This window comes from Ranitomeya variabilis, chromosome 5, assembly GCF_051348905.1.
Source record: "Ranitomeya variabilis isolate aRanVar5 chromosome 5, aRanVar5.hap1, whole genome shotgun sequence".
Classification (NCBI taxonomy): Eukaryota; Metazoa; Chordata; class Amphibia; order Anura; family Dendrobatidae; genus Ranitomeya; species Ranitomeya variabilis.
The window spans coordinates 76,942,791-77,014,424 of record NC_135236.1 but is presented as its reverse complement, the minus strand read 5'-3'; the positions used below and the strand labels follow the sequence as shown (position 1 = coordinate 77,014,424).

Genomic DNA, 71,634 nt, shown 5'->3' with positions numbered 1-71,634 from the left:
GCAGGCATAAGAATTTGAGGTCCTCTGAGACTTTGGTCGAGCTCACTACAAAAAGGCTTGAACTTAAAGGCCTGCTGGATAGACGGTTTATGGGTGACAAGGAAAGAGCTAAAGGGTTTTTCTACAAAAGAGCTAATGTTTGTGGGCACCCTCTAGCACGACTGCTTCATCCCAGATCGGGTCCCACCCTTATCTCATCACTCAAAAATGATAAGGGCCAACTGGTCCATAGTAATGAGGAGATCCTAGAGGTCTTTCAAAAGTTCTATAAATCCCTGTACAACATTAGGGGCAGGTACGCTGACTTGGATCCCACCACGTTGAAAAATAAAATTAAATCTTATATGAATAGGATCAAGGTCCCGTCCCTCCCTGAGGCGGATTTGGCGGTCCTGGAAAAGGACGTAACCCCTGAGGAGCTGTCAGAAGCTGTTAAATCCACGTCCACCTCTAAATGTCCTGGGCCGGATGGGTTCACTCCCTTAATCTATAAATCCCTTCTATCTGACTTGCTTCCCCAAATGGTCCTCACCTTTAATGCGATTTCTGAGGAGAATAGCTTTACCCCCCAGCCCCTAGAGGCTCATATTTCTGTTCTGCCAAAGCCTAATAAAGATCCCCTGGTGGCCGGGAGTTATAGGCCAATCTCCCTGATCAACGTCGATGTAAAATTATTTGCCAAGGTATTGGCTGACAGATTGTCGGGACTTCTCCCATCTATTATCGACCTTGATCAGGTGGGCTTTGTCAAGGGCCAGGAGGCGCGGGACAGCATTATCAGGTCTCTTCTCCTTATTGAGAGGACCAAGATGCAAAAGTCCCCTCTTTGTCTTCTGTCGATTGACACGGAAAAGGCCTTTGATAGAGTCCATTGGGACTTTCTACGGGAGACCCTGACCCATATTGGCTTACAATCCAATTTCCTGGGGAAAATTATGTCATTGTATTCAAAACCCTCAGCTCGTGTTAGAGTCAATGGATCTTTGTCCGATCGTTTTTATATTCAGAACGGTACTAGACAAGGCTGCCCGTTGTCGCCCCTATTATATGTTTTAGTTATTGAGCATTTGCTAAGGCTATCCGAGTTAATGACAGTATCTCAGGGATTCAGGTTGGAAACTCTAACCATAAAACGGCCCTATTTGCCGACGACATCCTCCTCTTCGTCTCTAACCCAGTCGACTCTTTTCCAGTGCTTATGAAGGAGTTCGAATCCTTCGGGGATTTAAGTAACTTCAAGATTAATTACTCCAAAACTGAGGTCCTAAACATTTCTCTATCTTCTTCCGTGGTGGCTTCCTTGAAGCGGGCCTTCCCCTTTAGATGGCAACAGGATCAGATTTCATATCTCGGGGTGAACCTCACCTCGGATCCTCTTCAATTATTTTCTTTGAACCATCAGGTCATTTTGAACAGGGTGGGATCCCTTCTGGAGTCTTATGGCCCATTGAGGCTGTCGTGGCTCGGTAGGATTCAGGTGGTTAAGATGGATATCCTGCCGAGATTTCTTTATATCTTTCAGGCGATTCCCATTTGGCCACATAAATCGTTTTTTATTAAAATACAGTCCTTGATTTCCCGTTTTATCTGGAAGGGGAAAACACCGAGGGTGAGTTACAAGGTTTTATCTAGGCCACGCCAGTTTGGTGGGGTGGGTCTACCCAACCTCCAAAACTATTGCAGGGCGGCCATATTAGTTCGCCTCTTGGACTGGAAATATAAAATTAAATTTAAAAAATGGGTAGAGTTGGAACAAGAATGGTCCGATTTGCCTCTTCATTATCTTCAGTGGATCCCAAAGCAATATGCTCTTCAACGGGGGAGATTTTCCTTCCTAACCTCAGAGGCTATGAGGGCATGGCACTGCAGTGGTGTGAAGGGGTCCGCTCCTCTTGGGGCCAGCCTTCTTACACCTATTTTTTGCAACCCGGCATTTCCTCCGGGCATTCACAGGAAAGCCTTCATGGGATGGAAATACGAGGATGACATACGGGTTGGTGATATCTTACAGCGTGGCGAGATTCCCACCCTCTGTTCCCTCCAAACCCAATCTCCCTCCACTAAACTTCTTTGGTGGGAGTACTTGCAGGTCCGGTCCTTCTTGGCCTCTTTGAATTTGCCAAGGGGTTCGAACTGTAGACTCTCTCCCTTGGAACTGTTGTTTGCCGGTGGAGACGCCCCGAGCAGGGGAATCTCTTCCCTCTACTCAATTTTTTCAACACCAGACTCTGACGCAAGGCTCTATTTTCAGTCTGCTTGGGAGAATGATTTAGGGCGGACTTTGTCGGATGAGGAATGGGAGCATTGCTTCCTGATGAACCATAGACTCCCGAGTTCCAGTGAGGCCTCGGAGAAGGGGTATAAACTGCAATATAGGTGGTACCTCACACCTGACAGGTTACACAAATTTTCTCCCTCAATTTCTAACTGCTGCTGGAGGTGTGGAAATGGCATTGGCTCCCTTTTGCATATCTGGTGGGGCTGCCCCTTGATTAGAACATTCTGGGACCAAGTGTTCCGAAATTATGGTTTGATCACAGGCAAGCACATCACCGGTACTCCGGAGATGGCATTGCTCTCCATGATTCCCGGTTCGGTGGGATCCCAAAAAAAGGACATCCTTAAATTTTGCCTAGCGACTGCTAGGACGGTGATCCCCCGCCGATGGCGAGACCCGGTTCCCCCCGATGTTGTGGAGTGGTTTTTAGAATTTGAAACCATCTTTAGGATGGAGGAAATTGATGCAGACCTTTCACAGACAAGGGTCTCCTTTTTAGGTATCTGGACTGAATGGATTCTATTTAAAGATTCTGCTCGTTTCCCTGACCTGTTTACCTGAATACACCTGTCTATTCTACAGTCGATTACTAAGCTACTCTTCTTTTCTTTTCGTGTTCTCATTTTATATTTCTTTTCTTGAGCCCCACCTACGTGGGCTCCCCCCTCTATTTCCTCCTCTTTCTATCTCCCCCCTGGGTGAGCTGTTCACCTTCCACCAGCTCGGTGTGATAGGTCTGTACCAAGATTTACCAGTTACTTTTATAATGTTACTATTTGCGTGCATGTCTCGCTCTAGGGGACATGGGCGAACTGATTTTAGATATGCTTTCTTTTATTCATGGTAATGAAAGTCCTCGCCTGTTGCGGGGGCAAGGAGTTATTGCTTATATGTTAAAGTTACCGGTTTTTTTTTCTTTCTTTTATGTAAGATTTATGCAAGGTTTGTGAACGAGTGTTTTTTGTGTTACTCTTCTCGAATTGTATATTATAAGAACAAGTACTTTGATCATTGTCGTAGTTTTCAACTACTGTTTTTCTTGTAAAATTCTCTTCTCTTTAATAAAAATATATTTACCTAAAAAAAAAAAAATATGCCCCATATAATGCTGCACAAATGCTGATTATGGCCCCATAAGATGCTCCAAAGACATTTGCCCCATATAGTGCTGCACAAATGCTGATTATGGCCTCAAAACATGCTCCATAGAGATATTTGCCTCCATATAATGCTGCACAAATGCCGATTATGGACCCATAAAATGCTCCATAGACACATTTGCACCGTATAATGCTGCACAAATGCCGATTATGGCCCCATAAGATGTTCCATAGACACATTTGCCTCGTATAATGCTGCACAAATGCAGATTATGGCCCCATGAGATGCTCCATAGACATATTTGCCCCGTATAATGCTGCACAAATGCCGATTAAGGCCCCATAAGATGCTTTATAGATGTTTGCCCCATATAACGCTGCACATGGCCCCATAAGATGCTCCATAGAGATATTTGCCCCATATGCTGTTGCTGTGATAAAAAAAAATATCACATACTCACCTCGTCGCTCAGGCCCCCAGCACGTGCTATAGCCACCTGTCCCACGTTCCACCGCCGAGCGCCGCTGTCTTCCGCGTCCTCTGCACTGACTGTTCAGGCAGAGGGCGGCATGCACACTAATTGCATCATCGCGCCCTCTGACCTGAGCGTCACTACAGAGGACGCGGAAGACGGAGCGGCGCCGACGGTGGAACAGGTGAATATGCCCCCGTTATACTCATCTGCTCCTGGCGCGGTCCCTGGTTCTCCGGACGCTGACAGCTTCTTCCTGTATTGAGCGGTCACATGGTACCGCTCATTACAGTAATGAATATGCGGCTCCACCCCTATGGGAGTGGAGTCGGGTCCATATTCATCACTGTAATGAGCAGTACCATGTGACCGCTCAATACAGGAAGAAGCTGTCAGCTCCCGGAGAACCAGGGACCGCGCCAGGAGCAGGTGAGTATTATTAGACAGCTGCAGCTCCCCCTTCCCGGCCGACCCCTGGGAATAACTCGAGTATAAGCTGAGAGGGGCAATTTCAGCCTAAAAAAAAAAAGGGGCTGAAATTCTCGGCTTATACTCGAGTACATACGGTATTAAGGACACAAGTTCACCATTTCCTGAGTGCCCACCAGCCACAACAAGGCAACCTACCTCTCTCTGGTAGAACGCTAAACGATACTATTTATCAAACATGTGACAAGACCTGTCCATCGGCCGCTATCAGATTTTATGGATAGAAATGCCAGTTTCTAATGAAAACTGCACCAACAAGAGAAAGTGGCCCAGCTCTTTCAATGTCCATTATTTAACGACTTTCCGACATTGGGTGTAATAGTACGCTGATGTTGTACTCCCCCCGTTTGGTGCGGGATCCGATGCTGAGCCTGCACCTTTCTGGACACATGTCAGATGATATACACAACTGACATGTGCCCTCAACAGCCGTGGGTGGATTTACTGCAAATTATGTCCTCATTCTTGGATAAAAATCCTCTTCAAACTTAAGGGGAGTATTTTTACCCCTCTGTAAAATATGTAGTGTGACCTCTGCCAGAGCTTATTCTTTGGAGCAGAGGGGGCACCCGCAGTCAGACCCTCAGCAACCGATGGCAAAAATCCCTAAAAAAAAAAAAAAAAAGTTGTCCTATATGACTTCTACAACTTACCAGGCTGTATGGGTCACAGTGAATGGTAAGTGGCCACAGTAGGAAACCAGCGGCGGTGGGGTGATGCTGTGGCACTGGGTGGGAGGGCGGTGTCCCAGCGGTGAGGCAGAGCGGAGTGCATCGATTTTGCGGTGGTGGGCTTCAGGAAGATGGCCGCTGGAGGCGGCACATGTGTAGATTGGGATCTCGGCTGATGTCCCGCAGCCTCGCCCCACTTCTGCAGCAAGGACCCTGCTTTCTGCGACCCCGCTCCACAACTGCCGCCACATCCCCTCCCCTATGTTCGGAATATAAGACACAATTCAATTTACCTCCCAAATTTTGGAGGAAAAAAATCCCTTCTCTAGTCTGAAAAATATGCTAATCTAGATGGAGGCCCAATGCTATTGCATCGGGAGGGGTCCTTGTGGTGTGGGGTTCTTGCGCTGGGGGAGTCCCAGCAGCAGGGGGTCATGCGTGGAGGCCCGATTCGAGGGTGGCGGTGGGGAGGGGGACCGGCGATGGCCCGCTGGTGGTACTGCGCAAGGGCCTGGTACCACCAGCGGGTGCCATATTGGTATACCCATCACTTGGGTATTCCAATATGGCGGTTGGTGTACTTCCGGTGCGGCGGAGTGGATCGTGGAATTCGAGGACGTCCAGACGGAAGTGGATGACAATTTAAGGTAATTATATAAATAGATGCTGCTGAGAACAGGAAATAAATAGTCAGCGAGATCTGAACAATTTAGTGCGGGTCTACTGGTGAGGATTTTGCTGCAGATCGTTTCACCAACAAATTGCAATGTATGAACATACCCCGGGCTTTAGAAATATAGAAATGAACATTCAACCCATAGTTCTCAAACAGTTTTATTAAAAACAAATAAATCTAACAAAAATGAGAAAAATCTAAATATATTTATACATGCAAAGTCTATAACAATGAAATTTACAAACCAATATATAGAACTAAGCCACATTAGAGATAAGTAACAAGAACAAAAAGCACAGGAGAGACAGCACCCTCTTCCCCCCACAGCCCCCAACATGCAGCCTCACGAGAGTGACATTACCCACTTCCTGACACAGCCACAAGGGAGTTACAAATGTGCAGAAAATACAGCTTCTTGGAAATTGCAAAATTTATTGAAAAATAGATAAAAAATAAATTGCATAGAAACGCGTTTCAGATGCACATGGATTCATCTGCGTTTTAAACGCGTTTATATGCTGTCTTTGCAATTTAGCACGTTTTGATTTTTTTTTTATCTATTTTTCAATAAATTTTGCAATTTCCACGAAGCTGGATTTTCTTCACATTTTATTTACATATGGTCCCAGAGATTCTGTGCTTCTGTGAACCTAGAGCTTGGATAAGATGTATTTTTTTTTTCTATTTTATCTACAAGTTGCATCCCTTCTCTGCACAGCCTCTCATCATCATCATCCCCCCTCTCCACACAGCCTCACATCATCATTCCCTTCTCCGCACAGCCCCTCATCATCATCATCCCTTCTCTGCCAGCCCATCCTCATCCTTCTCTGCACAGCCCCTCATCATCATACCCTTCTTTGCACAACCCCTCATCATCATCCCTCTTCTCTGCACGGGCAGCACAGTGGCTCAGTGGTTAGCACTGCAGCCTTGCAGCGCTGGAGTCCTGGGTTCAAATCCCAGCCTGGACAACATCTGCAAGGAGTTTGTATGTTCTCCCCATGTTTGTGTGGATTTCATTCCAAAGACATACTGATAAGGAATTTAGATTGAGCCCCATCGGGGACAGCGGACTATCAAAACAAAGACACACCTCTGTGTGGCATTCCTTGATTCAGAATGGGGTTATCCTAGTCCCGGGCTCCTGGGCAGTGCTATACTATGCATTGTAAGCACTGATAAGGTTGCACATAAGCTGTAATTTAAGCCCATAGAGTTTAGCTGGCAGTGGATGAGTTTGCATACCTGAAATTGTATATATGTGCATTGTTTTGTATTTGATATTAGACTTTGTGTGGTGCTCATTGGCATTTATTTCCATCTGTCTGGGGGGGTAGCATGTGGCTTACTGGCCGTATGCTGTTCTTTGGGTTTTTTAAATGTATGTCTTGTTTTGATATGCCTTGTATTAATAAGCCGGATTACTCACCGGTAATGCTCTTTTAATGAGTCCACGACAGCACCCCACATGAGAGAGAGGGATCCGCCCCATAGGAACAGGAAACCTACAGAATAAAAGGAGGCGGTCCCCTCTCCTCCTCAGTTACCTTAGGGAGGTATGAGGGGTCTGGTTTTAGGACTATCCGATCATGGAATATCAGTAAGAAGGGTGGGTCTACTGATAGGGCCTGGATGTCGCTAACCCGTCTAGCTGAGGTTAGGGCTACCAAGAGGGCTACTTTATATGTCAGGATTTTTAAAGGTATTGAATCTAGTGGCTCAAATGGGGAGCTGGTTAAGGCCTCTAGCACTAAATTTAAATCCCACGGAGGTAGACGGGGAATATGGACCGGTTTACTACGGTCACAAGATTTTATGAATCTGGAGATCCACCTATTAGCGGCTATATTGCATCCATATAGGGCTCCTAATGCCGAGACCTGAACTCTTAAGGTATTTACAGATAACCCCAACTCTCGGCCTTTTTGCAAGAACTCTAGAATAGGTGTGACTGGAACTTGCTTAGTGAACGGTACCGTGTAAAAGTCTGAGAATTTATTCCATACCCTACTATATATCAGGGTGGTAGATCTTTTCCTGCTCAATAAGAGGGTGTTTACTAGTTCTGCTGAGAACCCTCTTAATTTTAGTAGTTGCCTCTCAAATTCCACGCCGTCAAGTGAAGACCTTTCACTTGCGGGTGGAAAAAGGGGCCTTGGGACAGCAGCTTCTTGTCTGATGGGAGAATCCATGGATCGCATAGGCACATGGTCTGGAGACAAGAGAACCATGGTCTTTTCGGCCAGAATGGTGCAATGAGGATTACTCTTGCTTGTTCCCTCCTGATCTTTCTGATCACTAGTGGAATCAGAGACATCGGAGGAAAGGCGTATGCCAGCTGGAACCTCCAAGGATGGTGGAGAGAGTCTAACATATCTGGGTGATCCATGGCGTTCAGGGAAGCGAACCTTCTTACTTGCCGGTTGTCTCTTGTGGCAAATAGGTCGATTTGTGGTATCCCCCATGATTCTGTTATCATACTGAATATGGATCTGTTTAAGGTCCATTCCCCTTGACGTAACTCGTTTCGGCTGAGGTAGTCTGCCCTGATGTTCTCTACACCTCTGATGTGCAGGGCTGTTAGGGATGTTAGATGAGTCTCTGCCAGCTGGAAGATGTCTGCAGCTATGGTCATTAGACTTCCTGACCTTGTACCACCCTGACGGTTCACATATGCCACTGTGGTGGAATTGTCCGAGTAAATTCTTACATTTGCTCCTTGAATCTGCGGAAGAAAGTGATTTAAGGCATATTCTACCGCTTTTAACTCCTTCCAATTGGAGGAACATGACAATTCTGCCTGGTCCCAAGTATCTTGGGCCAGACTGTCTTTCATATGTGCTCCCCACCCAATAGGGCTGGCGTCGGTGGTAATTATTTTAGACGGGTCTATTATCCATGGCACACCCTCTGAGAGGTGGTCCATGTCTAGCCACCAGGATAGTGATTCTAAGACATCTTTGGAAAGAGTTATTCTGCTTTCTAGATGTCCGTCTTTTCCCTGAGCCGACAATACCTCATACTGTAATTGACGAGTATGAAATTGTGCCCATGGTACAGCAGGGATACATGATGATAATGACCTCAGTAAAGACATGCCCTTCCTTAGTGTCATGTAGGGGTTGCGTATTGCGTCTGATACCCTTGATTGTATAGTCAGTTTCTTTGCCTGGGGGAGGAAGCATCTCTGACTTACGGAGTCTAGCTGGATTCCTAGAAATGTCTGGACGGTTTCTGGATTCAGCCGGGATTTTTCGAAGTTGACGATCCAACCTAACTCCTGTAGGGACGAGATCGTATTAGATAGACGAGTTTTACACTGAAGCATAGAGTTTCCCACCACTAGAAAGTCATCTAGGTAGGGTATTATCAAGGTATCTCGACGTAGATGAGCCATCACTTCTAATATCACCTTAGTGAAGATGCGGGGAGCCATAGAAAGCCCAAATGGCATTGCAACATACTGAAAGTGACGAACCTGTCCTTCCAGGGTGACTGCTACCCTTAGATACTTTTGATGTTCGGCATGTATGGGAAGATGATAATAGGCATCCTTTAAGTCTATTCCGGCCATGACACACCTAGGAAACAAGAGTTTTATGGTTGAACTAATGGATTCCATTTTGAAGGTATGATTACGCAGGAAGGCGTTTAATCTCTTGAGATTTATGATGGTTCTAAATGAACCATCAGGCTTATTGATCAAGAATAAAGGGGAATAGAACCCCTTCCCTTCTTGATCCTGGGGAACTTCTATCAGGACTTTTTTAGACAGAAGAGATAGGATCTCTGATTCCAGAGCCCTTTGTTGGTCTTGACCTTTTGGAGATGTTACTATAAAGGAATCCCAAGGGATTCGGTCAAATTTCAATTTTAGGCCGTATTGTACAATGTCCAGAATCCACTGGCTGGATGTTATTTGTTCCCATCTGGGGAGGAAGAATTTTAATCTGCCGCCCACCTCCTGGTTAGCGGTATTTGCGTTTCGGGTTATGGGACCCGCTAAAAAAGGCACCTTTTTGCTTCGGGTCCTTCGACTCCCATCGCTCCCTTTGTTCGAACGGCTTGTTCCTGGTAAAGGGACGTCTTCTGAAGGCTCTCCTGTAGGATGGAAGATACTGGTTAGGGAAGCCTTTTTTCCTTTCTCCTGCTTTACTCAGGAGTTCATCCAGCGCTTTTCCGAAAAGGAACTCACCCTGGCAGGGGATCGCACAAAGTTTTGCTTTGGCCTGTGCGTCCCCTTTCCAGTTCTTTAGCCAGAGTGCTCGCCGGGCTGTGTTCACTAGGCCGGCTGACCTGGCTGCTAGGCGTAGCGAATCCACCGAGGCATCAGCCAGGAATGCTACTGCTTCTTTGATTAGAGGGAATTTCGGCAGGATTGACTCTCTCGAAGTTCTACCTCTAATCTGTTCCTCCAGTTGCTCCATCCACACTAGTAGTGACCTCGCAGTGCAGGTACTAGATATGGCGGGCCTGAACGCCCCCGTGTTGGCTTCCCACGACCTTTTTAGTAAAGCTTCTGCTTTACGGTCCAGCGGGTCTGTCAGGACTCCTGAATCCTCCACCGGTAAGACCGACTGTTTGGTTGTGGAGGCTACAGCGGCATCAACCTTCGGCACCTTTGACCAGGTATTTAGCTCCTCGTCGCTGAAGGGATAGCGTCTTTTAGAGGATGATGGTAGAAAACCTCTATTTTGCTTATCCCACTCTTTTTTTTACTATTTAATAGTTTTTATGACGGGGAAGGTCCTACGTTTCCTCTGTCCTAACCCCGCGAACATGATGTCCTGAGCCGATTTACTTTCTTTCTCATCTGAGCACCCCATCGTGCTTCTGACAGATTTGATTAAATTGTCCACACTGCTGTTGGGAAGACAAAGTCCCCCTTCAGTCTCGGATGAGCTCGGCTGGGATTCCGCTTCGCCTGAGGATATACATACATCCTCTGACTGTGAACTGACTGGAGATTTGGACCTACTAAGCTGACGGGTACTGGTGGTACTTGTCTGCGCCAACCCCTGCATTTCTTCCCGGATTATAGCTCTGACATCTGATGGAGTCATTATGTTTTCCTGCCGTAAGATTTGCATGATACACTCCGAACACAGCTTTTTCACATAATCATCCGGGAGGGGCTGCGTACATAAAGCACATTCCTTGTGCTTGGACTTGTGTGTCCTTTTCTTAGTCTAGAGGAAAGATACAGGAGGAACATATATCAGCATATAGGAAGAGACTCTTTCAAAAACTCACCCAGTGAAGCTGACAGGTACCGGTTCTGGAGGCGGATTTCGTTTGGTGGTAGAACCCTTCTCTGGAGGTCGACCACCACTCTTTGTGCTGCTCCTAGCGCTTCTCTCCTTGCTAGGAGAACGCTGTTGCACTGCGGGCAAGTGCGCATCGTCGACCGGTGAAGCCATCTTACACACACCGGCCCGACGCTAGCGCTGCATTTTTAAATCTGCCGCTCATTCTCCTGCCTCCCCGGACCAACCCGGAAGTGCTCCAGCGACTTCCGGGTTAGACGCGCCGCTCTCACTCACCATGCGGCGGCTAGGGATATTAAGCCGGCCGCAGCAGCGCGCGCGTCCTCACGGTGCCGGGCGGACCCACGGTGACCGGACCCGGACCGTGGATGCTTGGCCAGACGAGGGGGGAGGCTGCAAGCAGGGGCTCCCCCGCCGCTGCTTCTGGAACCGCAGCCCCTGCCATTCCCTCAGATACCGACGCAGGCGGGTGCATGGCCCAGGGATCCTCTTCATCTGTAGGTAAGCTGGGTCCCTGTAGGAACAGGAAACCTAAACTGAGGAGGAGAGGGGACCGCCTCCTTTTATTCTGTAGGTTTCCTGTTCCTATGGGGCGGATCCCTCTCTCTCATGTGGGGTGCTGTCGTGGCGAAGGGTAAAAAAGTTGTTGTTTATTTTGATGGTTGATCCCAGTGTTATACATATCCTTTTTTCTTGGTTTTCTTTGAATGTACTGTTCTATATGCATATGGTTGATCCCTCATTTATTTATAGCTGTGGTGCCCGCTACTTTCCTTGTGTACCATCGGGGACAGCGATGATAATATGTGCTAACTGTAAAGGGCTCGGAATGTTAGCGCTCTATATAAATAAAGATTATTATTATTATTCCCCTTCTCCGCACAGCCCCTCATCATCATCCCTTCTCCGCACTGCCCCTCATCCTCATCTCCCTTCTCCGCACAGCCCCTCATCCTCATCCCTTCTCCGCACAGCCCCTCATCATCCCCCTTCTCCGCACAGCCCCTCATCATCCCCCTTCTCCGCACAGCCCCTCATCATCCCCCTTCTGCGCACAGCCCCTCATCATCATCCCCCTTCTCCGCACAGCCCCTCATCATTAACCCTCTTCTCCGCACAGCCCCTCATCATCATCCCTTCTCCACACAGCCCCTCATCATCATCCCTCTTCTCCGCACTGCCCCTCATCCTCATCCCCCTTCTCCGCACAGCCCCTCATCCTCATCCCTTCTCCGCACAGCCCCTCATCATCATCCCCCTTCTGCGCACAGCCCCTCATCATCCCCCTTCTGCGCACAGCCCCTCATCATCATCCCCCTTCTCCGCACAGCCCCTCATCATTAACCCTCTTCTCCGCACAGCCCCTCATCATCATCCCTTCTCCGCACAGCCCCTCATCATCCCTCTTCTCCGCACTGCCCCTCATCCTCATCCCCCTTCTCCGCACAGCCCCTCATCCTCATCCCTTCTCCGCACAGCCCCTCATCATCATCCCCCTTCTCCGCATAGCCCCTCATCATCCCCCTTCTGCGCACAGCCCCTCATTATCCCCCTTCTGCGCACAGCCCCTCATCATCATCAACCCTCTTCTCCGCACAGCCCCTCATCATCCCCTTTCTCCGCACAGCCCCTCATCATCATCCCTCTTCTCTGCACAGCCTCTTATCATCATACCCTTCTCTGCACAGCCCATCATTAGCACGGAGGCTCAGTGGTTAGTACTGCAGCCTTGCAGCGCTGGAGTCCTGGGTTCAAATCCCACCAAGGACAACATCTGCAAGGAGTTTGTATGTTCTCCCCATGTTTGCGTGGGTTTCCTCCGGGCACTCTGGTTTCCTCCCACATTCCAAAGACATACTGATAGGGAATTTAGATTGAGCCCCATCAGGGACAGCGATGATAATGTGTGCTAACTGTAAAGGGCTCAGAATGTTAGCGCTCTATATAAATAAAGATTATTATTATCCCCCTTCTCCGCACAGCCCCTCATCATCATCCCCCTTCTCCGCACAGCCCCTCATCCTTTCTCCGCACAGCCCCTCATACTCATCATCCCCTTTCTGCGCACAGCCCCTCATCAACATCATCCCTTCTCCGCACAGCCCCTCATCATCATCATCAACCCTCTTCTCCGCACAGCCCCTCATCATCATACCCTTCTCTGCACAGCCCATCATCATCCCCCTTCCCTGCACAGGCCCTTATCAGCACGGTGGCTCAGTGGTTAGTACTGCAGCCTTGCAGCGCTGTAGTCCTGGGTTCAAATCCCACCAAGGACAACATCTGCAAGGAGTTTGTATGTTCTCCCCGTGTTTGCGCGGGTATCCTCCGGTTTTCTCCCACATTGCAAAGACATACTGATAGGTAATTTAGATTGTGAGCCCCATCGGGGACAGCGATGATAATGTGTGCAAACTGTAAAGCGCTGCGGAATGTTAGCGCTATATAAAAATAAAGATTATTATCATCCCCCTTCTCCGCACAGCCCCTCATCAACATCATCCCCCTTCTCCGCACAGCCCCTCATCAACATCATCCCCCTTCTCCGCACAGCCCCTCATCAACATCATCCCCCTTCTCCGCACAGCCCCTCATCAACATCATCCCCCTTCTCCGCACAGCCCCTCATCAACATCATCCCCCTTCTCCGCACAGCCCCTCATCAACATCATCCCCCTTCTCCGCACAGCCCCTCATCAACATCATCCCCCTTCTCCGCACAGCCCCTCATCAACATCATCCCCCTTCTCCGCACAGCCCCTCATCAACATCATCCCCCTTCTCCGCACAGCCCCTCATCAACATCATCCCCCTTCTCCGCACAGCCCCTCATCAACATCATCCCCCTTCTCCGCACAGCCCCTCATCAACATCATCCCCCTTCTCCGCACAGCCCCTCATCAACATCATCCCCCTTCTCCGCACAGCCCCTCATCAACATCATCCCCCTTCTCCGCACAGCCCCTCATCAACATCATCCCCCTTCTCCGCACAGCCCCTCATCAACATCATCCCCCTTCTCCGCACAGCCCCTCATCATCATCCCCCTTCTCCGCACAGCCCCTCATCATCATCCCCCTTCTCCGCACAGCCCCTCATCATCATCCCCCTTCTCCGCACAGCCCCTCATCATCTCCCCTACTCCGCACAGCCCCTCATCATCACCTTCCCTATGCATTTCCACTCAAGAAACATTAACCCTTTCCAAAATACATCCTCACAGCACTCACACCGACCCGAGTCCTCTTTCCCATTTGTACAAGGGTTCCTGGGGCAGCCCCTCAGTCCTCTCCTCACAGGGCTCCATGGTGCAGCCCCTCAGTCCTCTCCTCACAGGGCTCCATGGGGCAGCCCCTCAGTCCTCTCCTCACAGGGCTCCATGGGGCAGCTCCTTATTTCCCTCCTCGCCTCTCCAGCAGACAGCAGACTCCGCACAGTGCAGCTTTCTACTCTCAGATCTTCACTCACTGGACTGGACTCGGAGTCTGGGTCTGAAGGAAGCCCCACCCCTTCCGGTGACGTATTCCCTCAAAGAATCAACTCCGTTCTAGTCGCTACCCTGACTGCTGCGGCCATCACTGTCACAACTAACGCGAGAAGAGAACTTTACCCAACAAAGATGGAGAAAAAAAAAAGACGTTCAGCTACTTCCCTGACGTCACATCCGTATAGCAACCAATAGCGTTCGCTGATTAAGTTGATGGACAGGTGAACTGTCCAATCGGAACGGAACATGTTCACGCGTTGTACGCATGCGCTCTAGCCACATTCGGAAGGGAGCTCGAAACAACGCGGACGCTATGGATGCTGGAAACTGGGGTGAGCATGAAGATGGGGGCTGTGGTCACTGCAATCATTTACATGTCGTAATACACCAGGACCCTACATATGCCAGGGAGGGGGAACTACAATCCCCAGTTCGCTCTGCAAGTTCCTACAGACAGGCCTGTTTTTGGCAGGGCATGCTGTGACTTCTAGTTCTTTCGCTAATGAAGCCGTTCAGTGTAATAACAGAGCTCGGAGTTACCCGAGTGGGCACAAAGCCCTGGCATGTTATCTTGTGTTTCACCGAAAAGTAGCAAATGGGGTTTTCATGGCAAAACCTTGTGTCCGGGCCCCAGTAACACGCAGCACATCTAATGGCTGGTGCTACGTAACCTGTCACTATGGGCATCTTGCGACAGGAAACCGTGACGGTATGGATGAGCGGAGATGTTCAGACGGGGGTCACCGATACACAGGGGTCCCTGAGCAGAGATGTATGGATGGGGGTCACCGATACACAGGGCTCCCTGAGCAGAGATGTGCAGACGGGGGTCACCGATACACAGGGGTCCCTGAGCAGAGATGTGCAGACGGGGGTCACCGATACACAGGGGTCCCTGAGCAGAGATGTGCAGACGGGGGTCACCGATACACAGGGCTCCCTGAGCAGAGATGTGCAGACGGGGGTCACCGATACACAGGGGTCCCTGAGCAGAGATATATAGACAGAGAACACCGATACACAGGGGTCCCTGAGCAGAGATATATGGATGGGGTCACCGATACACAGGGGTCCCTGAGCAGAGATATATGGATGGGGTCACCGATACACAGGGGTCCCTGAGCAGAGATATATGGATGGGGTCACCGATACACAGGGGTCCCTGAGCAGAGATGTGCAGACGGGGGTCACCGATACACAGGGGTCCCTGAGCAGAGATGTATGGATGGGGGTCACCGATACACAGGGCTCCCTGAGCAGAGATATATGGATGGTGGTCACCGATACACAGGGGTCCCTGAGCAGAGATATATGGATGGGGTCACCGATACACAGGGCTCCCTGAGCAGAGATGGGCAGACGGGGGTCACCGATACACAGGGCTCCCTGAGCAGAGATGTGCAGACGGGGGTCACCGATACACAGGGGTCCCTGAGCAGAGATGTATGGATGGGGGTCACCGATACACAGGGCTCCCTGAGCAGAGATATATGGATGGTGGTCACCGATACACAGGGGTCCCTGAGCAGAGATATATGGATGGGGTCACCGATACACAGGGCTCCCTGAGCAGAGATGGGCAGACGGGGGTCACCGATACACAGGGCTCCCTGAGCAGAGATGTGCAGACGGGGGTCACCGATACACAGGGGTCCCTGAGCAGAGATATATAGACAGAGAACACCGATACACAGGGGTCCCTGAGCAGAGATATATGGATGGGGTCACCGATACACAGGGGTCCCTGAGCAGAGATATATGGATGGGGTCACCGATACACAGGGGTCCCTGAGCAGAGATATATGGATGGGGTCACCGATACACAGGGCTCCCTGAGCAGAGATGTGCAGACGGGGGTCACCGATACACAGGGCTCCCTGAGCAGAGATGTGCAGACGGGGGTCACCGATACACAGGGCTCCCTGAGCAGAGATGTGCAGACGGGGGTCACCGATACACAGGGGTCCCTGAGCAGAGATGTATGGATGGGGGTCACCGATACACAGGGGTCCCTGAGCAGAGATGGGCAGACGGGGGTCACCGATACACAGGGCTCCCTGAGCAGAGATGTGCAGTCGGGGGTCACCAATACACAGGGGTCCCTGAGCAGAGATGTATGGATGGGGGTCACCGATACACAGGGGTCCCTGAGCAGAGATATATGGATGGGGTCACCGATACACAGGGGTCCCTGAGCAGAGATGTGCAGATGGGGTCATCGATACACAGGGCTCCCTGAGCAGAGATGTGCAGACGGGGGTCACCGATACACAGGGCTCCCTGAGCAGAGATATATGGATGGGGGTCACCGATACACAGGGCTCCCTGAGCAGAGATGTACGGATGGGGGTCACCAATACACAGGGGTCCCTGAGCAGAGATATATGGATGGTGGTCACCGATACACAGGGGTCCCTGAGCAGAGATGTGCAGATGGGGTCATCGATACACAGGGCTCCCTGAGCAGAGATGTGCAGACGGGGGTCACCGATACACAGGGGTCCCTGAGCAGAGATGTACGGATGGTGGTCACCGATACACAGGGGTCCCTGAGCAGAGATGTATGGATGGGGGTCACCGATACACAGGGGTCCCTGAGCAGAGATATATGGATGGGGTCACCGATACACAGGGCTCCCTGAGCAGAGATGTGCAGACGGGGGTCACCGATACACAGGGGTCCCTGAGCAGAGATGTGCAGACGGGGGTCACCGATACACAGGGGTCCCTGAGCAGAGATGTGCAGACGGGGGTCACCGATACACAGGGGTCCCTGAGCAGAGATGTATGGATGGGGGTCACCGATACACAGGGGTCCCTGAGCAGAGATATATGGATGGGGTCACTGATACACAGGGGTCCCTGAGCAGAGATGTGCAGACGGGGGTCACCGATACACAGGGGTCCCTGAGCAGAGATGTATGGATGGGGGTCACTGATACACAGGGGTCCCTGAGCAGAGATGTACGGATGGGGGTCACCGATACACAGGGCTCCCTGAGCAGAGATGTACGGATGGGGGTCACCGATACACAGGGGTCCCTGAGCAGAGATATATGGATGGGGGTCACTGATACGCAGGGCTCCCTGAGCAGAGATATATGGATGGGGGTCACCGATACTTATACAGGGGTCCCTGAGCAGAGATGGGCAGACGGGGGTCACAGATACACAGGGCTCCCTGAGCAGAGATGTATGGATGGGGGGTCACTGATACGCAGGGCTCCCTGAGCAGAGATATATAGACAGAGAACACCGATACACAGGGGTCCCTGAGCAGAGATGGGCAGGCAGGGGACACCAATACGCAGGGGTCCCTGATCAGAGATGTGCAGATGGGAGTCACCGATACATAGGGGTCTCTGAGCAGAGATGTATGGATGGGGGTCACCGATACGCAAGGGTCCCTGAGCAGAGATGGATGGACAGAGGACACTTATACATGGGGGTCCCTGAGCAGAGATGTAGAGACGGGGCTCATGGATACACAGGGGTCCCTGAGCAGGGATGTAATAATGGGGCTCACAGAAACACAGGGGTTCCTGCTTGCAGCATCGGAGAATGCACAGTTTGGGCCAGTGGCACAACGATACCGGTTTTTCAAGCTGTTAGAGGGGTTGTCCAGTCTAAGTAGAAAAGTCTGCAGTCACAGGGTGACTGCAGACTGCCAAATACTGTCAGTGTGCGATGTGCACGCTGTCTGGATGCCTCTGTATGCCCTATGTGAGTGGGCAGTCACCTGCCGACTAGCAGTTTCTTCTCTAGAATATTGAGAAGCCTAGGAGAGTCTAGTCAGCACTTGACTGCAAGGATGCAAATTGCATATATGGTTACGTGACGGGTACCCTCACAGGGCACACATTGCACACTGTCACTATTTGGCAGTTAGCAGTCCCGTAGTGTCTGCAGACTTTTCTTATGAAACCAGAATACACCGTTTAATAAAGCAGAAAGCCGGTTGTAAGAGCAGTGGTGCCCTCCTGCTGAAGATAAAACCTTTAACCCCTTCATGAGTGATAACTTCTTTTTCTCCTTCGCCTCATTGGGGGACACAGACCGTGGTGTATGCTGCTGCCACCAAGAGAAGTGATACAAAGAAAGTTCACTCCTCTGCAGTATACACCCTCCTGCTGGCTCTCAGAGAACCAATTCATGCTTAGTGTCCATAGGAGGCACACTGGGGTCTGCTAATCAGACTATATTTTTCTATTTTATTTTTGTCTTTCAAGTTTTACTTTTTTAAACCTTTTTACATGGAAGACTGGGGCGATGAACCCTTTGAAGGGGCCGATCTCCCCCAACCAACAGGCGAGCACGGCGAGTGTCGCCTCCCCGTATCCTCTCCTGCAATGTGGGATGCCATGCCTGGGCTGGTTTTTGGGGGTGACGAGTTCCTTGAAGGTCACCGATTTCCCCGCACCCTTGACGGACAAGCACATGGAGTGTTGCCTCCACGTACCCTCTTCCGCAGCCAGGCCTAATGCCGGACATTCAGCTCTGTCCCATCCTAGGGGATTAACCCTTTAGATGTACAGAGGTTCCCATTTGGCATCCATGCAGCCCCGACTGCACCACCAATGTTAAAGCGGATGGTGCAAAGAGGCGAACGGTCCCTCTCCACCTCCCTATGAAGGGGATGGTGGATGGAGGGTTCCTGCACCGTCCAAATTGAAGGCACCTGACCTTCAACAGAGCGGTCGAGCTCTGCAGCTCCTCACAGTGGGTCCCCCCGGACATCCGATTGGTGAGTGTCAGGGGTCGGGTTCGGCAGGAGGGCTCCTGGTGAACCTCAGCTACCCAGCAGTCACGCGACAGGCTTCGGCCTGTACTAGGCCGCGCACGCTCTTCTGGCTCTGCCCCTTCTCTTGCTCCCGGTGTCCAGACGTTTTCTCCCCGGCTTCGGCCTGTACTAGGCCAGAAGCTCCGTCCACTCCCTCAGCGTGTTTCTCTATTCCCGACGTCCATTATCAGGCTTCCGGCCGCGCTCTGCAGACTGGGTTCCAGCAGCGGATGGATTCTGTCTCCGGGCACAGGACAGGGGTAAGAGCTGCTCTGCGATCCTGGGCATTGTTTTTTCCCTGTTTGCCCCTTCCCCGCAGAATATTCTGGGCATTACCCTTCTCATTGGGTGCATTCAGCAGAGCCAGAACATACAGGGGTACTGAATTCTTTGCTGCATGCACCTTTTGTCAGTTCTTGCTATCCCAGGAACAGAGTAATCTACTATCTGAAGGCTCAGGAGCCCTCCGCCGTTACCAAACCTAGCGCACCTAGTCCTCCTGAGTGAGCGTCGTCACTGCCACAGTCCAGGGCCTCACTGAAAGGGATTGAGCCCTTCCGGGACTCCTCCACAAGTCGGGGCATCTGCCTGTCTCAGAAGGTTCCTCTTCTACACGGGAACCGTTGGCCTGCAGGGGCCGATCTCAGGTGCAAAATTCTAGGGCAGCTAGAAAGCGTACCCATAGTACGTCTCCTGGGCCCTCCCGCACCTCGGCGTCCGTAAGCTCCCCTTCTCGCTCCTCCTCACCAGGGGTTCGCAACGACCTGGACTCGGAGTGGGAGTCTAACGATTTTCTTGATCAGGACTCCCCTGAGACTCAGGTGACGGTAGATAAACTCATTGAAGCCGTCAACCAAACCCTGAAGATGGATGAATCTCTGTTCCGGGTCAAGCGGTGTCCTTTAAGAGGATTAAACATCCGCATTGTTCACCTACCATCCTGAATTTCAGGACATTATTCAGCAGCACAGAAAGCGGCCAGACAAACGCTTCACAGGACAGAAGCCTCTGGGTTTCCCGGATCTGCATTTGCCAGTTTTTTCCCTGCGTAGGGAGTGTCCGGATAAGCTATGCACTACATAGGATACCATGTCTGGGCTAATTTTTAGAGGTGACGGGTCCCTTAAAGGGCACCGATCTCCCAGCACCATCAACAGACGAACACGTGGAGTGTCACCTCCATGTATTCTCTCCCTAAGCCAGGCCTAATGCCGGACATCCAGCCCTGTCCACCCGGGGCCTGAACTCTGGGATGTGCAGAGACACCCTTTTTTGCGTCCGAACAGCCCACACTGCATCACCACTGTTAAGTGAATGATGCAAAGAGGCTTACGGTCCCTCTCCACTTCCCTGTTTAGGGGATGGTGGATCGAGGGTTCATCACTCTCACCATCAGAAGTGATGGTTTATCCTGACTTGCTGGATACAGCTGCGCATTCTACCACCCTGCAGTTTCTCCGGGTAAGCGCTCTACCCTTCCTTAACCTAAGACAGTACAGCTGGCCAATCAAATCTCTTGAGCGGGAGACTGTGGTCCATGCCTCTTTGGACGTAGCTAGTTACGCGGCGCTGTCAGCAGCAAATGCCATTACATTCAATGGAAAGCGGACTCTGCGTCCAAAAAGTCTGAAATCACTCTCTTATCAGAGTGGTCGGTTATTCAGTGAGAAGTTGGAACCAATCTAGGCTGGACCACTACTTCTTCCCAACCAGGGCGTTCCCCACGCAGGAACAAGGGGCGCAAGTTTCCTATAGACACAACCAGCAGTGGAAGGGTTGTCCTAGACAGGCTAGATCTCAGGGATCTAGGTTCCAAATAAAAGGACGGGAAAAGTAAGACCAATCCTGGACTTCAAACTTCTAACACGTTTGTCAAGGCCCGCCTTTTTCGGAGGAAGTCCCTCAGTTCAGTCATTACCTCAATGGAAAATGGTGGAGTTTCTGGCATCCACCGATATTCGGGCTGCTTACCTCCACCTTCTGATTTATTTATTTTATTTTTTTTCCCCTCGCCAAAAATTCCTGCATTTCGCCATTAAGGAACAGCATTGTCATTTCACGACTTTGCTTTTAGGCCTTGTTACCACTCCCAGAGTGTTCTCAAGGGTCATGCCGGCCGTCGCGTCCATCTTAAACTCTCGGGGCATGGTCGTCCTGCCCTATATGGACGACTTTCTAGTCAAGGGACCGTCCTTCCAGGACTGCGCTGAGTCCGTCTGTATCAGGCTACTTTCACACTAGCGTCGGGCTCGGCTTGTCGCGGTGCGTCGGGCCGAGGTCCCCGACGCTAGCGTTGTCTCCGCCGCACAACGGGGGCAGCGGATGCATTTTTTCTGCGCATCCGCTGCCCCATTGTGAGGTGCAGGGAGGTGTGGGCGGAGTTCCGGCCGCGCATGCGCGGTCGGAAAAAGCGGACCGTCGGGAGCAAAAAACGTTACATGTAACGTTTTTTGCTCCCGACGGTCCGCCACAGCACGGCGCAACCGTCGCACGACGGTTGCGACGTGTGGCAATGCGTCGCAAATGCGTCGCTAATGTTAGTCAATGCACAAAAAACGCATCCTGCAAGCACTTTTTCAGGATGCGTTTTTTCGGCAAAACGACGCATTTGCGACGTATTGCAGTTAACACTAGTGTGAAAGTAGCCTTATTTGCGATACCCTTTCTCGCCTGGGCTGGCTGATAAACTTAAACAAGTCTTCCCAAATATTTCCAGCCCAGCAGATATCCTTTTTGAGGATGATCCTGGACACCTCCAGAGGGTTGGTGATGCAAGGCCTTGGCCCTCCAACAGGGAGCTTGTGCACTTGTAACTCGTTCCCTCATTCCATCCGATTTGCTATGAGGGTTCTAGAAAAAATGGTGGCGGCAATGGAAGCCGTCACCTTCGCCCTGCTTGGCTCTGTGGGTCAGACAGGCTCTCAGATGATGACCTCTGAGCTCCTCCCTCAAGGGGAGATCCTTTCTTCCAGTTTAAAACTGTTAGTAGTGACTATCGATTCCAGTCTTCTGGGCTGGGGATAGTCACCTTATTGCTCAAAGCTGCCGTTTAACTCGGGAACTCCCAACCAATATTTCTAGAGGTTCGAGCTATACGGCTAGCCCTACAGCAGTTCCACTGTCTTCTGGCTGGTCACACCATCCGAACTTAATCGGATAACGCCAGGACCACAGTGTACATCAATCAGGGGGACCTGCAGCCGGGCGGCCATGGCCGAGGTCACTCACATTCTCCGATGGGCAGAGATCAATCACTCAGTGATCTTTGCGCCGCGGGACAACTGGGCGGCAGACTTCCTTTAGCCACCAGGGTCTTGCCTCTGGCGAGTGGGAACTTCATCCGGAAGTCTTCCAACAGATCTGCCTTTCCTGGGGAATTCCGGATGTAGATCAGATGGCATCCAGACCGAATGCCAAAGTACTCAAGTTCATAGCTCGGTCTCGAGATCCAAAAGCCGTAGCAGTGCATGCTCTGGTTCTTCCATGGGGCCAGTTCCGTTTCCCCTCTTCCGCTACTTCCGAGAGTCTTTATGAAGCTGAAAGGGTCCCAGTGATCCTGGACGATCCGGACTGACCACGTCAGGTGTTGTTTGCGGAGCTAGTACAATTTGTCGCCATCTTTCTCTGGAGATTGTCGGATCTTCCAGATCTGCTCTCCAGGGACTGTTTTGTCGCCAGATCCCAGGGGTTCCGTGTTCTCAACTTGGCCGTTGAGGTGGGACTCTGACAACATCAGCGACTAGTGCTTGTAAGCCCGCCTCAGTGCGCGTTTTGCTTAGGGCTGGGATCTCGGACGCATTCCCCATGTTAGTTTTTCTTCAAAACAATCTGGATTCAGGCTGGGTGCTCAGCTCACTGAAAGTTCAAATTTTGGCCTTATCTGTCTTATTGCAACAAAACGGCATCTAAGGACTTTCACGCAGGGAGTTTCACATGTGGTACTGCCCTATCGCATACCGCTAGATCTTTGGGACCTTAACTGGTCTTACAGGAGACTCCTTTTCATCCTCTTCATGACGTTGCTGACTTTACTGTTATGGAAGGTCGCCTTTTTCGCGGCGGTCACGTCAGGCAAGTTTGTGGAGCTGGCCGCTCTGTCCTTTCAGATACTTTTCCTTATTCCATCAAGGCAAGGTTGTCCTCAGGCCATACCTGTCCCTTGTTGCCAAGGTGTTATTGTACTTCCACCATTAAGAGGGCATCGTTCTTCCTCATCTTGTTCGGCTCCAGTCTACAAAGTGGAACAGGTTCTCCATGCTCTGACGAGGTGAGAGCTCTGAAAGGTACGTATCGAGGATGGATTCCTTCCGAAGGTCTGACGTTTCATTCAGGCTTTCTGATGGTCACAGGAAAGGTTTAGCCACTTTATCGGCTATGATAGCCAGGTGGATTCGTTCCACCATCCAGAAGTCCTTCCGCGTCAGAGGTCAGCCTATCCAAGCGGGATCAGGGCACACTAAAGTTGGTCGATTGGGGTTTCTTGGGCCATTAGACATCAGGCGTCGGCAGAGCATGCCTGAAAGGTTGCGGTTTTGTCCAGTCCCCATGCATTCTTGAAGCACTATAATTTTCACACCTAGACTTCCGCACATGTGAGTCTGGGCATGCAGACTCTGCAGGCCACGGTAGCGCACTTTTAGGTAGCAGTTACGCAGGGCCTGATCTGTTATGTTGTCCCCACCCAATGACTGCTTTGGGACGTCCCACAGTCTGTGTCCCCCCAATGAGGCGAAGGAGAAATAGGGATTTTTGTGTACTCAGCGTAAAATCCTTTTCTCCAAGCCAATCATTGGGGGACACAGCACCCACCCTGTTAATAGCTTTGTGCTTGTTCTGTAATTTGACATGTTATACTCTTATGTTATTAGTGATGAGCGAGTGTACTCGTTGCTCGGGTTACTAGCCAGCTTGATTACATGTGGGGATTCCCTAGCAACCAGGCAACCCCCACATGTACTCAGGCTGGGTAGTAGCTGTAAATCATTCAGCTGCCGCGATGAAAACTAAATCTCCTAGCAGTCATAAATACTCGGAGACCACCCGAGCGTGCTCGGGTAAAACCTGAGCAACGAGTATACTCGCTCATCACTAGTTATTTATCTCCTACTGCTTTTGCACTGAACTGGTTCTGTGGGAGCCAGCAGGAGGGTGTATACTGCAGGGGAGGAGCTAACTTTCTTTGTATTACTTACTGTCAGCCTACTGGTGGCAGAAGCATACACCCACGGTCTGTGTCCCCCAATGATTGGCTCAGAGAAAAGGATTTTACGGTGAGTACACAAAAATACCTATTATTTTATCATCATAGCTGTATTGATCGCTTTTTATTGCAGGGGATGTGTTGTGACTGAAAAATGGCAATTCTGGATTTCGAAATTCTTATTTATTATTATTTTTATTTTGGGGTGTTTATCAAAATTTTAATTATGTAAAGTGCAATTTTACAGACTGAACAACACCAACCATGCTGTATTTTTTGTTCTTCATTGTTTATTTAGACGGGGGGGGGGGGGGGGGGTGACTTAAACTTTATTTTTCATTAATACACCTGAAAACATTTTTAATTTTGCTATTGCTTGTACTATATACGGCAAGTCTACAATATTACAGTATATACACTCCTCAACATTGAAATTGCTACACAAGTAAAGGTCGTGAAATTATGGAAACCACAGGATGGCTAGACATGTTAATATGTTAATGATAAAAAAAATAAAAAAAAGTCAAAACCTCTTTTTATTCAGTATGGAGTATGAACTTCATATGCAGAAATCCATCACTTATAGCCTCGGCTGCTATCAATGAGGTTATTTAATGGTTTGTCTGAGGAATGTTCTGCAGCACTGAATGCTCTTGGGCAAATCATCAAGATCCGCTGCTGGCAGCTTCCTTTGTAATTGTCAGCCAATGATGTCCCAGATGTGCTCGATGGGAGACAAGTCAGGAGACGCCGAAAGTCACAGTGCTGCAATTGGGGAAGGTCAGATATTGGAGAGGTGATAAGCATTGGTGGGCCAATCTGAGATCCTTAAATTAACCCCTTTACTTCTCTCCTCTAGATCATTATTAGGACCCTGATATATTATATATATATATATATATATATATATATATATATATATATATATATATATATATATATATATATATATATATATATATATATATATATATATATCTATATATCTAGATGGTGGCCCGATTCTAATGTATTGGGTATTCTAGAATATGTAGGTAGTATATAGCACAGGCTACGTACTATATTGCAAAGTGAAGTAGTATATAACACAACTGACGTAGTATATATCATAGCTATATATTATATACTATATATTACATAGCCACGTGTATTAAACAGGCACGTAGTATATTGGTCAGCCACGTAGTGTATAACATAGCCACGTAGTATATAAGTCACCTAGTGTATTGCACAGCTACATAGTGTATTGCACAGCTATGCAGTATATTGGTCAGCGACGTAGTATATAGCAGAGCCACGTAGTATATTGCAGAGGCACGTAGTATATAACAGAGTCACGTAGTATATTGCACAGTCGACGTAGTATATAACAGAACCGACACAGCCACATAGTATATTGCACAGCTACGTAGTATATAACACAGAGCACATAGTATATTGCACAGCCACGTAGTATATAGCACAGTCACGTTGTATATTGCCCAGCTACATAGTATATAGCACAGAGATGTAGTATATAACAGAGCCCACGCAGTATGTAACACAGCCCACGTAGTATATAGCAATGTGGGCACTATATGCGTGGTTAAAAATTACTTAAAATAAAAATTAAACATTTACTCACCTTCCGAAGGCCCCTTGAAGTCCTGGCGCCTGTGTGCGGTGCACGTGGCAGCTTCCGGTCCCAGGGTTGCTATGAGCGCAGGACCTGTGATGACGTCACGGTCACATGATTGTGACGTCATGGCAGGTCCTTCTCGCTTAGCTTGGCAACGGAACCTGCCGCTTGCTCTGCCGCGTTACACCGCGGTCCGTTAACGCTGGCATTAACCCTGTGAGAGCGCTCAGCGCTGACTACAGGGCAGTAAAGCAGCGGCCATTTCGCTGCCAGACTATGGCCGTCGCTGATTGGTCGTGGGCGTTTTGCCACGACCAATCAGCGACTTGGATTTCCATGACAGACAGAGGCCGCGACCAATGAATATCCGTGACAGACAGAAGGACAGACGGAAGTGACCCTTAGACAATTATATAGTAGATTTGCTGCCATCGGATGTATTTGGAGGGACCTGGGATTGTCTCCTAATGTGTACATCTGATGCTGTATAGTGCCTTGATGTAACCATCCTTTTTTTTTTTTTTCTAGGTCACCCAAGGTATAATTTTGCACCTTCACCAATGGAATTCCGTGGACGTTACCCCAGAAATGCGTCAGGACCAAGATCAATTCGAGGTTCTCGGATGATGTCTCTCTCGAGCAGGTAGCCCGTCACAAGCCGAGCTTTCTTTACAGCCGATCGCTCTCTATGGACACCATCTTGTGTCATGTTTAGTGACCAAACCTTTAGGAAAAAGAACTTCCCCCTTTATAAGGAAGCTAAATTGTCTGTGATTGGAGGCACATAGAGCACCACCCCAAACTTGCCCCCTATTAAGTTTAGTATACTGTATGTGTAATGTGTCATTATTTTCTCTTCAGGCCTTTTCATTATAGTCAGTTTCCTGATAATTCTGAAATGCACAGCGACCCCTTTATGGTTGGATCAGACTCAGAACCATTTGACCCAAATCAAGTTAAGGTGAGTGTTCATTACATCCCAGTCATCATTCATTAGTGAAGCTATGATTATTCTTCTGGTATATAGGCACTTTTATATTGGCCACACTACTGCTAGTTGTGCTCCAGTGCCTTAGTATCACTAACATGCCTATAGATTAGCCACACTACTGCTAGTTGTGCTCATTACCTTAGTATCCCTAACGTACTTAGATAATGCCCAACCCTATGGCCTCATCTCCTTGTACTAACAACTGATATGTATGTTCATCAGACACCGGATGCGGTCGTATATAGCGGGCTCAGTAGCTGAGTGTGCTCCGCTCAGGCCAGGTGTCAGCTGTGTTACACAGTCAACACCTGCCTCTAGCAGCAGTCGGAGCTGGGTCATTCCATATCAAGTGATCCAAATATGAATATTTTTTTTACCTTACGCCTTTAGATTTCTTTTATTTTTTGTTTTTATGAAGTACAACTTTAGTTAATTACAAATTAAAAGTTTAGAATTTTTTTCTTCATCAGTTAATTTTTTACAGATTTTTAAAGTTTTGAAAAAGCATGGATTTTGGCCTGGTATGGCTTTACATTTTTTATCATATCTCGGGCTATGATTAAGATATAGAGGTGGGAGAGGCATCATTTTTCTCAGAACGGTACCGGCTTTCATTTGATATGTCACAAGACTATGTTTCTTTATATTTTGTTTTGGAGAAATCAAATTAAAAATTTTGATGCGCAATTCTGAAAAAAACATATGTTTTAAAATTGTGAAAACATGCATGTGTGTTACTTGTGTCCTTGTTTATATTTGTACAGGGATTCAACTTGGGATCTATCACATTTGTATTTTTTTTTAAGCCTTGAATCATCTGATTTTATGTTTGTGTGAGTTTCTTCCTTTTTTCTTTTCAAATTACAACTTACTGCATTCAACAGTTATATGTAACAATAAAGAAACACAAAAAACAACTACTGAAGTGCCAGAATAAATCATCATAACAACTTGCTCAGCATTTTCAACCTGAATTCATTGAACAAGCCAAAAGAAAAAACGTGATCACATCCTCAAGTGTGGTTTTCTAAATACAGTCTGATCCTAATTATATGTTAAAAACAAGATTCAAAGAACCAATATTTTTACCACCTATTTATACATGGAACAATTTATTTTCTACTATATCACTAAACATGTCATTTCTGAAGTGTTTAAGAAGAATAGTCCACTAGTTAAATCCTCGTACTATAAAATATGAACTAATCAAACAATTAATAGTAGGTTTTTACACTGGGCTTCTATCATCAGTGTGTCCCTTCTGGAGGATGAAATGCCATCTTGCCCATAAGCGCTCACTAGCAATGGCCGTTTCCTTTTGTGTCAGAGTATGTACGGCTGTCATGGTGCTTGGCTCCACCTGAGTTATATCTGATTTTTGTTCACTTTTACAATGTCTGATTTTCTTGGATACACAAACGACGGCGCTGGACCAGACGGTGCAGAAAAGTCACTTCTACGTCTTCATTTTCACAATCTTTGGAGAGTCCAGTAGCGGCCACCAGCGCCCATCATATTCACAGGTCACATAGCCAGTTGTGTCATCCATTGCCGATCTTGTGCCGCCTTCTACCACGTCATGGACGTCACTGTCTTTATTTTCCCTACATGGGATGACAGTCCGGTATTGCTGAGTCCCTGTGATGGGTTCTGCTTCCTGTAACTGATGTTATAACAATCTCTCCTCCTCCTCTTTGTAGTCCTGGTTTGTACAATACATGAACTGGATGTTCAGAATATTTTTCTCCCTCCATTTGAGGAGTTGCCTGGGTGTTCAGATTTGGTGGGAATACGGCCTGAGCTGCCGGCCTGTCATCTGCTCTGTAGTCACCGTCTACCCCTGGTCATCCTCAGCCCTAACAAAGCTTCTCCTCTGTCCTCTCCTGCTTCTAATACTCTGTAACATAATAAATAATACCGTAATATCTAGCAATCATGGATTATTTGGTAAATATGGACCCCACACTGTTAGACCACAAGCTGAGCAGATCTGAAATCAAGATTTTTTAACTGACACTGTAATATTTTTATTTTTTAAAATATGATCCCTTCATGATCCCATCTTGTATTTTGGTACAGATGTGAATAGGAGCATAGCAGGCACATGTGCAGTTTTTGAAATTTTTAAATTAAACGTTTTTTCCGGAAATGCATTTAAAAGTTTTGCGCTTGCGTTCGCATAGGTAAAATATTATCAAAGATACTCTTGTGACATATCTGGTGAAAGCCTGTACAGTTCTGAGTAGAATGGTGTTTATTTTGTTTCTCTATCTCTTTTCTAGCCTGAGTTATGGGGAGAAATGTAAAGGCAGGCAACACCGAAATTCGCACTTTTTCCGAACTTTGAAAATCAATAAAAAATAAAAAATCTAGAATTTTTTTCCTCTTCACATTTTGCATTCTCTGACACACTATTACCAAATAACAAAATCTCAAAAGAATTAAAAATATAGTGGTAAAAATCATTGGTTCACTTGACATGGAATGACCCAGCTAGCACAGATCGCTCCTCTTTAACCATACAGATGCCGCTGCCATACAAATTTGGTATTGTCGTGAACTCGTGATCTTACTGACCTGAAGAATGTCACCTGATCAGTTTTAATGCACAATGAACGCTACTAAAATAAAATCCCCCCCCCCCCCCAAAAAAAAGCAAGAATTTTTTTTTTATCTGCTGCAGATCTATCAGTTCTCTGAATGCTGAGCTCTGTATAACCCCGCCCCCAACCACTGATTGGCCACTTTCCGCCCATCCATAGCCGCTCATTCACACTAGCATGCTATAAATCTAGACCAGATTCCGCAGTCAGACTCAGCGTGCCTAACATGGCCGCGTCCGCACGGAGTTAGACCTGATGAAATCTAATAGCCTGATGTCTCTGCTGACCATTTCTTTCTTTTTCTTTCTTTTTCTTTCTTTCTTTCTTTCTTTCTTTCTTTCTTTCTTTCTTTCTTTCTTTCTTTCTTTCTTTCTTTCTTTCTTTCTTTCTTTCTTTCTTTCTTTCTTTCTTTCTTTCTTTCTTTCTTTCTTTTCTCTCTCTCTTTCTTTCTTTCCCTCTCTTTTTCTCTTTCTGCTCTCTCTTTCTGCTCGCTCCTTCTGCTCGCTCTTCTCTCTCTTTTCTCCTTCTAGTGGAGCAAGAAAAAATATAAGAAGTTTCTCATGTACCAGAAGATTCAGAAACAGAATAAAGGTACAGTATTTGGGGGGAGATGTTTCCCATTGCGGCCGTTTCCCCAGGATGCTCCTGGTCCATTACTGTGGGCCGCCGCTCCACTTTTCATGGGCATCAATATCCCTTTTTGTTGTCTTGCTGTCAGATTCAAAGCAGAAGAAGAAAACCTTCTGTAAGAGAGCGGAAAAAATACTGCTCATTTGGTCTCCCATGACAGCACCACGATAGAGGGGATCCGCCCTTCAGGGACAGGAAACCTACGGATACAAAAGAGCAGCACCTCTCCCACGCATCACTTGGTTTCCTGTTCCTGACGGGAACCTTTTTCCTACAGCATACTTGTGAGGATTTGATGGATCCCAGGCCCGGCCGGTTAGTTCAGGTAGCGGGGGTCCCCTACTGTGGCCCATGCGGGGGGTCCCTGGAAGGCCCAAGGTGGACCGCACGGCAGTGAGCAGGCAGGTAGAGTGGTGACCAGAGGATTACTGACTCCGGGGCGCCAGCGCCGGAAGAAGGTAAGTTTGCCCCTTTAGATCTGTGCGGTCCCCAACGTGACGCTGCCCGGCGTGCTGCTAGGGCTGTGTGGTGTTCCGGGTGCCAGTGGCATCCAGGGGCTCAGCTGGTGACGCGTCCTGGGCGGGCCCTCGAGCGTGGCCGGCGTCTTGGTGATTGGGCTGGGATTACCATGGTGACATGTCTGGCCGGATAATGGCGCCGCGGTCGCACTTGCGGCCAGGGTCTGGGGCACCCGGGTTCCAGGGCGGTGACCGGTGACTCGTTCAGTGGCCGTCAGGGTGCTGGGATCTGGGTCAGTCACGGCGCACCGAGGGCATGACAGTTCTGGGGGCGGAAGAGGCGCCCGGCCAGGACCTGCTGACCCAGATATACAGGGGGCGGAGGCGTGCTTAAAGGTGGACACTGCACAAGCGCCAGTGCTTCTGGCCCATTGTTATAATGGAAGAAAGTGAGCAGCAGCAGGTGAGCCCTGCACAGCATCATGTAAACACTATCCAGATGCCCCGTACTGCCTGGTGAAAGACTCGTGACGATACGGGTGATGGCCAGGCAATTGGTCGGTCCAGCCGCAGTAGCTCCTCCAGAGTGGATAAGTCAGCAGCGTCGGCTGAGATATGCCCCCCTCATAATCCGGTACCTACTTACAGCAACACTGGTGAGTGATCTTCGTGAATGTTCACTCAGTGATGCAGTCTTCCCCTTATTTCTCTTGTTCTGCCAGGGAAAGAAGTGTACAGGGAAGTCGAGACACAAGGAATGCGCCCTTTGCAGATCGCCCTTGCCGGAAAAAAAAGATTGTCAGCCCTGTGTCCAGCAGACAGTGAGGCTTCACCGCAGGGGGGTGGAGGGGGACAGCCGCTAGGGTAGGGTATATAACCTCATGCTTTCTGCCCCCCACACGTGGCAGAAGAGATGCCTAACTTCGCCGCAATCCTGAAGGAGATTATTAGAGACGAAGTAAGGGAGTCCATGAAGTCCCTTATCCCACGGAGAGGGTTCCAAAAGGAAAGGGAATGGACATAAAGCAAGCTTTCCAGATTCAGACTCCCCTATTGACTATATAGGGAATGAGGACTCCTGGCTCATCTCCTTCATCTTCCTCTTCTTCGGAAGAGGACTCTGGCCACTTTTGTTTTCCCTTAGACCGTGTGGACAAGTTAGTGAAAGCGGTCAGGGGCACTATGGGGGTAGTAGAGTCCCGGCTGTAACATTCGGTTCAGGGCGTCATGTTTGCGGGGCTAGATCATAGGAAGTGCAGGTCTTTCCTCTTAAATGAAAAGATCCAGTCTCTGGTACACCGGGAGTGGAACAGGCTGGAGAAGAGGGGCTCCCTTCCTCCAGCGTTTAAATGAAGATACCCCTTTGAGGATCTTGTAGTAAATACTTGGAATAAAGCACCAAAGCTGGATGCGGAGGTGGTCAAAGCATCAAAAATATCCTCATTGCCATTTGAGAACCTGGGAACCCTAAAGGACCCTCTGGATAAGAAGACAGACACTTTCCTTAAGGGGGCATGGGAGATGTCGGCAGGATCCCTGAGACCAGCAGTGGCATCCACGTGTAAGGCCAGGTCAATGATGGTCTGGGTGGACCAGCTAGAGACTCAGTTGAAGGGGAGGCCTCTCGTGAGACCATTTTATGCACTTTACTGGTGATCCAGGGGGCCGCAGCATTTTTGTCTGATGCCTCAGCGGATTCAGTCAGGATGGCAGCTAGAGCAGCGGGCCTCTCTAACACAGCTCGGAGAGAGTTATGGCTGATGTGCTGGCCGGGGGATATTCAAGCCAGGTCCAGACTTTGTTCCTTACCCTGTGAAGGGGAGTACTACTTTGCGCCGGTTCTGGATGAGCTTCTAGAGAAGGCAGGGGACGATAAAAAGAAACTCCCCACCTTGTCGACCCCTTGCTATCGGCACCCCTTCCTATCGGCGTCCCTTTAAGTAGAAGGTTCAGTCATAGTAAGCCTTCCAGGGACCTAGCCAAGTGTAATGAGAGGAAGAAAAGAGGTACGGGGTTCATGTTTGGTGGCTCATCGCGAGAGCATAAGAAACTGCCCCAATAACTGGCGGCCCTGTAGGAGGTAAGCTGTTGGCCTGGTCACGGATTACCAATAGTGACTGGGAGCATAGCCTGATATCATCAGGGCTCAGATTGGAATTTTCCGCTATCCCGCAAGACGAATTTATGGTAACCCCTCCCTGGTCGTCCCCCTCAGAACACGCCGCCCTGAAGGCTGAGGTCCAGGAGCTATGCCATAAGGAGGTCCCGGTGGAGGGGTAGAGGATTCTACTACCCCCCTGTCCCTTCTGATTCAGAAACCGGATGGCTCCTTCAGGACTATCATTAATCTTAGAGCTCTAAAGGGGTTCTTGGTAGTTCGCCCTTTCGAGATGGAATCGATTGGTTCGGCAATAAAACTATTTTTTGAAAACTGTTTTATGGCGGTGTTGGATCTAAAAGATGCCTTCTACCACGTACCTTCATGCAGATCACCATGGGTTCCTCAGGGTGGCGGTAGTCATGGGGAACGCGGTTAGACATTTTCAATTTAGACCTCTCCCCTTCGGTCTTGCTGTGGCCCCTCGCGTGTTTACAAAAGTAGTTCCTGGTGTCATGGCCCACTTGTGCAAAACCAACGTCCTGGTTTTTCCCTACCTGGATGACTTTCTTATTGTAGGGAGATCCACAGAGCATTGCTTAGTTCAGGTAGAGAGGACAATGTCCACTCTGGAATGCGTGGGGTGGCAACTGAACATTTAAAAAGTCTCGGCTACGACCCTTAAAGGTCAGTTTCTGGGGCTCATTCTGGACTCAGAAAGAAAGGAGTGTCGTCTGCCACCTGATAAGTTGATTCACCTTCAGCACCAGGTGTTAAGAGCATCAAACCAACCCACTATGTGCCTTAGGCCGGCGGCTATGTCCCTGTTGTGTTCGCTAACCTCCTGCATCCCGGCGGTCCGGTGGGCACAGCTTCATACGAGAACCTTACAATGGGACGTGTTGGTTAATTATAGGGCCCTTAGGGGGTACTGCTGACCTTGTCCTTGGCTTTTATACATTTCCTGTGGTGATGGTTAGACTCGGGTTAACCTGTCCAGGGGGGTTCCCTGGGAAAATCACACAACCCGGGTGATCACCACGGTCCTAGCCCTAGTGGTTGGGGGGGACATATGGGGGAGGTCGTAGTCCAGGGCCTATTGGATCAACAGTTAGAGAGTTCATCTAACCTGAAAGAGCTAACGGCAGTAGAACTGGCAGTTAAGGGGCTCCTTATATACCTCCAGGGTTATCACGTAAGGATCCTCTCCGACAATCAGGTTGCGGTGGCCTACATCAACCACCATTGCGGAACTCGATCCAGACCCCTAATGGAGGTGACAGAGCGGCTTTTTAAAATAGCAGAGGAGCATTTTCTATCTTTAACCGCACTGCACATAAGAGGAAAGGACAACATCAGGGCAGATTTTTTTGAGCCACAACCTACTAAGGCAGGGAGAATGGAGGCTGAAAAATGCAGTCTTCGACCAGATTGTACGGATGTGGGGTCAGCCAGACGTAGACCTTTTTGCCACCAAGAAGAACAGAAAAGTGAAACTGTTCTGTTCTCTCGACCCCAGAGAGAAATCGCTGGTGGTAGATTCCTTCTTGATAAAGTGGGACTTCAACCTGGGGTGTGCCTTTCTCCCCTTAGCCCTTTTGCCTCTAGTGGTGAGGAAAATCAGGGAGGACAGGGCAAGGGTTGTAGTAATTGCCCCTTTTTGGCCGAGGAGGGCGGAGTTCTCATGGCTAAGGACCATGTCGGTCTCCGATCCATGGGTGCTACTGGAACATCTGGATCTCTGCGGAGGGTGAATTCCAGGCTCTTTCTAGACTTCCTCCATATAAACAGTTCCTGGATGACAGAGTGGTGCTTAGGCCAGATCCAGCTTACTTGCCCAAGGTAGCCTCCAGATTCCACAGGTCGCAGGAGATAGTTCTCCCTTCTTTCCTCCCCAAGCCTACTAACCAGAAAGAAAGGAAGCTCCATACTTTAGACGATAGGAGGTGCGTGCTAGAGTATTAATTGGTTACTAATCCTTGGAAGAAGGATAATGCCTTTTTTTGTCCTTCCAGGGCATCAGCAAGGGTCATAGGGTGTCAAAGAGTACTTTAGCTAGGTGGATTAGGGAGGCTATTTCTTTAGCATATACATAGAGTGGCAGGCCGGCACCGGAGGGGCTAAGGGCGCATTCCACTTGAGCCATGGCAACCTCATGGGTGGAGAGGTCGGAGGTCTCACTCGACCATATATGTAAGGCAGCTACATTGTCCTTCCACCTTTTATAATCATTATAGGTTGGATATGGGTGCCTCCTCAGATCTCGCCTTCGGTATAAGGGTGCTGCAGTCTGTGGTCCCTCCCTAAGAAAAATTATTACCTCTCTAATTCTCTCGTGCTGTCATGGGAGACTGTATAAAGTCTGTTACTTACCGGTAATGGTATTTTTCGGAGCCCATGACAGCACCCTTAGATTCCCTCCCTTCACGTGTGGGTGTGCACTTCTTACTCTTACAAGTTTTCACGTGTGTGAAATTGTTTGGTGTTAGAGTATTGTATATATTTCTGCCATTAACCGTGGAGGTCCTCTTGGGCTCTGTAATCCAACTGATGCATGGGAGAAGTGCTGCCCTTTTGTATCTGTAGGTTTCCTGTCCCTGAAGGGCAGATCTCCTCTCTCGTGGTGCTGTCATGGGCTCCGAAAAAAAACTTCTTTTTTTTTTCCCCTTCCAGGTCCTGCCATTAATCAACAACCGCAGACTTCAGGAGGTGAGGATCTATACATTGTTTCCGCCATCATAATATTAGTTCTCTGGGGATCCTGGGAATCTAGTCTTTCATTTTCATATTTGCCCTTTCTTCACACGAGAACCAAGATGCTGATGAGCTGCGCACCATTGTCAGGCGTGATCAGGACGGGATTTCTGCCTCTGCATATAAGCTATACATGATTCAATTGCAGCAAGCAGAGACCTTTAAAGGGTTTTTCTATTTCAGAAAACACTCGTGCACAGGTACAGCAAAACTTTTTTCCTTGCTCTACCTCCCCAGGTCCAGCAATGAGTCTCCACCTCTGCTCCAGGTGTTAACTGCCTGCCTTTGACAGCACTGCAGACAATCAGTGATGTGATCTGAGCGGCTCGTGCTGTCTGTTCAGGCAGAACCACTGAGGTCACTTACTGACTAGTAATGGCGACATGACGTTAGCGCTGCAAGCAATCGGTTATGTGATCTGAGCGGCTCGTGCTGTCTATTCAGGCAGGGTCACTGAACTCACTGACTGTAGTACTGTCGACATGACATCAGTGCTGCAGGCAATCAGTGTTGTGATCTGAGCAGCTCGTGCTGTCTATTCAGGCAGAGCCACTGAGGGCACTCACTGACTGTAGTACTGGCAACATGATGTCAGCGCTGCAGGCAAGTAAAGGGATTACAAATATTTATAAATTGAAAATGTCTATAAGAACATTTTATTATTCATTGTTTGGATCCTCTGTTATCCCAGACACTTGTGCAATAATCTTATCTACATTTTTGGAGACGTCCGAGTACGGACTGTGACACACAGACTGGCCATGGGTCTCCCTCCTGTGATGCCAGCTGTTTCTTGGTGGGTCCAGCAGTCGGGTTTGCAGGTGAGGGATAATAATGGGGAATCTATTTGTCCGTGGAGCACAGTCCATGTATTGACCTTGGATCTCCTGACCTGGGCTCGACAGCCTGTTATATATTGATGTGGCCGGTCTGTGGACTGCGTTCCATGGACAACTAAGTTCACCCTTTATTATCCCTCATCTACAAGCCCGACTGCCGGACCCGCCAATAATCAGCTGACATCACAGGAGGGCGATGCTATTTAGATGAAGCATTACATGATGTTCCTTGTAGCAGTGTAAAACATGATCATGGTTGAATGCTGGTCTCCTAAAGGAAGAGCCTCGTCCACCACCTCACTAGGGCATGTGGGTTGTTTCGATAGTAACAAAGAAGGCGGAAGAAGCGAGTTATGTTTTAGCCTTTGCCCTTTTCCTCCATGGGAAATTATTAGAAATTAGCTGCTTGCTTTTTTTTTTTTTTTTTTTTTTAAATATTTTCCTTCTTTTTTTGCAGCCATTAGCACTTTGTAATTTTCTTCTCCAGTAGAAGACTTGACCCACTTTTGTCGACTGCCGTGAACATGCAAGTTTTTTTTTTTTTTCCAGTCTGTCAGAACAGACTGACAGCTATTTGTCCTGACTCCCCTAGATCGATCAGGCATGCAGGCAGAGGAGAAGGGAATCGCCAGATATTTTGGACAAAGCCTGGAGCTACTCTGCGGCAGCAGTTGTCAGACAAGTTGCAATAGCAAAATCATCTTTGCAACTTGTCTGATACTTGCTGCTGTGCAACTATTTTCGAGCTGCAATTTTGCTGTAAAAAAAAAAAAAAAAAAAAAGCCAAGTCGCATGCAACATGCATCAATATCTATGGCAAGTGTCACTTGCCAGCAGCGACAGAAGATCAGACACACGGGAACAGTTGTGATTCTGTATCAGTTCGACTCCATACGAAACGTATTAATTTACATCACTGTAATCTCAATGCTGCCGTGTAGCCCTAGCCTGAAGGATAAGGCATATTTAATTCCAACATGTCCGATCTTTTTTGGGGGCATCTGCCATCGTTGGAGAGTCAGGACACCTTCATATTCATGAAATGTTCAGCAGGCTTTCTTACAAAGACGTCCTACTCATGCTTTTCTTTCCTCTATAATATATAAAGCCCACCATGTGTACACCACCACCTACAATCAAAAGCTTGGGACTGCCCTAATCCCATTCTTCATTGTCAGTAGGTGCAGCGAAGAATCCACAGAAGCAACAGAAGACAAATGCCAACCAGTCCAAGCCTTCCGGAGGTAAAGACCTATGGGGTGTACATGTGCGGATAGTCCAGGATTGTGTTAGGAAAAAAACAGTGACTTGCGCTAATTTAACTGAGGAACTGTAAGGCCATGTGCAGGAGACCGGGGTTTGATTATGGCCAAGCTTCGGTAATCCCACACGGCCAATTTGCTAGTGTGAGTGCTGCTCTAACTCCAATTTAGAAGATTTTTAGATTCGATCAGCGTCCTGCAAAAACCAAGAAATACACAGCCATGTGATTTCCAACAGTCTCCAAAGAATTCTGGAGTGTCCGTATACGAGGGGGCATCCAAAAATTCCCAAGAATTATTTTATTTAATTTTATTTTTATTCAAAATAACTTCTTGAAAACATTAATCCCCTTCAAATTACTGTCCATTAGATGCCATGCACTTGTCCCAACGAGTCGAAACATGTTTTATATTTATCTAATGCTGTTAAACGACTCACTTGATGTAAAAAAACAAAAAACGTAATCGACTTGAAATTTGATTTCACTTGTCATTACTTTTTTTTTTTGTCTGGTGATGAAGTTGTCTTCCACTGGCTGGACTGCTGTTTTGTTTCAGGATCGTAGGCTTTACGCCAAGATTAATCTCCTTTGATGACTTTTGACCCAAAAAATCAGGGTCAGTTTGTGTCTGTCCTTTCAATTCCTGACACGCTCTCGGACGGTTCTCCCTCTGGTCATCGGAAAGCAGTCGCGGAACAAACGTTGCCGTGACTCTTCTCAGTTTCCAATCTTTAGGATTCTTTGGCAAAAACTCCAGGAAATTTTCATCGATTTGCTTTGCGACGATCAAAAATGTATGGGCGTTGAGCACTTTTTGAACATTTTTGATGTTAAGGGGTTCAACTTTGTGACGTTTGGCCACTTCTGTACCGGGCAAACCACTCGTAAATTCTTGCCCGGCTTAGAACTTCCTTCTCATAAGGTTCCCGAAGCATTGAAACCGTTTCTGATACATCAGGAAACAAAATTTGGTGTTGGCGAGTTGCTTCTTAAAGTTTGCCATCATAAAATTGTTGGGAGGGGCTTAAGAAAACAATCGCTGTCCGCTGCGATGGTTTCTCACGAATGCTATTTGGCCAACGGAGCAGAGGAGAGTGTCTACTAAACGTACCTAGCGGGAGAGGGCAGCATGGCCAACCCATTTGCCTACAGAAAATAATTCTCCTTTTTTTGGGGGTACCCCCTCGTATTTATGCCCTTGGTGAATATAGGCTTTCTGTACATAAATGTTTCTTACATAATGGTAAACTTCATAATAAGTAAAGACTGTATCCACCCAGCTTAGTGGGACTCGGGCCGAGTATAGAAGACAATAGTAGTTTGGCAGTGGATCCTCTGCTTCCGAAATGACGACTGCTCAGAGGATCTTTACGATACAAGAGTTTGGAGATATATTGAAATGAATTATTTCGATAGTAATGGTCTGGTTTCTTCAGAGGATGCTCCTGATTGATTAGTGCCGGCAGCTGCTCCACGTTTTCGTGTGCATTTTCATGTCCTCTCTTTTTTTCTTTTTTTTTTTTTTTTCTTTGCTGTCAGATGCTGCTAAAAATTCTAATCAGAAGACAGAGAAAGCTTTTCGTAAAAGAGAGAAAAAATTAAGACGTGAGAGTTTCCATACTATATTAATACATAATGCTACAAGAACAGAACCGTAGATATTGAAAACGCATTGATTGGAAAAGGGGCAGCTGCTCATTGCATCCTAAAGCCGCTCATGGGATGGCGGTTTTCAATGCACTTTCAGTATGATAGCGGGAGTTTCTTGGGTTGATAAGCGCAACTTATCAGCTTTATTCGGCTGAACTAGTTTTCACATCTCAGGTTTTTTTCTGGTTATGTTTTCCTATTTCCAGGTGCCGCTAAACGACAAAAGAGACTATGGCAAGCTGCAGTAGGTGAGGATCCATACCTTGCTTTGGCCTCCATGATGTTAGGTCTCTTGGTCTGCTAGGAATCTAGTTTCTCATTGCCAAGCCTACAGGTGCTTCTCACAAAATTAGAATATCATAAAGTTAATTTATTTCAGTTCTTCAATACAAAACAGTGAAACTTCTATGTTATATAGTCATTACAAACCACGTGATCTATTTCAAGTGTTTATTTCTGTTAATGTTGATGATTATGGCTTACAGCCAATGAAAACCCAAAAGTCATTATCTCAGTAAATTAGAATACTTTATAACACCAGCTTGAAAAATGATTGTAAAATCCGTAATGTTGGCCTACTGAGATGTATGTTTAGTAAATGCACTCAGTACTTGGTCGGGGCTCCTTTTGCCTCAATTACTGCATCAATGTGGCGTGGCATGGAGGTGATCAGCCTGTGGCACTGCTGAGGTGTTGTGGAAGCCCAGGTTGCTTTGATAGCATCCTTCAGCTCTTCTGCATTGTTGGGTCTGGTGTCTCATCTTCCTCTTGACAATATCCCATAGATTCTCTATGGGGGTAAGATCAGGCACAATCAAGCACAGTGATATTGTTGTATTTAAACCAGGTATTGGTACTTTTGGCAGTGTGGACAGGTGCCAAGTCCTGCTGGAGAATGACATTTCCATCTCCAAAAAGCTTGTCGGCAGAGGGAAGCATGAAGTGCTCTAAAATTTCCTGGTAGGCGGCTGTGCTGATTTTGGTCTTGATAAAACACAGTGGATCTACACCAGCAGATGACATGGCTCCCCAAACCATCACTGATTGTGGAAACTTCACACTAGACCTCCAGCAGCTTGGATTGTGGCCTCTCCACTCTTCCTCCAGATTCTGGGACCGTGGTTTCCAAATGAAATGCAAATTTACTTTCATCTGAAAACAACACCTTGGACCACTGAGCAACAGTCCAGTTCTTTTTCTCTTTGGCCTAGGTAAGGCGCTTTTGGCATTGTATATTGGTCATGAGTGGCCTGACACAAGGAATGCGACACTTGTAGCCCATGTCCTGGATATGTCTATGTGTGGTGGCTCTTGAAGCAATGACTCCAGCAGCAGTCCACTCTTTGGGAATCTCCCCCAAAATTTTGAATGGCCTTTTCTTATCAATCTTTCAAGGCTGCCGTTATCCCGATTGCTTGTGCACCTTTTTCTACCACACTTTTTGCTTCCACTCAACTTCCCATTAATATGCTTGGATACAGCACTCTCTGAACAGCCAGCTTCTTTAGCAGTGACCTTTTGTGGCTTACCCTCCTTGTGGAGTGTGTCAATGACTGCCTTCTGGACATCTGTAAAGTCAGCAGTCTTCCCCATGATTGTGGAGCCTAATGAAACAGACTAAGGGACCTTTTAAAGCGCAACTGAAATAAATTAACTTTTTGATGATCTTCTAATTTTGTGAGAAGCACCTGTGTATTATGAACCTTTTTTATCACGCGTGGGAACCAAAATGCCATCCGTTGTTATACAGAACTGTGCACTGGTATCAGTTAGACAGGATGAGGATAGGTTTTCTACAGTTCAAGCAGTAGATGATTCACTGACAGTAAGCAGAGACCTTGAAAGTGTTGATGAATTGACACACAAGGTGTAGAAACTTTTTATTATACATTGATTGGATCTTTTGTTAAACTGGAAACCTGATCAATAGTCTATATACCGTATCTTACATCATCTGCAGGTCAGACTGCTGGAACCGTCAAGAATCAACAGGGAGATGTTCCAGAAATGTAGTGTAATAAATGATCGCGTTTAGTTGCTGGCCTTTACAGAAGATCTTTATATCTCCAAATTCTTGTATCGTACAGTAATGGTCAGATCTCTTCTTTTTTACAATTGGTTTGGGGCCCTGTTGTGGTTATATTTTATGCTTCAAAAGCCTCTTCTTTTAGGTGAAATTTTGGCGGTTTTGGCCATGTCAACAAAAATTGCTTTATGCGGATAATAGATCATAGCTTAAAGTAAGTGTATAGGGTCACATTGTGACCTAGAGGGTACTGCAAAAGGTTGGAATCAGATGGACTTTGTGCAATATAATCCCATTCCACCTGCATTACCCTGATAAATACAGCACTATGCATAAGTTTTAGGCAGGTGTAGGGAAAAATGCTGCACAGTAAGGGCTCTTTCAGACGTCCGAGGCCTTATCGCAAAGCCCCGGCTTGTCGCACATCTCCTGACCTGACCGTGATTGGAATATATGAAGCTGTCAGTTAGATGTGCGGTCAGCCCAAGCATTGCGATCCGAAATCTGGCTGATTCATCACGGATGTCTGAAACAGCCTTAAGAATGCATATCATCACTTGCAGAAAGGACTTCTTGTTTTTCTTTACACCGAAGATAGTTCTTAAAGGGTTTGTCCACTACTAGGGCAATTCTTTCTCATTCCCCATCTTTGGTTTGCCCCCAGTAAAATAAGCTTTATACTTCCCTCCCATGCCGGTACTGTTCCGGCGGTGTTGGCACACGCATTCCCGAGGCTCATGTGAAGCCTTGAAAACTTGCAAAATACCTGTGCAAACATTTAGCGGCTTTTGGAGTTTTCACACTGGCCGCTAATTTCCTCTTGATTTATGTATTTGAATTCCCTTTGAATCCCTTCCAGACGTGGTTGCTAAGGGGGTAAAACAACATTGGTTATACGTCGTGTCAATTTTTTTAGAAAAATATGGTTTAAGCTATTCAATCCAATTTTTTGCCCCATAAAATGTTTGGCAGCTGCTTATCTCCTCTATTAAAAATAACTTTTTTAATTTGGGAAAACCATTATTCTAGATCTCCGAATGATAGTGGCGGTAGGGGGTAACAACCTCTCTCCAATGAATGTTTGTTTTGTGTATACAGTTATATTTGTATATGATTTTATGCAGCAAAAAATCCTCAGCAGCCGAAAACTCCAGTGGTCACTCAGCCGAAAACTCCACAGAAGCCGAAAACCCCACAGCAGCCGAAAACTCCCGTGGTCTCTCAGCCGAAAACTCCACAAAAGCCGAAAACTCCTGTGGTCTCTCAGCCGAAAACTCCACAGCAGCCGAAAACTTCCGTGGTCACTCAGCCGAAAACTCCAGTGGTCACTCAGCTGAAAATTCCACAGCAGCCGATAACTCCAGTGGTCAGTCCGACGGCAAACACAGGAGCCAAACAAGTGAGTATGAGGCCATTGCTGGGATGGAGCCTTAAAGGGTAGGTACGGGAGGTATATAGATGACTTCTAAGACCTACCTACCTATGAACAAGGGGACCTGTTGAAAGTTTGGTTTTGTCACATTGTATTCAGTGTAGATAAACCTGGTCTAAATTATTTGTCTGCAGTGATGCATTGTTTCTAACTACCATGACTGAAGAGAGAGATTTGTGCCTGTTTTCGGCTCCCAGATAATTGAGGGACCTGAAATGTGGCACTTACAAAACAGAAAAGTAATAATTCTGTAATACAAACCTCTTTAAAGAGAGAACCTGTTAAGAAGTCAACTATGTTCTAAGTTTGATTTCTTTAAAAAAAAAATCGGGGTGTGCCTTTTTTTTTTTTTTTTCTGCGTAACTGCCATGTGAGCCACACCTCCATGAAGAGACCATAAAAATTAGCATATTGGGTATTCTAAATAAAACAGGCCATATCTCTGGAACCACATGGCAAATTGCAATTTAAAAAAAACGCTGATACTCAGGGAATCAACAGGAATATAAATTAAAGAGTAAAAATTGTCCACTTTTGACCTGATTTTTAAAGAGGTTTCCAGAAATCAATATATACCGTATATACTGGAGTCTAAGCCGACCCGAGTATAAGCCGAGGCACCTAATTTTGACACGGATAACTGGGTAAGCTTATTGACTCGAGTATAGCTCTCCACCCCACCCCACCCCCACCCCCCGTCGTTGTCCTGGTATACGTGGCTCCCTCCGTAGCTGTCCTGGTATGCGTGGATTCCGCCGTAGCTGTCCTGCTATGCGTGGGTTCCGCCGTAGTTGTCCTGATATGTGTGGCTTCCCCTGTAGCTGTCCTGGTATGCGTGGCTTCCCCTGTAGCTGTCCTGGTATGCGTGGCTTTACCCGTAGTTGTCCTGGTATGCGTGGCTCTCCCCGTAGTTGTCCTGGTATGCGTGGTTCTCCCCGTAGCTGTCCTGGTATGCGTGGCTCCCCCCGTAGCTGTCCTGGTATGCGTGGCTCCTCCCGTAGCTGTCCTGGTATGCGTGGCTTCCCCTGTAGCTGTCCTGGTATGTGTGGCTTCCCCTGTAGCTTTCCTGGTATGCGTGGCTCCCCTGTAACTTTCCTGGTATGCGTGGCTCCCCTGTAGCTTTCCTGGTATGCGTGGCTCCCCTGTAGCTGTCCTGGTATGCGTGGCTCCCCCCGTAGCTGTCCTGGTATGCGTGGCTCCCCCCGTAGCTGTCCTGGTATGCGTGGCTCCCCCCGTAGCTGTCCTGGTATGCGTGGCTCCCCCCGTAGCTGTCCTGGTATGCGTGGCTCCCCCCGTAGCTGTCCTGGTATGCGTGGCTCCCCCCGTAGCTGTCCTGGTATGTGTGGCTTCCCCTGTAGCTTTCCTGGTATGCGTGGCTCCCCTGTAGCTTTCCTGGTATGTGTGGCTTCCCCTGTAGCTTTCCTGGTATGCGTGGCTCCCCTGTAACTTTCCTGGTATGCGTGGCTCCCCTGTAGCTTTCCTGGTATGCGTGGCTCCCCTGTAGCTGTCCTGGTATGCGTGGCTCCCCCCGTAGCTGTCCTGGTATGCGTGGCTCCCCCCGTAGCTGTCCTGGTATGCGTGGCTCCCCCCGTAGCTGTCCTGGTATGCGTGGCTCCCCCCGTAGCTGTCCTGGTATGCGTGGCTCCCCCCGTAGCTGTCCTGGTATGCGTGGCTCCCCCCGTAGCTGTCCTGGTATGTGTGGCTCCTCCCGTAGCTGTCCTGGTATGCGTGGCTTCCCCTGTAGCTTTCCTGGTATGCGTGGCTCCCCTGTAGCTGTCCTGGTATGCGTGGCTCCCCCCGTAGCTGTCCTGGTATGCGTGGCTCCCCCCGTAGCTGTCCTGGTATGCGTGGCTCCCCTGTAGCTTTCCTGGTATGCGTGGCTCCCCTGTAGCTGTCCTGGTATGCGTGGCTCCCCCTGTAGCTGTCCTGGTATGCGTGGCTCCCCCCGTAGCTGTCCTGGTATGCGTGGCTCCCCCCGTAGCTGTCCTGGTATGCGTGGCTCCCCCCGTAGCTGTCCTGGTATGCGTGGCTCCCCCCGTAGCTGTCCTGGTATGCGTGGCTCCCCCCGTAGCTGTCCTGGTATGCGTGGCTCCCCCCGTAGCTGTCCTGGTATGCGTGGCTCCCCCCGTAGCTGTCCTGGTATGCGTGGCTCCCCCCGTAGCTGTCCTGGTATGCGTGGCTCCTCCCGTAGCTGTCCTGGTATGCGTGGCTTCCCCTGTAGCTGTCCTGGTATGCGTGGCTTCCCCTGTAGCTGTCCTGGTATGCGTGGCTCCCCTGTAGCTTTCCTGGTATGCGTGGCTCCCCTGTAGCTTTCCTGGTATGCGTGGCTCCCCTGTAGCTTTCCTGGTATGCGTGGCTCCCCTGTAGCTGTCCTGGTATGCGTGGCTCCCCCTGTAGCTGTCCTGGTATGCGTGGCTCCCCCCGTAGCTGTCCTGGTATGCGTGGCTCCCCCCGTAGCTGTCCTGGTATGCGTGGCTCCCCCCGTAGCTGTCCTGGTATGCGTGGCTCCCCCCGTAGCTGTCCTGGTATGCGTGGCTCCCCCCGTAGCTGTCCTGGTATGCGTGGCTCCCCCCGTAGCTGTCCTGGTATGCGTGGCTCCCCCCGTAGCTGTCCTGGTATGCGTGGCTCCCCCCGTAGCTGTCCTGGTATGCGTGGCTCCCCCCGTAGCTGTCCTGGTATGCGTGGCTCCCCCTGTAGCTGTGGTCGCTCAAGCACAGGAAGAGCTGCTGGGACCAACGAGATGCTGCGAGGGCACGCTGAAAGGTGAGTAGGATGTCTTCTGGAAGGCGGCGACTGCGGGTGTCACTTTGCGCGCTATAAGAGAAATGAATATTCATTTCTCTTTAGCAGCGGGCACAGGCGTTAGCCATATCCGCCGGCTCTGGCCTCCTGTGACCCGCTGCTTCCCCCGCCGGCTCTGGCCTCCTGTGACCCGCTGCTTCGCCGCTCCCCCTCCCCCGCTGGCTCCTTCCTCTATGACCTGCTGCTTCTCCACCCCCCTCCCCCACCAACCTTGTGGGACAAATGACTTGTGTATAAGCCGAGGGGGGGTGTTTTCAGCACAAAAAAAGTGCTGAAAAACTCAGCTTATACACAAGAATATACGGTACTTGCTTTCTGTAACCGTGCTCAATGCTGGTGCTCCTGTTGGGTGTGGTGACATTGTTGTATCACATGAGCGCTTCAACCTTTACTATTTTGATAAAGATGAAATGTTGATGAGCTGCTGCTGTTTATAAAAATGTTTTAATAAGTATATATTGTTATAATCCTAGAGATTAATACTGTAGAACCATAGTTACTGAAAGTCATATAGCGTGGCTGTAAAACGTCTAAAATAACAGGGACAGAAATCAGAACCTGTGGAACCCGGTATTCTTAATTCTATCTATAATGTCCGACAAAGAAACGGCCTCAAACTGCCCTTGATATATGAATATGAAGTATGTTAGCCGAACCTTGTATTGCTTATATAAGCTCGATCAAAATGTATTAGTGTAATAGAACCTGCGGAGTATGCACTAGTCTCCTTATTGACAAGAAATAAAAGAAACTTGTACTTTGGATTCAGATGTCTTCGACTTTCACATGCTAAAAGCTGAATCTCTCCTGACAGCGGCTGCTTTTTGTTCTTACGTGACCACTGCAGCCAGTCAGTGGCTGCAGCTCATCAGTATTCCGTCGGAGCAGTCTGCGTTGACAAAATAGTAAAGGCTGTATCGGTCACGTGAGACAACAATATTACGTTACCCGCCAGAATTGCAGGAAGTGAGAATCGATCGTTTGTTTTTCATTTTGTAAGAGGCCCCCTGGAGTGATTAATCAGCGGACGTCAAGTAGTGGACGACCCCCTTTAACCTGTTGACATGAAAATAATGTTTTTTCACTCAAAATATAAATTACAATATAAACATAAAATCGTATTATGACCCCATATTTTTCCACAAGATGAAAATACCACCCAGCACTTTACAGTCGTTGTGCTACCCATGCGTAAAATTCAGGTTTGTGTCTGTCTGATCTTTGTCACACATCTTCACATCCGTTATTATTATTTATATAGCACCATTAACTCCATGGTGCTGTACATGAGAAGGGGTTGCGTACAGAGTTATAGATATCGTTTACAGTAAACAAATTTACGATGACAGACTGGTACAGAGGGCAGAGGACCCTGTGCTTGCAGACTTATTCTATGGGATAGTGGGGAAGAGACAAAGTCGGGGGTGCGGCAGCTCTGGTGGTGGTGAGGCGGCAGCTCTGGTGGTGGTGAGGCGGCAGCTCTGGTGGTGGTGAGGCGGCAGCTCTGGTGGTGGTGAGGCGGCAGCTCTGGTGGTGATTTACTCAGGACAATAATGCGCTGCCGATTTTATTTTTTAAGGTACCTTTAAAATTCATTGCACCTGATGAACCAACGTTTTGCTTGTTTGACTGCCTGCTTAGAAAGGCTTTTCTGGGAATAGTGATTTCAGTGATTATCTAAATTGGCTTTTAGACAAGACCCTCTAAAGACCATCGTGAGACATGTTTGTCACATTATAAGGGATTGTCTGATCTAAACCGGTACACAGCTTTCGTTAATCAGCTCCATTGTTCTCCAGCTCTAAATTAGAATACTTCATTTATTTTTCAGGAGAAGCGAACCGCTACCCAAAATGGAGGGACTACTGAGGAGAGCAAAGGTAGCTGACATTCCTACTGTATCTTACGTTAATATTGTATGGCATTTCTCTCTTCCACAATAGGGTGACCTTTTCACAATGTGTGACATAATGGTTCCTCACACCTGAGCGGCTAATGCTGGCTGTGTTACACTGCCGGCATCTTCCTGTAACAACAACCGGCGCTACTCAGTCACTGACCGTGGCGTCGTTGTCGCTGGTGACAAGTGCCTGCATCAGCTCCCATCGGCTTCTCTCAAGTGATGCGTTGTCATCACAGACAGGGACAAATGAAGAACCCCCATGGCTGCCAACTTAGTCCTTCTGTAAAGCGTAGCGAGGACTTCATAGGAGAATATTATTTTCTCTTTATATTGCAGCACAGTGGTATTGTAATATCCAGAGCAATCAATAAAACAATCACAGGTTCAAGTCCCCACTGGGGACTAGAAAAAAAGTGGCGAGTTCTTAAAAAAAAATAATTTGAATCACCCCCCTCTTTTTTTTTTTTTTTTTTTTTTTTTTTTCTTTTAAATAAGTACATTAAAAAAATTAACATATTTCGTATCACCACATCTGTTAGTCGGATCGATCAAAATATAAAATTAATGAACCGTAAGGTAAATGTTTTATAAAGGAAAAAAAAAATCGTAACACCAGAATTGCTTTTTTTTTGCCACCATTGCTCCCATAAAAAAATGGATTAAAAACTTAGATGTACCCTAAAATAGTATCATTAAAATCTACACCTGACCACGCAAAAAAAACAAGCCCTCATACAGCTCGACGGAAAAGCGAAAAATCCCTTATTGCCGTATTTGCTCGGACCTTGACAATCATGTCGCCAGGTCATTTTTGCCACACAATGAATGGCGTAAAAGCAGAAACCAAATTCTGGAATTGCGTTTTGGGTTTTTTCCCCCATTCTTCAGCATGTTGCATAAGATGAATGTTGTAATTCTAAACTATAACTTGTCCTGCAAAAAGAAAAGAAAAACAGACTGAAAATAGTTTGTGAATTATTTTTTTGCGCGTTTTTTTTTCCCCCCTTCCTTCTAAGGAGTGAAAAAAGTGCAAAAATCATAAAAACAAAAATTGTGCAGTTATGAAAGGGTTAATCAATTAACATTAGACTGGTATCCATTCCTAGATGCTGATGTGCCAACTCAACCGCACAAGAAGTTGAAGACAGAAGAGACGATGCTTCCAGCAGAGCTGTAAGAACCATAGATGGTGGCCATGCGTAACTCACTCGCCCAGCTTTTTAGAAACATGGGTGATGTTGGCTTACAAGGGTTTACACACCCAGCCCTTAACATGATCCTCCTATTACAATATAATGAGTAAGATGACAATAGTAGCAATCCATATACTGTATTTTTCAGATTATAAGATGCACTAAACCCCCCAATTTGGAGGGGAAACGGGTGTCTATCTTATAATGCGTATACACTGTACCGGTACCGTTACTGCAGGCTGGGATGATGCGGTGTCTGGCGGTGTTACTGCTGGGGGCTCCGGTCCGGTGCCACTGCGGAGGGCTCTGCCGATATTTTCTGAAAGGCCAGAGCCCCCGCAGTGCCATTGTTTCCTGTGCGGTGGACTTCGGGAAAATGGCCGCCCAGGGGCGGTGCATGTGTAGATGGAGATCTCGGCACCAAGATCTCAGTGTCATATAATCCTGAGCGTCTTATAATCCGAAAAATACAGTAAGTAATACATAGGTAACATACCCAAGTATGAGCTGCTTATGGGGCATAGACGTGTTCAAATGACCCCTCCTACCCCCTTAGTGAGGGCAGCAGCACAGAGAACAAAGTCTGTTCGAGAGGGGAAAAATTCTGGACCACTACTAATAATGGGACTTATGACAAATCCTATCTTCTAATGAAGTCCTCTAAGTAGCAGTCATGCCGTTTTATCCATGCATACTACAGGTCCTTCTCAAAAAATTAGCATATAGTGTTAAATTTCATTATTTACCATAATGTAATGATTACAATTAAACTTTCATATATTATAGATTCATTATCCACCAACTGAAATTTGTCAGGTCTTTTATTGTTTTAATACTGATGATTTTGGCCTACAACTCCTGATAACCCAAAAAACCTGTCTCAATAAATTAGCATATTTCACCCGTCCAATCAAATAAAAGTGTTTTTTAATAACAAACAAAAAAACCATCAAATAATAATGTTCAGTTATGCACTCAATACTTGGTCGGGAATCCTTTGGCAGAAATGACTGCTTCAATGCGGCGTGGCATGGAGGCAATCAGCCTGTGACACTGCTGAGATGTTATGGAGGCCCAGGATGCTTCAATAGCGGCCTTAAGCTCATCCAGAGTGTTGGGTCTTGCGTCTCTCAACTTTCTCTTCACAATATCCCACAGATTCTCTATGGGGTTCAGGTCAGGAGAGTTGGCAGGCCAATTGAGCACAGTAATACCATGGTCAGTAAACCATTTACCAGTGGTTTTGGCACTGTGAGCAGGTGCCAGGTCGTGCTGAAAAATGCAATCTTCATCTCCATAAAGCATTTCAGCCGATGGAAGCATGAAGTGCTCCAAAATCTCCTGATAGCTAGCTGCATTGACCCTGCCCTTGATGAAACACAGTGGACCAACACCAGCAGCTGACATGGCACCCCACACCATCACTGACTGTGGGTACTTGACACTGGACTTCAGGCATTTTGGCATTTCCTTCTCCCCAGTCTTCCTCCAGACTCTGGCACCTTGATTTCCGAATGACATGCAAAATTTGCTTTCATCAGAAAAAAGTACTTGGGACCACTTAGCAACAGTCCAGTGCTGCTTCTCTGTAGCCCAGGTCAGGCGCTTCTGCCGCTGTTTATGGTTCAAAAGTGGCTTTACCTGGGGAATGCGGCACCTGTAGCCCATTTCCTGCACACGCCTGTGCACGGTGGCTCTGGATGTTTCCACACCAGACTCAGTCCACTGCTTCCTCAGGTTCCCCAAGGTCTGGAATCGGTCCTTCTCCACAATCTTCCTCAGGGTCCAGTCACCTCTTCTCGTTGTACAGCGTTTTCTGCCACATTGTTTCCTTCCAACAGACTTACCATTGAGGTGCCTTGATACAGCACTCTGGGAACAGCCTATTTGTTGAGAAATTTCTTTCTGGGTCTTACCCTCTTGCTTGAGGGTGTCAATGATGGCCTTCTTGACATCTGTCAGGTCGCTAGTCTTACCCATGATGGGGGTTTTGAGTAATGAACCAGGCAGGGAGTTTTTAAAAGCCTCAGGTATCTTTTGCATGTGTTTAGAGTTAATTAGTTGATTCAGAAGATTAGGGTAATAGGTCGTTGAGGCCATGTGCACACGTTAAGTATTTTTCGCGTTTTTTTCACGTTTTTTCGCGAAAAAAACGCGAAAAAAACGCTTACATATGCCTCCCATTATTTTAAGTGTATTCCGCATTTTTTGTGCAAATGTAGCCTTTTTTTCCGCGAAAAAATCGCATCGCAGAAAAAAAAGCAACATGTTCATTAAAATGCGGAATTGCAGGGGATTCCGCACACCTAGGGGTCCATTGATCTGCTTACTTCCCGCACGGGGCTGTGCCCACCATGCGGGAAGTAAGCAGATTATGTGCGGTTGGTACCCAGGGTGGAGGAGAGAAGACTCTCCTCCACGCACTGGGCACCATATAATTGGTCAAAAAATAAGAATTAAAATAAAAAATAGCGATATACTCACCCTCGATGTCTTCCCGCCTCCACTGCACGCTGTTGCTTCGGTTCCTGTAGCTGATGTGCGGCGAAGGACCTTGCCGATGACGTCACTGTCCTGTGATTGGTCGTGAGCGGTCATGTGACCGCTCACGTGACCGTGACGTCACGGAAGGTCCTGTGCGCACAGACCAGCTATAGGAAGACGAACGGACGCCGCTGATGAGATGTCTGGGTGAGTATAAGCATTTTTTTATTTTTTTTATTATTTTTAAACATTCTATCTTTTACTATAGATGCTGCATAAGCTGCATCTATAGTAAAAAGTTGGTCACACTTGTCAAACAGTATGTTTGACAAGTGTGACCAACTTGTCAGTCAGTTTTCCAAGCGATGCTACAGATCGCTTGGAAAACTTTAGCATTCTGCAAGCTAATTACGCTTGCAGAATGCTTAAAAAACGCGAAAAAAACGGAAAAAAAACGCAAAAAAAAAAATGCGGATTTCTTGCAGAAAATTTCCGGTTTTCTTCAGGAAATTTCTGCAAGAAATCCGCAACGTGTGCACATACCCTTAGAGAACCTTTTCTTGATATGCTAATTTATTGAGACAGGTTTTTTGGGTTATCAGGAGTTGTATGCCAAAATCATCAGTATTAAAACAATAAAAGACCTGACAAATTTCAGTTGGTGGATAATGAATCTATAATATATGAAAGTTTAATTGTAATCATTACATTATGGTAAATAATGAAATTTAACACTATATGCTAATTTTTTGAGAACGACCTGTATATGGAGGTAGGACTAGTCCAGTGGAGCGTCTCTGTCTCACGTCTTCTAAATGCACCCCCCAGGTCATACCTGACAACTTCGGTGCAGTCCCAGTCTTGGTAGGACTGGTGTTATGTCCCATTCACGCATGAGATTTTTTGGTATTCCTAACAAGACAAGGATGTCTGTCACCCACAGGGGATGATTAGAAGATCTGAGGCAGGACTAGTCCTGGGGAAGAGACTCAGCTGGACTAACCCTACCTTATTAAAATATGCAACGCCGCAGGATGAAACTTCATTTTTTTGGTAACCATAGAAGTTATTGTGCTACTGAAAAGTCTCCATTCGTATAGGGAATATGTACCACCAAAGTAGCGATTGTAAACATTTCTAGGATGTAACAGGTTCCCTTTAAATTCTTAATGTTGCTGTTTGTTTAACATCTCCATAGAGGATCCCTTGATAACAACCATTGAAGAGTAAACTTTGAAAAGCCGGCCAGGAACTGTGTTAGATGACTAGTCTGCCATCCCCCTGACAGGCTTCTTCTCCCCAAACCCCGAGACCATCAGGTCTCTGTCTATGTGAAAACATAGGGAGAGACCTTTCATTCAGATGGGCAGAACGGCATAGGACTAGTCATCTGAGAGTCCTAGTCCACTAACAGTTTTTTAAAAAAATGTTTTCTTTGAAACGCCTCCTTGTTTCATAGTGCAGTGTCCGATATCAATGACCGGTTCCCTATAACTACCTGGATCTTAGAATCTCCATTCGGTTACGATGCTTCTCTTTTTCCTGTTTTTCATTATTAGACCCATCCATGGATGGCGAGGTGATACCAGCACAATGTTCTCATGTAGCTTGTGTCGATATTATACCCCGGACGAGCGTGAAATGCAGGTCCATTTCTATTCCTCCCAGCACAAAGAAATCCTGAAACATCTGTACATCTTCTACCCCAAACTGAGAGTGGACTTCCTTCATGTGAGAGAAGTTTTTCAGTTTCACTCTGCAAAGCTGCTTGCTCCTGGCCTGGAGGGGGTTAACTGTGGTGTCTTTTTTTATTTATTTTATTTTTAGAATTACCTTTTATATAAGAAGAGGAAAATGGTCATGGAGCAGAAGAACAAACTACTGCCCATTAAGGATAAATTTAAAGGTAGGGATTGGATATTCTTGGCTGATCTTCGTGTTGCAGAGTTATTTAACATGGGGCAAAGTAATCAATCCAATTCCTTGAGATATTTTTGGGGTTCTCCCAGAATACACCAATAAAAAGCAATAAGTGTCTCAAGGTACGTGTTGTATGGTGCCAGGATTAGGAGTCCACAGCCTGAGACACGGGCAGCCCTGGAGGGGTGTGAGAGCAGCACGTAAAGAAGGTAGTCTGAGGAAAAGCCGGGGATTTCTTGGCTCTGCTCAGGGAGTGAGGGATTTGCTGTGAATGAGTCACTCAAGAATAACGAATGCTTTACCGGTTCCTACACCGAGCATCTTAGAGACAGTCATAGGATTAGGGTTTTCCCTGCGGTGATACGATTGGGAATCTCTTCTGTAAGTGAATTTCTTGTATTTCCATCTGTCTTTCAGGAATAGGTCAGGAACATTTCCTCCATCGTGTCCAAGCCGCACTATGTCAGGCATGCGACGTTCTCATCCCAGATGACCCAGAGCTTTTGACCAATCATATAAAATCAGAAGGCCACCAACAGAAATGCAAGGTAAAAATCGACTGGAATATAAACCAAGATTTCTCCTTCGCCTCATTGGGGGACACAGACCGTGGGTGTTACGCTGCAGCCACTGGGAGGACACTAAGTGATACAAAGAAAGTTCTCTCCTCCCCTGCAGTATACACCCTCCTGCTGGCTCTCCACTAACCAGTTCTTGCTTAGTGTCTGTAGGAGGCACTTGGGTCTGTTTTCAGACCCCAACGTTTTTTATTTTTATTTTCTGTAAATTTTTATTTTTTAATTAACGGAGTGAAGGGGTGACAGATTCCTTTCTAGGGTCCGCTCTCCCCCGAACCATCAACAGGAAAGCACGGCGAGTATACCTCCCCGTACCTTTCCTGCGACGACTGGGGCACGCCTAATCTACGCTAGGGCGACGGTTCCTATACGGTCCCGATCTCCCCCCTGTAAGATGGTGAGCACATAGAGTATACCTCTTATGTGCATCACCCCGGCTCCTCCACAATTAAGCCCTCACAGTAGCCGTAAGCCCCCTGCGGCAGGCGCATCCGTAAGTCCCCTGCGGCAGGCACATATGAAGATGGACAGAGACTCTCCATCCCCCGGCAAAGGGAGGATTAATTGAGCTTACTCCCTCTCAATAGAGGCTGCATCTCTGCTCCGTGGTGGTAAGTAGATTCCTTCCTCACGCCGCCTGCGTGGAAGGTGCGGTCCTGGTCCCTGGGGAGAGGTGCCGCTGGCCGGACACCAGCGGCAATCATTCGGCGCTACGTCCGACGCGCTCCACCGGCAGGCTCCATAAATTTAGTCCCTGTTTTTTTCAGCCTGACTAGGCCGCAGTTGAAATCCCCGCCAACCGCCGGAGCCCCGCCCAGCTCACTTCAGGGGTGATGGTTCCTTCACGGTCCCGATCTCCCCACACCAGCAGCAGGCGACCACATGGAGTGTCGCCTCCATGTATCCTCTCCTGGAGCCAGGCCTAATGCTGGACAACTGGCCCTGTCCACCTGGGGGCTGAACTCCGTGGATGTACAGAGGCCCCTCTCTATGGCGTCCGAGCAGCCCCCACTGTCCCACCACTGTGAAAGCGGATGGCACAAGGAGGCGAACGGTTCCTCTCCACCTCCCTAACAAAGGGATGATGGATTGAGGTTTAACTCTCTATCCCTGCACCGTCCACGCTGCAATACCCGACATCTGTGGTGGCTCCATGCCGGGACGCGCACCGATGGTGAGTGGATCCTGCCAGCGATGGGCTTCTGCAGCGGGATATTCACAGGCAGTCTCAGGCTTCCCTGTGGCCAACCTCCCCGAGGTAACGCTCCGGCCGGCTACAAAAATTTAGCCCCCGGCTTCGGCCGATGTGTAGGCCGCATCCCCGAAGCGCCCTAAGGCGGCTCTGCCCGTTTTCCTGGCGTTTTTTTCCTGGCACGGAAGCGCTTAATCTTCTCGGCCACTGCGACGCCCCTCACTTCTACTCTGGTGCCGCCTGCAGAAATGTAAGCCCCGGCTTGGGCCTATTAATGGAAGTCTCGAGGCTCCGCCCATGTCGTGCCTGTGGCTCCGCCCCCCGAATTGGCGCTTCTCGCTCTCTGCGAGATTTTATCTAAAGGCGCATGACCAGTATTCCCTGGTCTTAAAGGCACATGACCAGTATTCCTGGTCTTAAAGGAACACGACCGGTATTCCCTGGTCTTGAAGGCACATGACCAATCTGAAGCTGGTCATAAATGAGGAGTCCTCCGCCGCTGATCCCAGTTTATCCCAGTGTAACTAGTTCCCTCAGTGGACTTCGTCACTGCCACAACCCATGGTTTTTCTGACCAAGAATTTGAATCCCTCCGGGATCCCTCCGTGGCTCGGAGTGCTCGCAGGACCGATATACATGGTCCCTCTCCTATATGGGATCCGTCGGCTAGCAGGGGCCGCGAGTATTCTAGAAACGTACAGGCATCTACAAAACGGAAGTTTTCATTTCTCCAAGGATTTGCTGACAACAAGACTCTGAACACGGATCGGATATTGCCTTGGACCTGGACTTGCCAGAGCTTCAGTAAAGGATGAACTCGCCTATTTGTATTGTCGGGGTCGTAACGACAATAATAACCTTCATTCACCAGTCATTCCAAATTAAAATGTGAGCGCAGAACATCTGGTACCAAGTAAAAATGATTCAGACACGCAGCTGATTCAATTTTAGCTGATGTCCCTGCATCCACACACGTCAGCAGTGGTACAGCAACTACTTTATTTTTGAATACACAGTACTATTGTTTAGGAAAAAGGAATGCATTAGGCGGGGTTTAAGCAGTATACATCTAGTGCTCAGTCTCTCTCTCTGATTCGTCAGAACATCTCCCGGTGGTTACTTCTTTCTTCACATTCCTGAGTTATCTTTTCAGGAGAAATGATACTTAACTCTTTAGACACTGAACTAAAATGAAAGTGAACACTGGCAGCCATCTTTAGATACAATTACATTTGCATTAGCTAGCAGATAGGAAAAACTTATTGTTTCACAGTATAAGATATATAAAAGTACAAAAGGTATATAAGAAAGTATATTTTCACCTTGACAATCCCCCCTAAACACTAAGTTTTTCCCTTTAAGAAAGATCCTTCGAGACTGTCCATGTGATGGGGAAAGGGGAGGTGGATTTCTTCATCCAGACACCTCAGAAACTCTCCCCTAGCGAGAGGCCTCCAGGCAGCTGACCCCGTCACTAACCTCACATGGAGTTCTCCCACTGTCCCTAAACTAAATCTCTTAGCATCATCTGAGAATGGGGGTTTTGTCTACTCTCTTGAGGGGAATATACTTAGGGATCTCCCCTGGATCAGTACCATCGTACTCTGGTGAGTCTACTTCTTGATTGAGGAAGGTGCCAGTCTGAGTTGCTTTGGCAATAACCTTTTTATACAAGGGAATAACACAACAGAGAATTATTGATTCAATTATAAGGAGGGCAATCAGTACCAAACAAGCTTATTAAAAGAATCCCTTGAGCCCATCCAACCAACTGGAGAAGAAAGATGTGTCTACTCCAGCATACATGACACGTCGTCTTATTGTCCTAATTTGTTCAACTTCTTTAGAAACCTTCAGGTCTTTTGGATCTACATTTCGCCATTCAGGTCTGGCTGTCTATATTTCGTCTCGTAAGTCTTTGGTCATACCGTCAATGAATGTATTCACCTATACTCTAAAATCAAGTGGGTTTATGGGTCTGTACTCCATGTCTTCCCATTTCAGTTGTAACCGTCCAAGTATAGCTCTACACTCTCTCCTTTTGTCACATCTGTAAAAAAAAGTCTTAATTTGTGTCCTAGCACGTCACCTGCTTTTGTGCTCACCAACTACCTAGGCCTGCCTAGGTGCACTTATACGTCCATCATATAATCATTATTTGTCTGTAGAATGAGAAAGGTTGGTTCTCAGGGTCAGCCAATGTTTTTGCGTAGCTAGCTAGTCAGAGGGCCTCCAGGGATAATACTCCTGTATCTGTCTTACCTTACCTGATGTGGTTGGTTCTCTGGTGGTGGGGAGTGACATGACATGCTGGTCTACAGCTCCTTCCCAAAAGGATTACTGTCAGCCTACTCCTAAAAGTTAATGTCCCCACTATCCACCAACCACAATCCTGTGTCAGCTTCTTATATCACTGCATGTGATCTTGTCTGGACAGGATTCAGTGTAATTCTCTTAGGTCGGGTTGCAGCACGGGTCATACAAGTGTTAGGGCCCAAGTCCTCAACTATATCCTGAAAGGCATCACAGCTATAATTAACAAATCTTTGTTCACTGTAATATATGTAATTGATCCATTCAACATTTTTATTAATCTGCACCTGTGGGATTATAGAAGCAAAGCCAGCATAAATCTGGTTCTGGGCTTTAAACTGGTCAGGCACCCCCCTTGGCACTCCAATGGCATCAATATATACTAGTGGATCTTCTTCATAACTCATGTGGAGTTGATCAAAACTTCTCCTCTTTCTGGTAGGTTCATCAGGTATCTTTGGTGTACATATATTGTGTATGTTTAATTAGCAAGTCAGTATCTAGAGAACTGTTCTCTTTGCAGAAACCTGTCTCGAAGATCCCTACTGGTGTACCTGTGGTGTCGTGGGAATTATAGCAGGTGTAATTGTCAGCTAATACGGTTACTTCTCCTGGGACCTTTAGTCTGGGTTCCTTATGAATTAGTGGGAAGTAATCTGGGCAATCAGTGGGCTTCAAACCTTTCAACAGATTCATGACACAGGCAGTGGTGTTGTCATCAGGAAAAAGCAATGCATGTGTGTATAGGTGTGTATTCGCAGCAGCACAAGCAATACATCCTACAGAGATATTCTGGACTCTTACATTGTATCTCACCCATTCTAACCATAGGTTTTTCCTTGGGGCTGTTTGTGTTTCTATGGAGAAAACCTCTTGCCAACTGAGACCTGGCATGGGGATTACTTCATTAACTACATTTTGCAAACGCTCGCCTGGGCCTGTTTTAGGTGTACTGGTAACAGGGGCCTTGGTTGGTCTGAAGCTAATATCCTGGAGCTGTATATGGCCTAAATTCCCATAGTATCCACCATTAAATACATAATGATAATGCCTTCCCAGTACAAACGTCTGCAGATCAGCAGATTGGGGGCTTTCAAGATTTAGGAGGAGGGGGTGACAGCTTCTACCCCATTTACAGCCCCTAAGTGGTTGCAGAAGGGCTGTTAGATGCATTCTCTCACAAAGACTCCTACCGTCTCATCCTTAGGGAACATGGCTTCGCTAGGTTTATATCCCCAATCATCTCCCGTATTCCAGGCAGCATCTGACCAATAATAACGGTTATTGTTGTCATCTCTGGTAACACATATATAAAACTGGATGATTCCCTCTACCACCTGTTGAGTCTCGAGGCACTTGACTACATCACAGAAATCAAATCGCCAGATATTTACCGGGCCTGTCAGGTTTACCCAGAAAATAGTGGGACCAGGATTCTTATTTACAATAGTGGCCGAAGAGGTAGGGGCGAGGATGGTCCTCAGCCCCAGGACCAAAAACGACAGCAACATTTCCCTTCAGTCACTACTGTGACTAAACACTGGTTCGGTCTCTTTTACAGTGTGAGGCGTGGATCCAAGTGTTCTTTCCTTCAAGTTTTACTGTAGTGGGGGGTGACCACGATCACCGTGTGGGGTCCTTCAAATCTTGTCTGGAGACAATCTCTGCGCACAAACTTTTTCACATACACCAGGTCTCCTGGCACAAAGGGATGGTGTCCAGGAACCTTGTCTGGGTCTGGAAGAGAACTGAAGACAGTTAAATGCACTTTGGCAAGGTGTCCATGTAAGGCCTGCACATAGCTAGTCAAGTCCGGGTACTTGAGCTGCAACTGTTGTGGAAAGAAACATTCAAGACTGGGGCTCCTGCCAAACAGAATCTCATACGGTGACAGTCCTGTCTTCCTGTTTGGGGTATATCTTACTGAAAACAAAGCTAGAGGAAGGCATTCTGTCCATGGTTTACCAGTCTCTGCCATTGCCTTCTGGATTTTAAGCTTAAGAGTTCCATTTAGTCTCTCCACTCTTCCACTGCTCTGCGGATGGTATGGAGTATGCAATGCTTGACTTACCCCCAGTGCTGCCATTACCTCTGACATGATCTCTCCAGTAAAATGGGAACTCCGATCGCTTTCAATGACTTCAGGAACTCCATACCTGCATATGATCTCAGCCATCAGTTTCTTCACCGTTGTCTTAGCCATAGCTTTGGCAACTGGGTAGGCTTCTGGCCAACCTGAAAATAAATCAATGCAGACCAACACATACTCATACGTCCCTACCCTAGACAACTGAACATAATCAATCTGCAGTCTCTGGAATTGGTTAAAGGGCCGGGGAGTGTGTTTGGATGGGGTTTTCACTGTCCTACTCTGATTATGTGTGGCACATATCATGCAGCTCTGTACCTGCCTTTCTGCGCAGGTGGAAAACCCGGGGGCAATCCATTGTTTCTGTAGGGTGTCACACATGGCCGTCTTCGAGTGGTGCACATTCCTGTGCAGAACCTGTGCCATCATTGGGTACAGTACCTGTGGTAGGCAGACCTTTTCACCCCTCCCCCATAGTCCAGTGACGGTATCAGAGCAAGCCCCTATCTTTTGCCACCTATTTTTCTCCTCCTTACTTGCCTGTTCTTGTAACCGGGCTAAGATGTCTTTCAACACAAGTGGAGATGGTGGGGTGTCTAGGTGATGTACTTGAGAGGCTACAGGAGTGCTTGCTGCTTTCTTGGCAGCCTGGTCTGCCAGTGCGTTACCCTTTGTCCGTCCATCAGTGCCTTTGGTATGTGCCTTTACCTTTATGATGCCTGCTTGGGTGGGAAGCTGTAGTGCATTCATAAGTTGCTGGACTGCCTCAGCATGTTCAAAGGGGTGGCCATTTGCTGTCAGGAAAGCCCTGGCTCTCCAGATAGGCCCATAATCGTGTGCAATGCCAAAAGCATACCTGGAATCAGTGTAGATATTTACAGTCTTACCTTCTGCTAGTTTGCACGCTTCTACGAGCGCCTTGAGCGCTTCTTGTGCAGACATATGAGCTGGCATTGACTCTGCCTTGATTACCTCATGTTCTGAGACCACAGCATATCTGGTACAGTAGCATCCTCGGTCATCTTGGTGACGGGATCCATCTACAAAAAGCTCAAAATCAGCATTAGAATGGGCACACTAGAGACCAGCCGTTTCCTGAGACATCAATTCTAGACAGTCATGTGGTTTGGAAACCTAATCTTGTTCCTCTGGATCCATTCTAGAAAGAAAGTGTCCTTTTCCATGTCACCTACTCCTCCCCCCTTTGGATCCATAGGAACTAGGAGAAGAGTAGCGGGGTTTAGGACAGTGCACCTTTTCAAAGTCACATTAGTAGGCATGAGAATAGCACACTGAAGTCGCAGCTGTCCAGCCATGGACATGTGGCTAGATTGTACCTGATTAAGGATACTATATACATCGTGTGGGGTATGGACCATCAGTGGGTAATCCAAAACAATCTCTGAAGATTTGTGTAGCAACAGCTGGACAGACAACACAGCCCAAACACATAAGGGACTTCCTCTTGCCACCGTATCCAGGCGGCTGCTGTAATAAGCAACAGGTCTCTGTTTGTCTCCATGAAGCTGAATCAGCACACCTGTAGCATGTCCTGCATAGGTGAGCTCTGTCTGCAAGGCAGTCTGCAATACTGTACGGCAGTGCTCGGGTGTCTTGTAATCATATACGGGGCCTGCAGTGTGTAACACTATATCACAGGGCAAATTCCCTCTTTGGGTGGACATAGCGTCTCCTGGATGCAAGGGGCCATAAGTGGCAAGGTAGGCCTGACACTCTTGGGCTATGGCTGGGCCCCCCCCCCTGCTGGCTAGCTGTTGGGCCAAACCACCTCTATGTGACAGGGTAGAATTAGCTGGGTTCACTATGGCTCCTACCTGGTGGGTAATTATGTCCCCATACCCTACTGAGAAAAGAACCTGGGATTCCTGAGGTGTGATGTAGTAATGTGAATGACAGGGGAACCAAACTTCAGGTTCTTGGAGAGTCTGGCCTTGTAAGTGTGAAGGTTTCACGGGAAGAGGAGATGTAAGGGCCTTTCCGGGCTGGGGGGTCTGCCATTTACACCGATTAAAACAAGCTCTTGGTCTGAAAATTGACATAACGAGGCTTGGGATGGAGTGAGATTCCTATACAGGGTTAAAGGCTTATTGGAATGTGAGGCTGGACTTGCGTGTACGATGGGAGGGGGCAAAGGCTGAACTCTGTTACATGACCACTGATAACATAGCTGTGTCCTCGCAGCTGCAGTGGTGGGGGGCCAGGTAGCGAGTAAGAAGCGCTGCTGATTTAACCCCTTTCCTGCTGGGCTAAATTCTTTTGAAAACTCTTTACTATTTTCAATGCATCATCCGGAGTGGAAATCTCAATATCGGGTCTACTACAAAAAGGTATGAATGGGCTTTTTGTTACAGTGAAAATCACAGATCTTTAAACACTACCATAAGACGCCCATAGAACTTCTCGGCAGTCCAGGATATATTGGTGCCTTGACTTTAAGGGGCACAGGGCTTACAGTTGGGAGTAGAGGCTTAATTTCCTGAGAAAAGACCATATCATCTAACAGGGAGCCCCCCTCCCCTGTTTATCTTCAATTTGATATATATCAACGACTCAACTTGATGCAGGTAAATCTTTTACCAATCTTTCAATTACTTACAAGTTTTCCTCTAAGACTAGGCACAGGTCTATTTCACTTTCAAATTTCCAGATTATAATATTTCTTTGTACTTCAAAACAATATTGTCGCTTTAAGCAAAACCCAAATCTACCAGCGCGTGATCTACACCAAGTAAACACAGAGAGACTCAAGAACGCAGGCACGTGCCCCCCCTCCTCACCAGACACAGGAGATAAGGAAATCACCGCATTCCTCAGCGCTCAAGGGAGAATACAAAAGCCCAGCTCTTTGCCCCCCTTTTCTCTGGCTCACAGCACCGATAAGGAAGAGAGAGAGGAGAAATCTCACAGCGGTCCGCTCCCTCCTCCCCTCTCCTACACAGCACTGATAAGAGTTCCGTATCTTCCACACAGTCACAAATTGCAGCAGTTTTCAGACTTAATTTCTACAAAACTTTCCTATGATCCTCTTTGGTCTGGGCGGAGCCCCAAGGACGGCCCGTACACGCACACGGCAGGTTTCCACCCAGGATGGATTCTGCACAACACAAACAGGACACACCCATGCTTCCAGAGACCTCGTCCCGCCGCCATTATAGGGCGGTGGCTGGGACTGCGTTTTCATCATTAGTGGCACGGCGGCCATTTTACAATCTGTGAGATTACAGTTCAAAGACATTTTATAACCAAACACGGGTTCTGCATTCTCTGATCCTCCCTCTCCATCAACCTATTTTCATCCTTCATTCTTCAAGCCTCGCAGATAAGCTTCTTGACTGCCTCTTGCCCTCCCGTGACTCTACTATTGCCTTGACTTCCACAGCATCCTCATCTAACTTGTGGGGCACAGACTTCTTTTGCTTTAAGATACGCAGCTTGGCTCCCAGAATACTATGGCCTTCTGCAGTAGATCACTGGCAGCGATATCAACACTTTGTTCTAAAAACATGGAGCCTCTCGCTCAACGTATAAGGAAAAGAGCCTCGCGCTCAATATTTCCTGTCCCCTAACCTGAACAACAGTGATTAACAGACTATCCTGCCACGATATTCCAAACCGTTGGGAGGCGGTCTCCTAGTGAGAGCCCTCCACAAAAATTCTGGTGGTCCCGTACGGAGCGTCTTAATTGCCTATTTCTGGTGGTTCCGTACGGGGCGTCTTAATTACCTATTTGTACTCAAAATTCTGGTGGTCCCCCACTTGGGACGTCTTAATTACCGGTTAGTACAATATCACAGAGGCTGCGTCTCCTATCCCTTTCTCTAAGCCGCCCCACACTCTACAACTAGCTCAATCTTTCACTCCACTTCACTACTAGACAACAGTCACGGGTAGGGTGGTTGAACGGAGTACAATGACCGGTGGAGGAGGTGTGGTGTACACGAAGACGCGCAGGATGCGACGTCTCTCAGTTGCTGGTTCAGAGCGTGGCACAGGATCGCGCTCGGTCTCATCACTCGACCGGTCACCTCCCGGACCCAAGGAGACCACAGACAAACCAATAACGGCTGAGACACTAGCAAGTGTGACACATACAGTGTATATGATCGCCACTTACCGTGTTCGGAGGGTGATCAGTCCTCGAGGTCAGCCACTACGGGTATCATCCACAGACATCCAGGCATGGGTCCAGGGGGTCTCGGATCGCTGGCCACGCCCCACGTTGATCGCGCCAAATTGTCGGGGTCGTAACGACAATATTAACCTTCATTCACCAGTCATTCCAAATTAAAATGTGAGCGCAGAACATCTGGTACCAAGTAAAAATGATTCAGACACGCAGCTGATTCAATTTTAGCTGATGTCCCTGCATCCACACACGTCAGCAGTGGTACAGCAACTACTTTATTTTTGAATACACAGTACTATTGTTTAGGAAAAAGGAATGCATTAGGCGGGGTTTAAGCAGTATACATCTAGTGCTCAGTCTCCCTCTCTGATTCGTCAGAACATCTCCCGGTGGTTACTTCTTTCTTCACATTCCTGAGTTATCTTTTCAGGAGAAATGATACTTAACTCTTTAGACACTGAACTAAAATGAAAGTGAACACTGGCAGCCATCTTTAGATACAATTACATTTGCATTAGCTAGCAGATAGGAAAAACTTATTGTTTCACAGTATAAGATATATAAAAGTACAAAAGGTATATAAGAAAGTATATTTTCACCTTGACAGTATCATCATCCAATCTCTGTACATTGACGAGGACTCCAGTTCTGCTCTAGACTACACAGTGTCCCTCATAAGGAGACTAAACTCCCTCGTAGAGCATTTGCCTTCCAGTCCAGATATGCGATTCACTGGACAGAAGCCTCTACGTGGGATGCCATGCCTGGTCTGATATTTAAGGGCGACGGGCCCTTTAAAGGGCACCGATCTCCCCACACCATCAACAGACGGGCACACGGAGTGTCGCCTCCAGGTATCCTCTTCTGCATCCAGGCCTAACGCCAGACAACCTGTCCTGTCCACCCGGAGACCTGAACTCTGTGGATGTACAGAGGCACTCTTTTCGGGCGTCTGAGCACCCCACTCTGCATCACCACTATTTAAAAGAAGATGCAAGAAGGCAGATAATCCCTCTCCACTTCTCTATTAAGAGGATGGTGGATCGAGGGTTCCTAATTTTTAACTCTGCACCGTCAAAAGAGAGCGGCGATGGCAAGAGACTATGACCTGCTGGATGCAGCCGCGCATTCTGCCACTTGGCAGATTAACTGGGTACAATCTCCTGTGGTATACCTACCAGTATACCTGCTCGATGTGTCATAAATTGAAAATGCCACGGTCTGTCAGATAGCAAATCTGGTTTGTTCCGTTTTGCGGCTTCGGATCCAGCCCTCTACCCTCCCTAGCTGCCGCATGGATTGCTAGAGCAATGGTCTCCTGCCTGGAGACCTTAACTACTTTGATTCACACCAGTAACCCTTTCCTGAAGACAGTACAGCAGGTCAATCAAATCTTTTGAGCAGGAGACTAACAAAGGATCGTACGTTCCTACAGCCCCGACCAGCAGTGGAAGGGTTGTCCAGGACAGTCTAGATCTAAGGGATCTTGGTTCCAAAAAGGGGAACGAGAAATAAGACCGATCCTGGACCTCAAACTTCTAACAACCTTTCACAAGGTTCTTCTTCTTCAAATGGAGTTCCTAAGCTCAGCCATTACTTCAACAGAAAAGGGTGCAGTTTCTGGCATCCATCGACATTTGGGATGCTTACCCTCTACAAAAATTCCTTCGCCTTTCCGTTGGTGAGCAGCATTTTCAAGTCACGACCTTGTCTTCGGCCTTGCTACCGCACCCAGAGTGTTCGCAAGGCTCATGGTGGCTGTCATGTTTCTCTTGCACTCTAGAGGCGTGGTCGCCCTGCCCTGTTTGGCCGACTGTCTAGCCGCCCTTCCAGGACTACGGTAAGTAGTCTATATCACTTGCGATACCCTCTCACCTGGGCTGGTGGCTAGACTTAGACAACTTCTCATTTCCAGGCCAGCAGATATCCTTCTGAGGATGATTTGGTACTCTTCCAGAAGGATGGTAATTCTCCCTCCAGACAAGGTCATGGTCCTTCAACAGGGAGCTCGCGCACTTGATCACTCATCCCCTCATTTAATTCGATTTGCTGGGAGAGTTCTGAGGAAAAATGGTGACAATGGAAGCAATTTCTTTCGCTCCGCTCGTTTTCAGCAAGTCAAACAGACTTTCAGACGATGGTCTTTGAGCTCCTTCTTCATCCAGGACCTTTCTCCCGGTTCAGTAGTTACTAGTAACTACCAATGCCAGTCCCCTTCTCCCGATCATTGCTCTGGAGATCCGAATGGTAGTCCTACAGTAGGTCCACTGCCTTCTGGTGGGTCAACCCATCTGAATTAAATTGGACCATGCCACGGCTGTGCCATACGTCAATCATCTAGCAGGTACCCACGTTCAGGCGCCATGGCCGAGGTACCTCACATTTTCTGATGGGCCGAGATCTATCACTCGGTGATCTCGGCAGTACATATCCCAGGAATAGAACTCTGGGCGGCGAACATATTCAGCCGTCAGGGTTTCGCCTCAAGTGAGTGGGAACTTCACCCGGAAGTCTTCCATCTGACCTGCCTTCACTTGAGCTCTCCAGTTGTAGTTCGGATGGCGTCCAGACTGATCGCCTGTGTACTCGAGTTCGTGGTTCGGCCTCAATATCCAAGAGCCACTGCATGCTCTGGTTCATCCGTGGTACCAGTTTCCATAACTCCCCTTCCACTACTTCCAAAAGCTTTTCAGAAGCAGAAAGGGCCCCAGTGATCCTCGGAAATCCGCACTGACCACATCAGTTTTTTTGCTTGCAGAGCTGGTAGCTTTCCGCCTTTCTGCAACAAAACTGGAAGTAGGGACTTTCTCGCAGGAAGTTTTCACATGTAGTTCTTCCCTATCTTCCCTATCGCATACCGTTAGATCATTGGGACCTTAATGGTCCTAGGAGTATTACAAGTAGACTCCCTTTTTTTTTGATCCGGACAGACCTTACTATTAGGGAAGGTCCCCGCTTTTTTCTCTGCGATATCCTCATCCTGACGAGTCTTCGGTGCTAATGGGTCTTTTCAGACTTTTTTCCTTTATTTCCTTCAAGGCAAGGTTGTCCTCAGGCCATCCCCGTCCCTTGTTACCAAGGTGGTATTGTATTACCACTCTTATGAGGGCATAGTTCTTCCCTCATCTCTTTCGACACTAGTCCACAAAATGGAATGAGTTCCCCCTTATTCCGGACGAAGCGAGTGCTCTGAGTAGGTACGTCTCGAGGACGGCGTCCTTCCGAAGGTTGGACACTGTATCTTGGGCTTCCTGACGGTAAGAGGAAGGCTTCCTGACGTTTACAGGAAGGGTTTAGCCGTCTTCATCGGCCATTTAGCCTGGTGTATTCCTTTCACCTTCCAGAAGTCCTTCCGTGTTAGATGTCAGCCTATCTCCCTGTCTATCGTGGGTTCTAGGCACCAGGCGTCGACAAGACACACCTGCAAGCTTGTGGATTTGTCCAGTCCGCATGCATTCTTGAAGCACTATAATTCCCACACTTCCAGATGGGAGTCTGGGCAGGCGGACTCTGCAGGCCGCGGTGGCGCACTTGTAAGTAGCGGTTACACAGGGCCTGATCTGATCTTGTCCCCACCCAGGGACTGCTTTGGTACGTCCCACGGTCTGTGTCCCCCAATGAGGCGAAGGAGAAAGAGGGATTTTTGTGTACTCACCGTAAAATCCTTTTCTCCGACCCAATCATTGGGGGACACAGCTCCCACCCTGGTATTAGCTTATGCTTGTTTTTATAATCTGATATGCTATACTCTCATATATAATATGACATGCTGTAAGCTCATATGCTGTTACTGATCTCCTACTGCTTTTACACCGAACTGGTTAGCTGAGAGCCAGCAGGAGGGTGTATACTGCAGGGGAGGAGCTAACTTTTTGTATCACTTAGTGTCCTCCTAGTGGCAAGCAGCATAACACCCACGGTCTGTGTCCCCCAATGATTGGCTCGGAGAAAAGGATTTTACGGTGAGTACACAAAAATCCCTCTTTTGGGTACTCACCATAAAATGTTTTTCTCGGAGCCTCATTGTTTCTTGTGTCCCCCAATGAAGCGAGAGAGAGATATTCACATCTGATAGATTTATTGCTGAATTGTAGAAATCCGTTTTGGCATTCCTCAGCAATCTAGCGATGAAATGTTATGGTAATGAGCTGTAAGTGATTCCGGGTGGGACACTGCACTTGCAGCTCTCCTGCCCTCCCGCCATATTCCTCTCCTGTATCGGCCTGACAAATCAGTCTTATTTCAGTGACCTGCCTCCCATGATCAAGATCTGTTGGAAGCGCCATTATTGCCAGGTTCGGCACTTGCGCACTAAAGTCCTTGTGATGCATCTGGACCCACGGAGTTGATCTACGCATGCATCCGCCCCAGGGCCTAGTGGGTGCTCTTGAGAGATTTTCGTAGGGAAAACCTCTCACTGTAAGACAGTCTCTGGCACCATAAGCAGACTGGGAATAGAGACGGAGAGCTGCAAGTGCAAGGTCCTATCCCAAAGCGCATTTCCATAAAATATAAACAGGATTGCTGAGAAACGCCAAAACAGATTTCTGCAATGAAGGTAAAGATTTAATTGGACTCAAAGCAAGGCATCTGTCTGCACAGAATGACTGCTGAAACCAAATACAGGCCCCCAGTGCATCCTTGGTGTGGCCAAACAATTCAGTACACCTTCCCACCATTCATCTCAGTCTTCCTTTGGCTCTATAAAGCCAGAGCTGTCGATCAAAAGTGAGGGAGGGGTGTATGTAGGTGGAAAACAAGTAGACTGGAAGGTGCACTGAAGTGTTTGGCCACACCAAGGGGTGCACCAAGTGCCTGAATTTGGTTTGTACAGTCATTCTGTGCTGACACTCTATAAGACCCGACTGCCTTGTGTAGATTGTGCTTTTTAAAAAAATTTTTTTTTTTTTTTACCAGGTTACAGTAAAAAACATAAAGGTGAGCAGCTTGGCAGCAGCGAAGGAGCTTTTACTGGATCAAGAGATTCTGCAAATGCTAAAAATCTACATCTCGGTGAGTAACAGGGTAGGTGTAGCGTGATGATCAAGGAGGATGTCGGGGGCTAAATTAAAACATTATGGAGGCATAGGTGTAGTGAAAATGACAGACTGAGCTACACTTACCAGCTTCCTACCCTGTGGATTCGGTAGTCTGCTGTGCATCTGATGACGTCCGTCTTCTGTATGAGGCTAGTGATTGGTTGCAGCGGTCAGATAACTAGAACAGAGTGGCACCAGAGAAACATCTCGTGTCGTCCGTTCTAGTCTTAACCCATGAATTTAGCGCCATTATATTCCATTACGTGATTATCATCACTTTCCCCATTGGGCCTCACAATCTAGATTTCTTTGGCGTGTGGAGGAAACCCACACAAATGTAGGGAGAACGTATTACTGTTTCATAGAAACTTCTGCATTTTGTGTGGTCTTTTTAGGGAAGGAATCCATTTAAGGACACAGCGGCCTGTTCATCGCAGGTGGTGACTAGCACACCTGAAATCCTAGTCGCTGAGGAGGATGATGAAGATTATGTTAATCTGGATGATGATGATCATGATGATGATCATTCTGTTGAAGATACTAAAGATACCATTGCTAATGCCAAGTCTGGTCAAGAGGTTCCTGCTAACAAAGACTCTGGCCCAGCCGTGTCCGTGAATACTGATAAAACGGCTAAAGAAGAAGATGAGGAGGAGGAGGAAGAAGAGGCGGCCGAGGCCCCATGATGTCATTTTTTTCACACTGTGAATAATTAGTTTTGATTTATATTTCCATCCTCTGAAGCCCCTTTATAATATTAACATTTAGCTATGAGCCCTGGAGCCATTGCCTTCAATAAGATGGTCTCCGACTATCGGAGAGTAAAGACGTGCCGCATGCCCTTGTGCTTCATTTCCCTTTTAAATGGGGTTGTCTTACCCAAGATGACCCTTTTTTAAATAGATCCTGGGTCGGTAATTATACAATCGGCCACTAGGAGAATGTAACTTGACAGTTTTTCGAGTGGCCAACCTTACAATATATGGGCACACCATGCAGTATCTCAAAAGGGTGTAAAAAACATAATATATGAAATGTGAGTTGTGCACAATAGGTTGTTTTTTTTTTTTGGGACACGACATAAAGGAAATTAGGGAAGAATTTGCCAAATGAAATCAACCTCCATAGGCCAAGAAGAGAATAAGAAAATGAGTTGCCTTAGTCACCCAGTCTGCCCACTCGGTATAAAGGGTACTGTCTCATATCATAACATCCATAGGATGAGTTACAAATGTCAAGGTCTCTTCGATGTGGGTTATAGAAGAGAGACACCTCTAAATTATAGCACCTCTTAATATAGTTATTAAAATTGTTCCAAACAAAAAAAAATTCCCACCAAAAATTAGTGAAATAGATGCAGAATAAAAGTATTAAGTCAAAATCCCAAAAAGCAAAAAAACAAACAAAAAACAGCCAAGGAGAGAGATTGCATTCCTCATAGAATGGTATGACTTGGCGACAACCGTAAGTGAGAAAGCTAGTTACCACTATGTAAGAGGATTCTACCATTGACTGGGGGACCAAGGGCTAGTGGATGTTTAGGACATTGGGAAAAGTGAAAAAGATGCTATCCCTAGTGTCCCCTATAGTGACCCTTCCTGGCTGCAGAGGTGGGCACCCTAATAAGAGCATGGCAGTGGTGCCCCTTACTAATCCCTAAACACGGGTGACTGTAGTATAGACATTATGTAATGGATATGTAGGACTGACATTATCTTGGGAGGGTATCCATAACGTCCACTAAGCCAAGAGGTACAATATGGATCCTATATTAAAAGTTATATTTTAGGGGTGTATTATGTAAAACAGTTGTGTCCATGCTAGTAATGAGCGAATGTGCTCGGCTAAGGTGTTATCGGAGCCTGCTTGTGTGCTAATAGTATTTGAGAACTCCGAGGTACTCCATGTTCGAGTCCCCGCGGCTGCATGTCTTGCCGCTGTTTGACAGCCACAACAGATGTAGGGGACTGCCTGTTTGTTAGGCAACCTCTGCATGTGTCTGTCAAACAGCCGCGGGGACTTGGACATAGTATTCGAGCACACCGAAGATTAACACGAGCGTGCTTGGATAACACCTTATCCGAGCGCCTTTGCTCATCACTAGTCCACACCCTTATACTATCCCATACATTGTTAGCTGGAATTATAGAAGAGAGATCCTCCTCTATATTTCGGGAATTGAGCTCCATCTATTACACTGCACATGCGCAATAGCTGAAAAATGTATTTGGCTATTTTCTCATAGAAGTGAATGGGAAGAGACCAACTTTTCATTGACAGCGGTGAAATGGGCCCATTCTATACATAGATATGGGGCCTGCATGTATCACAGCTATAGCATCACCTGTGGATATACCCTAAATGGCTAATGTGAGTGGCACCCCCTTCAACAAACATGGAGACACCATAATTTTCATTTGTGAGGATGACCATCCCATATAGGTCTACGGCACGGCCATGATTCGGTCAGTGTCATTTCGGGTAATTCAGAGGATCTCGGATCTGAAATTCGTAATTGGTCACTATTCCTGTTCATTTTGTTTTGTGTATGGATGTAATGTTGGTTGTTTCATTTTGTGTTTTTAGTTAAATTTTTTTTTTTAATATCTTAACTATAAATAAAAATAAAAAAATAAGTTGTACGACAGAGTATTTTTTTTTTTTTAAGACCCTGTAGCTGATATATCCGGGTCTAAGGAAGACTGAGTATAAAATGTGCTTTTTGGCGGTGCGATCATGTCCTGCAGTAGGCAGGATATAACATCTAATAGGTTACCCCTTCGCTTGGTTTATTTGGTTCAGAATTAAAAATCTACCATTCAAATTAAAGTCATGTTTTTTTTTCCAGGCAACCTGTCAGGATTTGGCAAGCTGCAGTCAGATAGGATTGCAGAGTGGCTGCTGTGTGTGAGGAGTACAAAAATCCTCTTTAGTCAGGCGCTTCATACTGGTACACAAACCATGGGAGATTCAAAAGCAGTCTTTAGGGAGGGAAAATATATAGATGGGTAAATTGACTCTCCCAGTAGGTAACCCAAGCGACTGCTGCTTATAGCACTTTTCTGCCTTTACTCACGTCTGTCGAGGTGATTTTGTGAACCTTGTAAAATTTTAGAGAGGGTGTAAACAGTGGATCAAGTAGCAGCTTCAAGGCTGGAACGGTGACTCTTGATGGCTCAGGAAGCCC

At 47.4% G+C, this 71,634-nt stretch overlaps 2 protein-coding genes across 7 annotated transcripts; one reads left to right on the top strand and one right to left on the bottom strand.

Moving 5' to 3' along the window:
• Positions 1-6,482: 6,482 nt before the first annotated feature.
• LOC143774862 (uncharacterized) lies at positions 6,483-11,393 on the bottom strand. The gene is made up of 3 exons (XM_077262632.1): positions 9,886-11,393; positions 9,031-9,791; positions 6,483-6,578 (listed from the first exon to the last, which is right to left on the bottom strand). The coding sequence occupies exons 1-3, from the start codon at positions 10,115-10,117 to the stop codon at positions 6,483-6,485; spliced, it is 1,089 nt and encodes a 362-aa protein (XP_077118747.1). The 5' UTR covers positions 10,118-11,393.
• Positions 11,394-14,599: 3,206 nt separating this feature from the next.
• Positions 14,600-71,089, top strand: LOC143774579 (uncharacterized). 6 transcript variants are annotated; one of them, XM_077262311.1, is made up of 16 exons: positions 14,622-14,776; positions 26,571-26,685; positions 26,904-27,003; positions 30,167-30,227; positions 35,496-35,531; positions 37,597-37,659; positions 39,219-39,284; positions 39,536-39,577; positions 42,480-42,754; positions 47,421-47,469; positions 48,599-48,665; positions 52,729-52,900; positions 52,997-53,075; positions 53,507-53,637; positions 68,326-68,421; positions 68,843-71,089. In XM_077262311.1, the coding sequence occupies exons 1-16, from the start codon at positions 14,710-14,712 to the stop codon at positions 69,131-69,133; spliced, it is 1,710 nt and encodes a 569-aa protein (XP_077118426.1). In that variant the 5' UTR covers positions 14,622-14,709; the 3' UTR covers positions 69,134-71,089. The 6 variants fall into 6 exon arrangements, with proteins under 6 accessions (XP_077118431.1, XP_077118426.1, XP_077118425.1 ...); XM_077262310.1 differs by having other exon boundaries at positions 37,594-37,659; XM_077262314.1 differs by lacking the exon at positions 39,219-39,284.
• The last annotated feature ends 545 nt before the right edge of the window (positions 71,090-71,634 follow it).

What these genes read in the sequence shown, in the direction of transcription:
- LOC143774862 (XM_077262632.1), bottom strand. Translation starts at nt 10,117, where the DNA reads ATGGAGCAACTGGAGGAACAGATTAGAGGTAGAACTTCGAGAGAGTCA. An exon ending in TTGTGCGATCCCCTGCCAGG is followed by an intron (nt 9,792 to 9,885) that starts GTGAGTTCCTTT and finishes TCCATCCTACAG; the next exon opens with GAGAGCCTTCAGAAGACGTC. An exon ending in ACCTAGATGACTTTCTAGTG is followed by an intron (nt 6,579 to 9,030) that starts GTGGGAAACTCT and finishes CTGCCCGTGCAG; the next exon opens with AGAAGAGGGATGATGATGAG.
- LOC143774579 (XM_077262310.1), top strand. Translation starts at nt 14,710, where the DNA reads ATGCGCTCTAGCCACATTCGGAAGGGAGCTCGAAACAACGCGGACGCT. An exon ending in TGAGAGTGGACTTCCTTCAT is followed by an intron (nt 52,901 to 52,996) that starts GTGAGAGAAGTT and finishes TTTTATTTTTAG; the next exon opens with AATTACCTTTTATATAAGAA. An exon ending in CATTAAGGATAAATTTAAAG is followed by an intron (nt 53,076 to 53,506) that starts GTAGGGATTGGA and finishes TCTGTCTTTCAG; the next exon opens with GAATAGGTCAGGAACATTTC.